This window comes from Schistocerca piceifrons, chromosome 5 (genome assembly GCF_021461385.2).
Source record: "Schistocerca piceifrons isolate TAMUIC-IGC-003096 chromosome 5, iqSchPice1.1, whole genome shotgun sequence".
NCBI classification, from domain to species: domain Eukaryota; kingdom Metazoa; phylum Arthropoda; class Insecta; order Orthoptera; family Acrididae; genus Schistocerca; species Schistocerca piceifrons.
Window position 1 is genome coordinate 486,545,348 of NC_060142.1, and position 72,089 is coordinate 486,617,436.

The 72,089-nt window shown below is 43.0% G+C and overlaps 2 pseudogenes; both read left to right on the forward strand.

The window, feature by feature from the left end:
* The first annotated feature begins 51,044 nt into the window (after positions 1 to 51,044).
* On the forward strand, positions 51,045 to 51,162 carry LOC124799351 (annotated as a pseudogene).
* Positions 51,163 to 59,800: 8,638 nt separating this feature from the next.
* LOC124799535 lies at positions 59,801 to 59,918 on the forward strand (annotated as a pseudogene).
* Positions 59,919 to 72,089: the final 12,171 nt, after the last annotated feature.

Sequence of the window (72,089 nt, forward strand, 5' to 3'; positions counted from 1 at the left end):
TGGTGAATTTTTTGTGAATGTGAACGGGAAACGCGCGTTTCTCAGGTTAAGTACTTACCCTTACAAAGATTTATTCTGTCCTATTCTGCGCGTAGCCATGGCTTTATTTATCTGCCGGGGAGCTAGGTCTTACGTATGAGTCTTACAAAATGGACTGTGATCGTTAAAGCAGATGAAAGTATATCATTTGACATGAAGTAATTTCGTGATGATTACTGTACACTGTGAAAAGGGAATCACCTTGAATCCACCAATACCGTTAGTGATATTTCCTGTAGAATTGAAAAACAAACTTAAACATATTCGTTGATTACCTATCTTTATGGAACATCTTCCCGCAAAGCATTTCCTTTAGCACTCTAAAATCCGTGACGTACCTGCCGCCTGGAAAACAGTGATTACTGTCTGCTTGGAATACTTAAATAAAAACAATATAACTCTAACTAAATCTCGGTGTAGAAGAAATAGAAAAAATCTATTTTCGCCGCTTAAGTTAGAGTTTAACTGTGTGCTTATGAAAATAACAAGTAGGTATATTAAAGTATAAAACAAATTAATTTTCTTTACACTATAGAATATATCTCGTCATCATTGTACTCACTTTCTAGCACGGTGTTACTGGTTTATAAAGCACCAATTCGTGCACGTTTTCCAGAAAACCTCCGTAAAGCCTGCAGAAACTTCTGTCCAAATGCAGTTTTATTTATGTTCTCCCCTTCAGGAGACGTAATTATTCGTAGAAGGCGAAATCCTTAAGACACAATCTACGTCGACTTAAACTGCAAATATAGCTGATATTATTAAAGCAGCAAAGACCGCCTTAATTCTAAGGAAAGATATTACCACCTAAAAGGGATCTTCAGTGTGGTAACAATAAACGTGAGAATGAAATTTTATTTATCTCTTAATTTTAATGTCGGTCAGAAAGGACTCTCGCCACCGACATTTTCCCACAGAAATATAAAGCTTACTTCTCGGCAGTCTGGTGTATTTCAGGAAATTATTGCCATACTTATAACGACGAGCATTGGAATTCAGGGTACTCATTTCTGTTATATAAAGAGTGGCCACAAACAGTCTGGAAAGCTCGTAAGTGTGTTGCAGGGGAGGTTGCTCTGAGAAATAATTGTTAAGAAAAAAATGCCATGGGTTGCGCTGTTTCAGAGTTATTTAGTACTGACGATAGCCAATCAGGTCGTCGGGAGCGCAAATTCAGGCAACCTGCCAGAGACGGTGTTCTTCGCTTTGTTTCCTCAAACCGAACAAACGCAGCTTTTGGTCATCTAGCTTAAATTTATCACTTCCGAAAAAAGCATTTGAACGAGTGTTAACTTTACGGATCCACAGATGCTTGTGTATTATTGCATTTAGCGCGTTCAGGTACTTGAACTTGCGCGTGCGGCTTCCTGATTGGTCAACTTCAGTGCTAAATAACTCGGAAATGGCGCAGTTTACCGAATTTTCTTCTTAACAATTATTTTGCAGTACGACGTCCCCTGCAACACCCTTACAAGCTTCTCGTACTGTTTCTAACCATCTTGTATGTATTACAGTGACTGTGCCCAAAAATGGAAGCCATTGGTTTACTTTTGTCATAGACAGTAGAACCTACATTTCATACTCATCATGGGCAAATAGAAAGTCCTCGCGATTCTTAAATCCAGTCCGATCTCTTTGTGCAACCGCACATCGAACCTCTTCGTCTTGTTGTTGCTCTGCGTAACGGTTATTTACCGTGACCTAAATTTATTCTGACTGACTCTCTGAGCAAAATAATCTTCATTTATACCTGTTTATCATCTCAGTGCATATATCGCAAATGCTGTCTCCATGTACAGAAAGGATCTAAAATGAGAGACGTGCAACATAGCAGCAGCTCAGGTAACACATTTATAAATTTAGATTTGTGTCTTTAGTGACCTCAGTTCTCAGATCTCTGTCGTTTATTTGCCACGCCCGTTCATTTCTTCCTCATTCCTCTCGCTGTCTCTTCTTCTCGCTTCTGTTCGCCCTCTCGATTCATTGTTTTAATCTCTCGACCCACTAATCTACACCGCTGCACTTGACATTACACGATCAGTTGAACTTCATCTATGCACGAAAAATGCAAAAGCTACTCAGAAATGACTTTGATAAGCTTTTCGGTTTTGTGCATTCGCGAACATGTTTTTTGTCATTGCCAGAACAGTTTAGTCTTCCCGGGATTTGTGGATAATCCAGATTTCACGTCCTGGTGGTAATATTATTGGAATAAAAGCTGTTTTCGTTGAGTACATTTTGTTGGCAGCCCTTTTCATTTATTTTTCACGAGAGCGGCGTTTCTACCCCTGCTGGTAACTCTCACAAAGATTTTAGAGAGTGTCAGAACACGTTGGAAATACATTTTTTCCCATTAGGAATCAGTATATTTATTACTACTTAATTTATTCTGTCAATCCTGAAGTGCACTGAAAACTGGAGCTGTGGATATGGCCTTTAATTTTCATTAAGTGAAAAATGTTAATGTCTGTATAAATGCATAGAAAACTCCTCACACAAGTTTCAACTCCGTAAAATAAAATCATGAAATAGTTTACAGTCCCAGGAGACTACCCGTGTTTACAAATCCATTTTGTAGCACAGTGTTTCAACGTCTGAGCTATGAGTGATTGGCTCAGGTTTCTTCGTTAAAACCGTAAGTTTCCGTTTCTGACAAAGGCTGTTAAATCAGTCTTTGAAATGTTCGACACAAACATGGACTCCACAAGCGGCTGTGCAGCGTAAAGTATAAGTTATCGATCCCAGCACGAAGGTGCACGGTAGCAGTATGTTCCAAAAAGCCGCTCGTGAAAATGAGATTTTTCTGCCTATCTATTGATCACAGAGATAAGGTGTGAAGTGTCTGGGGATTTTAACTGCTACATTTACCAGTCAGTTGTACACATCAAAAATAACATTGGTAATTACTGCACAAAAAGCTCTGACCATGACCATGCAACAAGAGATAGACTCAACTTACATTTACCAAGAAAAAATACACATAAAACTCAAAACAGCATTTTCTACCAAGGAATAAAACTGTACAATAAATTACCAAAAGAGATTAAAGAAAAAACTGAAAACATACACTTCTTTAAAAAGGCAGCTAAAAAGCACCTGTTATGGAATAAATTTTATACATTGAAGGATTACTTAACTAAATCAGAGTAGGGGTTTGATAAAAAATGTTATACAAATAATAATAATAATAATAATAATAATAATAATAATAATAATAATAATGATTATAAAATATCCAACATTCCACATAACACCTTCTCTTTATGTTTTTTTCCTTCTTTTTCCCTTTCTAGAAATACTTAGCCCCAAGCTATGCATGGCACAATACTAACACCTCTTCCTCTTTCTGAGCTCAACATCTCACTCATTATGGAGGGATGCTGACTCAGTATATCAGGATAGCAAATGGAAAGGTGCGGTACAGAAAATGGCCCAGAGATCAGCAGTGTTTGTGTGTGTGTGTGTGTGTGTGTGTGTGTGTGTGTGTGTGTGTGTGTGTGTGTGTGTGCGTGTGTGTGTGTGTGTGTGTGTGTGTGTGTGTGTGTGTGTGTGTGTGTGTATAGTAAGTGAAGAGTAAGTGAAGTGTTATGAAACAATGTGTATATAGTGTTTGCAGTGACTGATAGTGAGATATGACTGAACAATGTGGCATTACATTATGTAATAAGTTATTTGTAAAAAAAAAATGTATTGTATACCAGGAGTAAATCTAATGATTGCCTCTAACTAGAAGTCTGTAAATATAAGTGTATACGAATTAGCTTATTTTAAATTGACCTAAATTTGTAAATAGTTTGACATGTCCTATATCCATGTAGAAAGAGATCTAAGCATGAATAAAGCTACTACTACTACCACCGGTTTACCCCTTGGCCTAGCGACCATTTTCGACCCTATCGGAAGAACGGGCATTTTGCAAGCTACCCTACACTGCAGGGTCAAAATTTAAACATTACGCACTTCCTCCTTTCCAGGAAAATTGAGCAAATCGGTTGGTCCTTTAGCATTAGGTGTAGTCTAGGGTAGGCCTTAGACTGTTTATAAAAGCATCATTTGTTTATGGGCTGTAACTGAGAAAACCACGAAAAACCATGACTTTGAGTACTAAGAGTTCTAGTCGTGTTGATAAAGTTACTGTACTTATCCATATAAAATATGCACGTAATACCCGGCCTGAGGAGTAAATGTAGTTTTAACTGGCGTGGTGAACACGTGACAAGGGTTTTTGGATCATAGCAAGGGTTCTGAGATGATGAATTTGTCTTTTAGTTGCCATTTTTTGACCAATAAAACATTATGACATACTGTCTATGCATAATGGGCACTTAACTCCTATGCAGCCCGTCTTGACCTGCAAATTATTTAACGGTGCGCATGACAAAAAATTATTGTGTCCCACGGAATTCTTTGTACTTGCAAATGAAACACCGCGTTGTTTGGCGTACTGTAGTTGTAGCCTAAATACGTTGTGTATTTTTATGTAAAATAGTGCAAACTGAACTTGCAGTGGATGGGAGACGACCTTTAGTTAACCTTATACATTAAGCCTCCCTTCCTAGAAACACCACAACCGTCTCCCACTGTGAGGAGTAAGATTCAAATTTGACTCAAAGATGCCAACAACCTTCCTCTGTGTTGGTGCAGTAGCATGGCGCTCTGTGACGTCACCCTCGAGGTCGGCTGCGCTTCAAGCAGCGGGGTGTCGACACATGTGGAAAGAAGGGTACAGCTCAGAAGTTCAAGTGAGGTGTACTGTGGGCTAATGACGTTACATTGCACATAATTTTACCACAATTCCACCCAACGCCACTGTAGTCCTGTCACACGATGGGAAGCTCGCTGCGACCTCCAGGACGCTTCAGCCCTTCCGTAAAAACATCGTGGGCCAGTAACGGCAATGAATCTGATCATACACCTTTCAAGCGCAGTGCGGCCGCAATTTTTGCTGTGGTGTACAGGGTCGAACCGCTAGAGACCTTTCAAAACCATTCGACCAGATCTGAAAGCGAACGAAGCTGCAAATATTGCTTATGCTTTTCCTTCCTGTTCCGCGCCTTCCTGTGGCGCCCAACTTCGTTGAGTTTTACTTGTGCAGACAGAACCCCTAACGGGAGTCCTACGCAGGATACGCTACTGCCCTTGCTGCTAGCAGGCCCTCCAGAATCGGAGGTATGTCGAAGGGGTTTCCTATCTAATTGAGCCTAAGACTTCGTCACAGTTTCCCTGTGTTAGGTACATTTTTAATTTTCACAACAGAGGCCGGTGGGTGGCACCGGGGGCGTTGCCGTACTGGGGTTGGAGGGGTAGGTCTTAGAAGAACCCTTCGCCCCTTAACTCCCGTTTGTTTCACTGTCACACCCCTCTGTGGTCACGCCAAAGGAAGGCGTGAAACAGGAGGGCTGAAAAACCATAATCACTTTTTAATGCTTCGGACTGCGTTCAAATTATGTCGAATGGTTTTGAATGCTCCCTAGTGGTTTCTAAATGTATACCGGTGCAAATACTGCGGTCGCACTGCATTCCAGATAAATGTTATCATGTTCAATGGGGTTGCTGGCCCACAATGTCCTTAGAGAAGGTTGAAGCGTCCAGGAGATGTCAGCAGTATCAAGATCATTTTTCTGCTGCGCATCACACTGCGAACTGTTGTTTTCTACCGCGAAATGCGTGGTAATCAAGGTCCCATAAACGCACTTTAGGCGTGTCTGACATGTTTTCCTCCACCACCCATATTGTCAGCGTGATTTCAACGATAGGCATCGCGGTTCTGACCTGTATCGCAGAGGCGTTATAATAAGGGGTGAAGCTTAGGTAAGAGAGGCTGTAAGTACCTTCCCATTGTCAGACACGTCCACGATGGCGTTGGACAGAATTATGGTAAAATTTGGTTCCAATGTGATAACACTAACCACCTTACACCTGACTGGAACTTCTGAGCTGTGGTCTTTATTTCGCATGAGACTACAACTTGCTGTTCGAAGCGTTGTCGAGCCCAAGTGTGAGGTCGTTTAGCATCGTTACAGAGGAATGTTGTAGGCATCTTTGAGGCAGACTTCAAACTTACGCGTCACAATGAGAGACCATCATAGCGATTCCAAACAATTGCGCAATGTAGTACCCATACTTATTTGTTGCTTAAAAGTGTCAAAGTATGTAAATGTGTCGAAGTACACAAATAAACGCCAGCCCAGTTGGACGTGCGGTCTGCCGTGTGAGACGTTCCCTGTGGGGGGGGGGGGGGGGTCCACCGGGGGCCGAACCGCACAATAACCCTGGGTTTGGTGTGGTGCGGCGGAGGGGTGAAGTGGACTGCGGTAGTCGTCGTGGAATTCGTTTTATACAAGCAGCACGCGCTGCTTTAGCAGGGAAAAGAAGGAAACTGGGTGAAAAATGTTCCTGCCCGAGCTCGAAAAAGGCGAATATATTGCTCTTTAAAATACTCTGACGTAGCCACTGTACATGATTGCTGACAGCGATGGTCATGGGAACGTACGGTCTCAAAGAAATCAGGCTCCGGACGGCTCTCTGGCACTGCCGACAGGGAAGGCCATCGTGTTTGGCGTATTGCACTGGCGCATCGTACTGCATATGTAGCAGCAATATGAGCAGCAGTTGGCACCTCAGTGATACAACGAACTGTTACAGATCAGTTACTTCAAGAACAACTACGAGCCACACGCCCTGTAGCTTGCATTCCATTGACCCCAAACCACTGCCATTTGCGACTTCAGTTTTCCCAAGCGAGAGCTTACTGGTGGTCTGTTGTGTTCTGGTGAAAGCTGGTTCTGTCTCGTGCAAGTGATAGCCGTGTGTTAGGTAGGAGGAGGCCAGCTGAGGTCTGCAACCAACCAGTCTGCGTGCTGGACACGCTGGACCTACATCTGGAGTTATGGTGTGGAGTGCGATTTGATATGGATGTATGTGGATGTATGGAGAGGGTTGTATGGGCGCACGACGGCAAGGTCTTCAGCGCCCGCTCAGTAACAAGTTGAGACGGGTGTCAAGAAAATACTCAGAACAGTAAGGTAAAACAGAACGTAAAACACGGGTAACAAGCTAGGAAAAATATGTGCCTACCCACACCGAAGCGTGAGGCGAAGCATGCCGTCAGCAGTAAAACATGGACAACACAGGAAGAAAGTGGTACAGGGAGCTAAAACAGGTGGCTGGCTGACCGCAAGGAAAAAAGGGAGGAGCCAGCCACTCTGCAATACACTAAAACCTCCAGCCTAAAAGTTTAGGCCACAGTCCAGACACATCACAAAACCTTAAAACCCTAGACACACGCGTCTCATCATTAGCTAAAACACAGGGCGGATCCCCATCAACTTGTGCTTCCACCCTTGCATCACGGTATAAAATGCAGTCTGTTAAAATGTGGCGGACAGAGATGTGCACACCACAAGCATCACAAAATGGGGGATCCTCTTGCCGTAATAGAAAGCTATGTGTGAGAGGACAGTGCCCAATCCGAAGACGCGTGAGGGTCACTTCTTCCCGCCTGAGCAACTGGCAGGAGGAACGCCACGGCCGAGTTGTTGACTTCACCAACCGCAGTTTATTGGCCGTCACCGCCAGCCATTTTTCCTCCCACAACTCCATGCACTTCTTGTGGAGTGCAGAAATGACAGACTGCAAGGGAATAGGACACTGGACCACATCCTGTTCTCTGCAGGCCTCCTTGGCAGCCCGATCGGCCTGTTCATTGCCCCATATTCCTACATGACCAGGCACCCAGCAGAAGGACACCTCCTTACCCCGCCGTTGGAGCAGGTACAGTTGGTCATATATCAGCTGGACCATCTCCTCAGTTGGGTACAGATTCTGAAATGATTGTAAGGCACTAAGAGAATCGGAGCAGAGGGAAAATCGATTGCCCCGAACATGATTCATCTGCTCCAGTGCCTTCAGGATCGCTTGGAGCTCCGCTGCGAAAACAGAATATTCATCAGGGATGGCGGCTGGAGCACTCTCGTAGCTATCCTACACACCCTGACAGCACATTTGGCCGTCAGTCAGGTGATTCGACCTGTTGTGCTCCCATTCATGAACAGTATTCCAGGGGGTGTTTTCCAACAAGTTTAACCCTAGCCCACACACCGCAGTTGTAACCCAAAATGTTCTGCAGAGTGTCCGTATGTTGCCTTGGTTGCTCGATCACCAGATCTGTCTCCAATCGAGCATATACGAGACATCATCAGACACAACTCCAGATCATCCACAAACAGCATAAATTGTCCCTGAATTGGCAGACCAATTGGTACAGACATGGAACTCCATCCCACAAACTGACAACTGGCACCTGTACAAAAAAATTCATGCGCGTTTGCATGCATGCATTCAGCCTTGTGGCGGATACACCGGTTGTTAATGTGCCAGAATTTCACATTTGCAATGGCTTGGTAGCGCTCACACTGACCTGTGATCTTGCAATGTTAATCAATTTAATATGTTACCTACACAAATGTGTTCCTGATATTTCGTTACTGTACATTAATAAGTTTTTGCTGTTACGATTTTTTCCATCTGTGTATATATGGACTGTTTACTGGTCTCGAAAGCTAGAACTGATCCTCCCTCCCAAATATAGAATTTGTTTGATGTGCCATTACTTTGTTTGCATGTTGCTCGTAGGTTCATACCTATAACATTTTATCTCGCTTACACCAATAATTATTATAATCCAAGAACGGCGTAAGGAATTAAAACTGTAGTAAATGTTTAAACCTTTAAGGATTAGGACTAAGAATAATGGTGTGGATATAGACCGTTTAGGTTCTGCAGTTGTTATAGCCACAGGAACAGAAGTTTTTAAAACAGCAGTAGAACAATTATTGGTCTGAAAGAAGTAGTAAAACACATAAGCTTACAAATATTTTTTAAGAAAACCTAAGGAATATCATCTACCAAGGACAATACAACCTAGGCAAACACCAGATGCGTAACGATAAAACGCTTGTTTTACTTAAAACATTTGGGTGTGTAGATTACAGTCGACGGGATAGATAAAGAAGTCTTGAAAGCAAAAGCCAGAAAAAGTAAAATAGGTTTCCGAATCTCAAAAAAAAATTTACAACAGAAAACATATATCCACAAATACCAACATCCATCATTACATCTCTGTCATAAAATCAGTATATCAATATGCATCCGAACTGTCTTAGCCTCTGTGAGAGATGTTTACTAGCGAAATTAGAAAGAAAAGACAGAAATATTGCGCAGTATGCTGGTTCCAATATACACTCCCGCACATGGAAAAAAGAACACATTGACACCGGTGTGTCAGACCCACCATACTTGCTCCGGACACTGCGAGAGGGCTGTACAAGCAATGATCACACGCACGGCCCGGCGGACACACCAGGAACCGCGGTGTTGGCCGTCGAATGGCGCTAGCTGCGCAGCATTTGTGCACCGCCGCCGTCAGTGTCAGCCAGTTTGCCGTGGCATACGGAGCTCCATCGCAGTCTTTAACACTGGTAGCATGCCGCGACAGCGTGGACGTGAACCGTATGTGCAGTTGACGGACTTTGAGCGAGGGCGTATAGTGGGCATGCGGGAGGCCGGGTGGACGTACCGCCGAATTGCTCAACACGTGGGGCGTGAGGTCTCCACAGTACATCGATGTTGTCGCCAGTGGTCGGCGGAAGGTGCACGTGCCCGTCGACCTGGGACCGGGCCGCAGCGACGCACGGATGCACGCCAAGGCCGTAGGATCCTACGCAGTGCCGTAGGGGACCGCACCGCCACTTCCCAGCAAATTAGGGACACTGTTGCTCCTGGGGTATCGGCGAGGACCATTCGCAACCGTCTCCATGAAGCTGGGCTACGGTCCCGCACACCGTTAGGCCGTCTTCCGCTCACGCCCCAACATCGTGCAGCCCGCCTCCAGTGGTGTCGCGACAGGCGTGAATGGAGGGACGAATGGAGACGTGTCGTCTTCAGCGATGAGAGTCGCTTCTGCCTTGGTGCCAATGATGGTCGTATGCGTGTTTGGCGCCGTGCAGGTGAGCGCCACAATCAGGACTGCATACGACCGAGGCACACAGGGCCAACACCCGGCATCATGGTGTGGGGAGCGATCTTCTACACTGGCCGTACACCACTGGTGATCGTCGAGGGGACACTGAATAGTGCACGGTACATCCAAACCGTCATCGAACCCATCGTTCTACCATTCCTAGACCGGCAAGGGAACTTGCTGTTCCAACAGGACAATGCACGTCCGCATGTCTCCCGTGCCACCCAACGTGCTCTAGAAGGTGTAAGTCAACTACCCTGGCCAGCAAGATCTCCGGATCTGTCCCTCATTGAGCATGTTTGGGACTGGATGAAGCGTCGTCTCACGCGGTCTGCACGTCCAGCACGAACGCTGGTCCAACTGAGGCGCCAGGTGGAAATGGCATGGCAAGCCGTTCCACAGGACTACATCCAGCATCTCTACGATCGTCTCCATGGGAGAATAGCAGCCTGCATTGCTGCGAAAGGTGGATATACACTGTACTAGTGCCGACATTGTGCATGCTCTGTTGCCTGTGTCTATGTGCCTGTGGTTCTGTCAGTGTGATCATGTGATGTATCTGACCCCAGGAATGTGTCAATAAAGTTTCCCCTTCCTGGGACAATGAATTCACGGTGTTCTTATTTCAATTTCCAGGAGTGTATAAAGACCGTATCTACACGAAAAGACCGAAACAGGAAATATATTCTAAAATAGAAAAGTTACGACACAAAGTGCAAATGGTGAGTTAGGTATTTACGGTCACGAAAGAAGTATGAGTCATCCATTATGGACTATACGAATCTTCAGTATCTGTGAATAAATATCGGACAAAATAGTGTAGTTGTACGTGTACGCCAAAAAACGTCTATAAAAACAGTGTATATAACAGGAAGAGAGACAAAACCGAGACATCATCAAAACAGCTGTAGTGACGTTTGAAACTTGCGAAGATAAGAAAAGAACAACTGATGCCAAATGGGCAGATGGATGCCTTTCTAGACACAATAAATTGAAGAACAACATCGAGCTTCAAGAAAAAAAAATGTTATAATGGCTGTAAGATTTTCGTGGTTGCTATACGGTTGCTTAACGATATAAATAAGTAAATAATAATAATAGCAACAATATAGTTGTGGCGTAAACCTATTATACAGTCTCAAAGTACCCCCGCAGTTAGGGACGAAAGTTCCCCTGTGTAGGGGGAAAAAGGAAATAGGATTCTCATATAATGCAGTGGGTGACACTACGTCTTATGAACGGATAGAGTTTCTACGCTTTTCCTAGATCATTTTAGGCAGTACTTAGGTGGGTCAATGAACAATGTGACACACAGTTTCGTTACTCTTGCCTATCTAATGTATGCTGGTACTCTGTTTATAACGACCTAGGCGTCGACACCAGCTTTCCTTCCTTTTCTGTTTGTTAATACTTGCAGGTGATCGTCGGCTACTCGCTGAAAACTGAGTGTGGCTTGCGCTGAATAGGAGAACACGGAAAGTGCCATAACTCTATTTCTCAGAAACTTCGCTCACTGACAGAGGAGCCAAAGTAAGAGAACAAGCATCTAGACTTATCAGTAGGTACTCGGCCATTTATGAGGAAACGATTGTTAAAATTTTGGACATAGTTTAAATGTCTTTTAGTGGGTGATTAGCTCAGCCTCATTGGTGGCGCAGTGGTAGCATCGCGGCCTCTAACTTTTGTGTCTCATGTTCGAAACCCGATTATTGCTTTTATCTAGCCATGCCCGAAGCTTACTACACAAATGCTTCTTATGAAGTTAGGGGATACAAAGTGTACTATCACCATAAAATTACAGCTGTGTTTCACAATAAGTGTCATACATTTATTGCATAATATACGTGTGTATTGTATTATCAGGGGCCGGCCGCGGTGGCCGTGCGGTTCTGGCGCTGCAGTCCGGAACCGCGGGACTGCTACGGTCGCAGGTTCGAATCCTGCCTCGGGCATGGGTGTGTGTGATGTCCTTAGGTTAGTTAGGTTTAAGTAGTTCTAAGTTCTAGGGGACTTATGACCTCAGAAGTTAAGTCCCATAGTGCTCAGAGCCATTTATTGTATTATCAGGGGTTACACTCTTTTTAAATTCTCATATTCGTATATTTCATTCTTATATCAATTCTTAATTCTGGTAGTTTATTCTTTTGTTTATTCTTCTGAAAATTTGCGGTATTCTCTTGGATGATACCGATCGTAGAATCATTCTAAACATAGAAATTCCGAATACCATGAGTATCGCGTGAAGCCAGATTTGCCACAGCAACATTTCTTCGTATGAATCCCACTCGGGAAAGAAATATCGTTGATATTGATGAAGATTTAACGCTTTGGCAATAATTTCGCGGAAAACCACGCACAATGGATTAGTTTTCCGAAAACTGGCATTTACAGTTGATTATGAACCAAGGTACACAACACAAAATTCACCGAAAACAATTTCAAATAATTTTTCCATTCATTTATTGTTCTTTATTTTTATTTTATTAAGTTTTTTAATTAGTTGACAAATAAGAACAACTTTATTTCAATATGCATTAGAAAACATCCATGAAGTAATCGTCTATAGACATTGGTAGATAAATGAAAAACAACAAGAAAAATAATAATGCGGTTTCAACCACGAGGCGCTAAAATGTGTTACCGTTACACTAGCCACTATGACCGTCGTTTTCTCAAAAAGGATGGAATATCTACATGTTCGCTTATTTTGACTGCTCTTGCACTGAGTAAAGGTTTTGGGAAATCGGGCTATGGCACTTGCCGTCTTCTCCTCCCCGTGCTGTGCTGCCCTGGGCGGTGACACATTTTTCATAGACAGACACAGGGGGGAAACAAAATCTGCAAGCAGAAGGGAAACATCACATATGGATACCGATAAATTGTTCTCTGCAACAAATGTAATCAGTTATTTGTCTCTGAGTATGAATTATTCTCTATTAATGAGTAGAATAAAGAAAGAGACCTAAGGAATGTTGTATGCTGAATTTTTCTGGGGACCGTGTTCACAGAAACGTGGCTGTCATTGTAAAAACGATTGCTGGAGGTGACGAAGAGATATCGTGCCCGGCTGACTTGTTCCTAACCATTATTACCATCACAGAATTGCACGAGGCCAGCGCTTTGTTCCAGACGGCGGTTAAGCGGGTCAGATAGCGGCGCGCGAATTTCAGGGTCCGATCGTTGATATGAAATATTCCGGCGCGGGCCTGTAAATTCATAAAATTCCAGTAGAGGGCATGGCGGGCGCGCCGCCCGCGGCGCCGATATTCGCCTTCTGAGCCCTTGCCGCCCTACTCTGCCCTACTCTTTCCAGTCGTGGCGCTCAGACCACGAAGCGCAGTGGACGGGACGGCGGATGAGATCGAGCATTTAATTGGCGGTCACGCGCTTTATGATAAAATTTACGATGGCATGATCTGCAAGCAAGACACTAGCCCAAAAACAAAAGCTTTCCTCAAACACAAATGTGTAGAAAGCAACCACCAATTGGGCCTATTCACGCTTTTATTTCCTTTAATTTCGTATCATGTTTGGAGACCGATTAACAACCCTGAAGGAACCAATATTTAATCCCTATCATCTATCGTGTACCTTCCATTTTCTGGCAAGTGGGCAGACCAGATGCTTTTAGAAATCTCAGTTTCTTTCAGTTAAATCCCAGAGAGGTGGGAGTTCCAAGGAACAGGGCAGAAGTCAATACACACGGTCCGGTCGATGTCCTGACACTGACATTGCACTCTTGTTTTACGTCTCACGGAAATGTTTAAGCGTTCGTTTTTCCAACGTGCCGTTCGGGAGGGGAACTGTAGAGAAATTGCTTGAACGTGGTTCGATGAACCCTCAGCCAGGCACTTAATTGTGGATTGCACAGTAACCACGTAGATGTAGGTGGATCTAGGTTAGTACGCTCCGAAAATAGTTGGCCACGGTTGTGGTTATAATTTTTGTAAATTCAGTGAGCTACTGTAACACCGTATGTTGTTAACCTAGAAGTCATAATCAACTTTAGAACGTAGACATTATACCAACATGAAAGAACTGAAGCTTAGTAAACCATTACATGCTTATTAGCGAGCTAAGTGTACGCCTGGACTGAAGTCGTCGTGGTATTCACAACACAGAAAACAGTAATAACGAATTATTACTTATTGTACGTGTATAGTACATCTACATCTATATTTATACTCCGCAAGCCACCAAACGGTGAATGGCGGAGGGCACTTTACGTGCCACTGTCATTACCCTCCATTCCTGTTCCAGTCGCGTATGGTTCTCGGGAAGAACGACTGCCGGAAAGCCTCCGTACGCGCTCGAATCTTTCTAATTTTACATTCGTGATCTCCTTGGGAGGTATAAGTAGGGGGAAGGAATATATTCGATACCTCATCTAGAAACGCACCCTCTCGAAACCTGGACAGCAAGCTACACCGCGATGCAGAGCGCCTCTCTTGCGAAGTCTGCCACTTGAGTTTGCTAAACATCTCCGTAGCGCTATCACGTTTATCAAATAATCCTGTGACGAAACGCGCCGCTCTTCTTTGTATCTTCTCTATCTCCTCTGTCAACTCGACCTGGTACGGATCCCACACTGATGAGCAATACTCAAGTATAGGTCGAACGAGTGTTTTGTAAGCCACCTCCTTTGTTGATGGACTAAATTTTCTAAGGACTCTCCCAATGAATCTCAACCTGACACCCGCCTTACCAACAATTAACTGTATATGATAATTCCACTTGAAATCGTTCCGTACGCATACTCCCAGATATTTTACAGAAGTAATTGCCACCAGTGTTTGTTCCGCTATCATATAATCATACAATAAAGGATCCTTCTTTCTATGTATTCGCAATACATTACATTTGTCTATGTTAAGGGTCAGTTGCCACTCCCTGCACCAAGTGCCTATCCGCTGCAGATCTTCCTGCATTTCGCCACAATTTTCTAATGCTGCAACTTCTCTGTATACTACAGCATCATCCGCGAAAAGCCGCATGGAACTTCCGACACTATCTAGTAGGTCATTTTTATATATTGTGAAAAGCAATGGTCCCATAACACATAGTATAGTGGTAAGTATACAGCACTAAATTTGTAGGTGATCATGGGGTATACTAGTACGTTATAACTAACTAGTAATTCGATAACTGTGTACTGAGAGATGGGGGTTCAAGTACGAGGGGTGTTCAGTAAGTAATGCAACAAATTTTCTTCCTCGGCCAGTTTCGGCTGAAAAAATGCGGAATTTGTTGTGGGACATTGTGTTATATTCCCACTTCAACTCCTTCAGTTTCATGAAGATCTGACTGTGGCCGCGCGATACATAGCCTTCAAAAAAGGGGATGTAACGGAGGCGCGTTTTCAAGCTGAGAGCTGTCACTGACTTTCTTTGGCGGAAAACCAGAGTATTACAGATATTCATAGGCGTTTGCACAATGTCTACGATGACCTCACAGTACAAAAAGCATGGTAAGTCGTTGGGCGAGGCGTCTGCCATTATCAAAATGAGGTCTAGCAAACCTGTCATGTTTCCCGCTTCCCTACCTGTCGCACATAGCTGTAACTCTTGCAATGTTGGAACGTGCGGACACTCTTATTCGAGGTGATCGGCGGATTACAAACAAATACGTAGCTGCGTAACTGGACCGTACTGTTGGTAGTGATGACACACTCATCCACCAATTGGGATAGTTCCTCGCCTTCAGATTTCCATTTGTTTGGTTCAATGAAGGATGCACTCTGCGGGAAGCAGTACGTGGATGCTGGGTAGGTTACTGGCGCAGCAAGACTTTCGCTCGGACGTAGACTAGGAGAGTTGTACCATGCGGGTATACAAGACCTCCCAGTCAGGTGGCGTAAGGCCGTCACATTGAACGGTTATTATGATGAAAAATATGGTTCTGTGGCCAGAAGAAAGGAAAATAATATGGTGAATTTGAATCTTGAATGAAACGAAACTGATTGCAGAAAAAAATGTGTTCCGTTACTTATTGAACACCCTTCGTATAACGTACTCGTTGTTACTTAATGCGTTTTTTGTGACGAATCTAACAAGACCCGTCGTTGTACAACTGTTGAATCTAGACTACCTAAGTACAATGCGCATATGGTTTTCTTTCTTACATTCTTTCACTTTAAACCAAATATACACGGTGAACATAAATAAAACCGATTTACTGTAGGAGCGGATCCCTGGCTGGAAATGGAGGAAAAAAGGTCCAAAAACTATGTATCTGAAAATCTATCGTTGCCACGGTAGATGGCGCTGACGAATGACATTTCATGACCACGTGGCGTGTGTTCCTTGTGTGTTACAGGCTGTGAGACTGACGCAGCGTATTGTAAGCAGCAGAATCGTCCAGTATTCATGTCGGGAACAAGCTGAGATGGTGTTTGTTTACGGACAAGCAGATGGAAACGTCGAGAGGCAGCATGGATATACCAAACCAAGTACCCTCACAGACACTGAAAAGCATCACACGACATTTCAAGACCTTTTTAGGCGTTTGTGTTATCATGGGTCCTTTCAGACAGACGAACGTGCAGGGAGGTGGCGGACTGTGCGTACGCAAGGCTAGGAGGACCGTCTTCTGCAGGATATTGAGAAGAAGCCTAGTACAAGCCCCAGACAAGCGGCCCGCCAACATAGTGCAAGCCGGCCGCTGTGGCCGAGTGGTTCTAGGCGCTTCAGTCCGGAACCGCGCTGCTGCTACGGTCGCAGGTTGCTGCCTCGGGCATGGATGTGTGTGACGTCGTTGGATTTAAGTAGTTCTAAGTCTAGGGGACTGAGGACCTCAGGTGTTATGTCTCATAGTGCTTAGAGCCATTTGAACCATTTTTTGAACATAGCGCAAGCCGAAGTGCGATTATGTGTATCCTACATGTCAGCTGCTACTATTCCTATCACCTGTAATCTCATGATCACCACTATGAACACCTGCTGTGACGTGGATGCGATGCATCTCTTTACTGTGTTCCGGGACGATTTGTCGTCTTTGAACGCACACCGTCCATTTACGGACACATGTTCATAGGACGTGTTTTCCTCCATGTTCATCCAGGAATCCGTCCCTGCAGTTTGTCGGTTTTATTAATGTTCACTCTGTATAATACGCTTATGGTCCCTAAACAAAAGGTTCTCGGTTTATTTGGCGTGTCAAATTTGTATAAAATAGGAAGCTTTTGATGCTTGCCTTGATCATTGTCGGCAGGAGATAAGATCGACTGCTATGACCTGATGAGACTCCCACCTTCATACCCACAGGACGGCATCAGACTGGTTCGACCACTTTGTGATGACCACATGGAAGTGGCGCGCACTGACGTCTGTTGATTTTATTTGTACTCTCTGTCCAGCTTTGCTTGCAGCGCCATTCCTCGTATCAGGTGGTAAGCTGCGAGAAGTCTTCCTCTGTGCCCTTTCCTTATCAAGTACACGCTTACATGCGTTGCTAGGTGCAAAGCCAGTTTCTCTGTTTATGTTGTTTTCACATAGTCTAATTGCAACTGCTTCCCTGGTCGCAGACGCTCACTGCATAGGTCAATTTATGAGCAACTATTCTCGTTCGTTCAAACAAAATCTTGTGCTTATTTAGCAGAATGTGTCCTGCTCACTGATCCTGGTTCTCTGCCGCGTCTCTAGCACCACATTCCTTCAACGCTACACTTCCATACCCTCTGCTTCCTCTCCCAACGAAATTTTAATCGCCTTCCCATACACGATTATGAAATCCGCCTGATACACGTGTATATCCTTCCTACCAGATTTAGGAGATGCCTACTACCCACCCCTTGTCAGGGCTCCTCTCCCCTCCTGTCCTCTCCACCCACATACTAAAGCTTGATTCGGAACTGCATCCCTTTCCACTCTTTCCCCATCCCTCCTCGAAACATCCGCCCACAAAAAAAAACCCTCCTGCGCACTACTTTTAAATGCTACGTTCTCGTGATATCCTCTTCCCTGACCGTCTACATCCACTCGTCTTCAGTTACCTTTGTATCTCTTTTAATCAGTCTCACATCAGCCTTTCCGTTTTATTCTATACAACTGTCTACAGCCGCGCGGGATTAGCCGACCGGTCTAAGACGCTGTAGTCATGAACTGTGCGGTTGATCCCGGCGGAGGTTCGAGTCCTCCCTCGGCCATGGGTGTGTGTGTGTTTGTCCTTACGATGATTTAGGTTAAATAGTGTGTAAGCGTAGGGACTGATGATCTTAGCAGTTAAGTCCCTTAAGATTTCACATACATTTGAATATTTTTGAGCCGTATACATATTTTTATATCTTCGTGTGCGATAATTATTTTCCATTCATCTGTGTCTATATTTAAATTAATAACCGACTCAACCTTTCATATTTTAAATTATGCAACTGAAGATCTATCATTTTATAGTACAAAACGTCTCTTTTTGTCAACCGCCATTTCTAACTTGTACATTTTTGTCCTCTCATGTGGCTGAAGAGCGGCAAACTGCATCCGCTGACAGCCCACCCTCTACGCACACGGACTGGAGGGAGGGGGGATGAAATAACAATAAACAAAAAAAAGCCACCTCTGCTTTACCCAAATCCCTGTACAGTAGAACCCCTCTAATCTGTCACCTTTGGGACCGGGACCATGGTTGAAACTAAAAAAAGGTCGGATTATCCGAAAAATCTAATATTTATTGCAAAAAATAGACATTTAGTAGAAAAAATTAAACGATTGAAGAAATAAAAGACCTCTACAGTAATATAAAAGTGTTAAACAATATATTAACTAAAAAACGTCTACACACACTATAATATGTATTGGTTTTAAAAGGAAAAACGACAAACAGATTACTGTACCGTATTTAATAACGTATAAACGACATATACTGTAAACTAAAAAATCTTTATAGCACTGTGTATAAAAAATAAATTTTTCACAAAGAAATTAACTACTGTATATATAAACTAAGAAATGATTATACTGTATGCATTTTTTTACAGTAAAAACGAAAACAAATTACTTGGGAAAAAAAGTCAGTGATACATTTTTGTTTATCAGATGTTATTCTAGATTTAGCTGCAGTGTCCCTCCATTTTTTTATCCACAAAACGTCCATTGGAGTTGAAGTTGGATTCTGCTCGATGTACTAAAGGGCGAAGTCAAAAGCGTTTTTTGCATCGTTGTGTGAAATCCGGGTGGGGGTTCGTCTACGCCGTTCGAGTCCTCCTTGACAGTTTCCTGGCTAACAGCGGCAACAGTCTGGTCGTCATTGAGCTCTTCAAAAGTGTCACAGTCTTCGTCACATTCGTTGATCCACTCTTCAACTTCATTGGCAGGGACGTTCGGCCCCAGAGTTGGTAGATCCTCAACGATTTCCAGTGCGTCGTTGTTTTGCTCGTCTTCGGTATGCTCATTTTCAGTCATAACTTGTGGCCAAGCTTACGCCACGATTTCCGCAGTGTGTCAGGTTTCAGTTCATCCCATGCTGCAGCGATTGTGTAGATAGCATCCTTGATGTTCACGGATTTCATTGCCTCAAATAAGTTGTGACCTTCACATTTTTCCAAGATTGAGCTGATATACTTTCTCCGATATCGCCTTTTTAACCATTCGATAACGCCCTGATCCATTGGTTGGATGAGTGAGATCACATTAGGGGACAGAAAGAGAGCTTTTATGTCCCCGTTCACCAAATCTTCCTACGATGGATGTGATGATCCGTTATCGAACAGCAGCAGAGCACGAACAGGCAGATTTTTTTTGCTGCAAGTCTTTTCCTACCGATGGCACAAACTCGTCGAAAAACCAGGATTTAAAAAGGTTACAGTCCATCCAAGCAGATTTTTGATTGCGGTAATAAACCAGCAAGAAAGATAAGTTTATATTTTGTAATGCCCTTGGCTTCCTAGATTTGCCAATGGCGAACAAGGGGAGCTTTTGGGTACCATTGCGTTGCTACAAGGAATGATTGATTCTATCTTATATAAGATTCGTTCCTACCACCGATTCATTTGAAGCTGTGAGCGTTTTTATTGGCAACATTTTAAAGTTCAGCCCTGTCTCGTCGATGTTATACACTTGGCAGGGTAACAGTTCATTTTCTTCTACAGTTTCTTGAAACTTAACAGAAAACTCCTTAGCAGCTGCGGCATCGGCAGATAGTTTTTCATCGGAAATAGAAACAAATCGGAAACCATGACGACTTTTCCAACGATCAATCCAGACTTCACTGGCAGCAAATTTACTTTCGGCTTCCAGTTTTTCTGCAAAACTATCGATTTTTCTTTGAGAATTGGCCCGGATATTGGAGTTCCTTTCCTTCTTTCTTGACAAAACCACACCCACAATGCGTTATCAAGCAGTTCAAGTTTAGGCTTTTTCAATGTTTTGAGATTCTTCAGAGTGTTTTCACCATCAATCGTAACTGTATAGGATTCAATGTCTTTCCGATTCTTCCTCCAGTCATTAATTGTCGTAACACCTACATTCAGTTCCTTTGCAGTTTTTTTTGGAGCGATTCCCCTTCGTCCAGTGTTTGTAGCACTGCTAATTTTTCATTTAGTGAAAGAGTTACGTGTTTACGTTTGAATCCAGACATGTTGAAAAACAGACAACTGTACACACAATGAATCTACAGTAATAAGTACTGTAGAGAACAAACAACGCCGTTTTTTTAATCGCAACAAAGGATAAAACTGCACAGTAACGTACAGTATAACAGTATACGCAGCGATACACACCGCAACAATGGCCCGACAGGCGTCCAGTCAGTGACAAGTCGGCACAAGTTCACTATCCTGAGCATGGTCGGACTAACCGGAATGACGGACCTTCCAGGGTCGGATTAGAGGGGTTCTATTGTATTTAAGGTGACACTGATACTCAGTCCTTCATGGCAAGCCATCCTGGGCTTACGTTTTCACAAGGTAATACCCGCCCGCACACGGCGAGAATTTCTACCGCTGGTCTTCTCGCTTGCAAAACCCTCCTGGCCAGCCAAAATTGAAATCGTTTGGAGAATATGGACAGGGCCTTCAAACCAGGTCATCATTTCGACATCTTACGCACCAGTTGCACACAATTTGGCATGATATCCCTCAGGGAGGACATCCAACGACTTTATCAAGCATTGCCAAGCCGGGTAACTGCTTACCTAAGAGCCAGAGGTGGAACAACGCGTTATTGATTTGTTAGATTTATGTAGCTCCTCCTCTTGAAGAAATCATCCAATTTTTCTGAACTCGTGAATCAGTCCGTCGGTTAGTTAAAAATGGATCAAAATTCCTTCAGTGGTTGCTGGGATTATCCTTCACGTACAGACAGAAAAACGCAGCGGGGGAATAACAATGTGTATAGAGACGTGGTAGCTACCGTCGGTAAATTTGTAGGAATTTTCACGGATTATGCGGTTCTATATGAACAATCCCATTGTTAGGGAATTGTTGCCAACTGCAGAATCACCTGCAAAAAATAGGCTTGACGAATAGGCTGATAGCTGATCTTCATCTTAAACCAATGTATGTAAATATCTAAAAAGTATTCAAACTTCCTTGATATTGGGGTGGCCGAGCGGTTTTAGGCGCTTCAGTCTGGAACCGCGCGACCGCTACGGTCGCAGGTTCGAATCGTGCCTCGGGCATGGATGTGTGTGATTTCCTAAGGTTAGTTAGGTTTAAGTAGTTCTGAGTTCTAGGTGACTGATGACCTCAGATGCTAAGTCCCATAGTGCTGAGAGCCATTTGATCCATTTGAACCTTGATATAGTTCGATTAAATCATTTCCAATCAATCACTGGACTCTGCCAAAATCCTAAATTATTGTAGGGCAACGGTTATAACCATAGGTATGGGAGTGAGCAGATGGTGTACTGAGATTCACTGAAAGAATGTCAACTTCGTCCATGAAGAAAATCAGTTACAAGTTTTCCGTTTCTTCTTCTCTGTATAGGACTCTTACCAAGTTGGATGAACAGGGGACAGAGAGAATATCCAAGGAAGAGTTATTCGACTCGTCATAAGTTTTTTTAATCACCGCAGTTTCCAACGAACGAAATCAGAGAGAAAAGTTAACACTAACGTTGTTCCAGCCCATTTATAGACGGGTATTATAATACGTGGTGCTGATAATATGCCTTTAGCGTGCAATGCCTATTTGTTTATCATCAGTCCGTCGTCTACTCGGAAATTGGGGTAATTACACACTTTCTACATGTGGTTCGCGGCATTACTACAGAGAGATGTAATGGTTTGTGTGATTTATCACAACAGGATATTATTTGCGTAAATAAATGTAAATTACAGAAAAACCGTGGGTTCTCGCTTCTCGGCAGTAACAGCACACACGGACCGGTCCAAGAAACAAACACGCCTAACACAACAATGGAACCTATTACGAGTAGATCAATCAGCGTTCCTGACAGCAAAACATACGAAAAAATATAGAATATCGAATAATCGGATTGTGTACGTAAGAATGCATACGACGAACTTTCCATGATTATTGCTACAATCTTCTGTTTATTTCGAATGCTACGGTGAGAAAATTTGATGAAGTATTGAATACGCAGAAAATTTTCTTGCACATCATGAGACTTCGGAACGTAGCGTTGAGAGACTTCTCAAGTTATTTCGCATGGGCGGTATAACTTATTTTTGCTTTTATCTCATCTGGGATCGTTGCGTTCAAACTTACGCCTCCCTTAAAAGCATTTTCTAATACCTGTTATAAGAGCTTTTCACTGTGTTACGTTGATTCCATCGCTCCACTGTCTCTGGTTCGTTTAGACGTCCTTGTGGTCTCTTCAGCTCACAAAAAATTATCTCTTTTTCTTTCTGTCAAATATTCTCATGGGCGTGACTCCATCTGTGATTTTTGTTGCAACGTGACTATTGTTTCGAAGAGCAGGCAAAACACCAGCTTGGATACTACACCGCTGTAGTAATCAGACATTCTGAAACATGTACATAAATAGCTATGCTCATCAGCAAGCATTACAAAGCCATTTAATACTATACGTTAAGGCTATTTAAGCTCTTTTCACCGCTGAATACAGCGAGGACAAAAATAATGATACAGGGCATTTGTGCCTCGTAAGTCCTGAAACGCCTAAGAACCGATCGTAGAAAAATGGGCACTGTTATTTGGTTAGAAGTCCAATTCCGTTACATACTTATTGAAGTATACATATTTTAAAGAAATATGCTGTTTAGTTTTATCGTAGAAGACTCGTAAATTCACCACCCTCCACAGCTGCATCGCGAAACATTCAGCTGACCTCGTAAAACTATCATGTGGATAAGAGAGGTGCTTCAGTCTTTCAAAAACAACCTAGTCACCAGTGCCATCGTGCTCTCGTGTTTCACAGATCGTGTAAAATTTCCATGGACACTGAACGCACGCTTTCACACAAAATGAGTGCCCCTCTACATTGGTTTTTTATGGACTGCACATTTCCGGGAGCTCTAACAGGGACAAATTATGTCTAATTTTCTGACAGTGCGTCTTCCCATTGACACTCAATGTTATACGTTTATACGCCCTGAATTTTGTAAATTTTTATTACGGGTTCCAGAACCTGTTTTGGTTTTACTGATTTTCAGTGTACTCTTCTTTACGTGCAATGTGTACCTGCACGCAAAGAAAGCAACGCTGATAAACGTAAGTAGCTGAATGTCAGGTGCACATATATATAATTCTCTATGATTGTATATACTTTATTCTCTTATACCGGGACTTTATTGTAGATTCCTTCCCATAGTTCTTCTCGAGTCTCGTTCATGATGAACGACTCGTTGTCTCATAACAACAGAATATTACAGGATTTTTCCATTATTTGCTTTGCAGCTGAGAGGACAGGTCTGCTTTCTCCATAGTCGTGTTACTTTTATACATAACTTTTTCTGAGCGGTAATTAAGTTCTAATGAAGTGAAACAGGAGAATCCTCACTACCTTAACGAGGAACCAAATCCTCACATTTATCTTGTTATCGTTGACGTCGTATGTTAATTGTTCTATCTGAGCAGGACTATAGATTTAACATTAATTATTGGTTTCACTGATATAAACTCTACGCATCTAAAAGACATGTAGTCAGACTTCTTCGTTCTTATTCTTGACTCTGCAAAGCAATGTAACAGTCGAATAAAGTATGAGAAGCGAGCATAAGAGTCGATGATATGCTAGTGAGAAAGCGTCAATTTTTGAAGATGTCGAAATCGCAACGATTCGTTCTCCTAGAGTTCTACGTACGAGCCTTGCTAATGACGCCAGAAAGCGGGGAGTGATTTTGTCCCTCTGTGCAACAGCGGGAACACTTGCAGCTGCGTCACAGGCTATCAATTACATCGTAATTGAACCCTCAGAGACTAAGCGAAAATGGGCAAGTCGCAGTACAGACGACTTTCGTCCCGGTGACAATCTTGCAACCGCTGTAAGTGTTTTCGGCTGGCAAAATGTGACCCGAGGGAGAGGGACTTTAACGAAGCCATCAGTTGATTTTGCGTTCGTAAGCTGACGATCGTAACTGTCGCACTATATGACTTTCGCTGCAGTGTTTTTCTAGCAAATGAAGAGGAAATAAATTGTAAATTTGTGGTAAAATCTTATGGGACCAAACTGATTAGGTCTTCGGTACCTAAGCGTACACACTACTTAATCTAATTTAAACTAACTTAAGCTATGGACAACACACACACTCATGCTCGAAGGAAGACTCGAACCTCCGACAGGGGGAGCCGCACGGACCGTGACAAGACGCCCAGACCGCGCGGCTACCTCGCGCGGCACGAAGAGGACTTTTCCTCTCTTTGTTACAAAATTTTCTACTCCTCATCTTCTTCTTCTTGGTCTTATCCTGTACCTTCACGGGGGTCAGCATGTTAATTAGTATTTGACCATGTTAGTGGTACTGGGTGGTAAGATGCTCTTCCTGTAGTCACTCCTTTCCCCTCCGGGACAGAATTTGTGTAGCACATCTGTCTGCGTCTAGTGGTATTCACATGAAAGTGTGATAACATTTTGGAAATATTTGAGAGTCATGTAACAGAGATGAGACTGGGTTACCAGACCGGTATTCACCTACTCACATGTGGGAAACCGCCTAAAAACCCCATCCAGGCTGCTCGGGACAGCTCTTATCATTCATTCTCCAGTCGGATACGAAGCGGCATGCTAACGCGCACGGCTACCCGCGCAGGTTAAATGTTGTTACTCCTTGATGTATATACACTGGTGTCCGAAATTAAAGCGAAAAACCGAAATTGTGCAATGTTGCGACTATTTTGTGACAGAACAGTACAATCAGGTGATAGAAAGTAGAAACAATATAAAGAATACAAAAGATAAACAACTGCAACATTCAGAACGGTAGACAAAAATATTTTTCGTTTTTCCAACTTACCGGATTTACACACACATTCCGACAACTGGTTAATGCGCGTAGTATGGGACGTGACCACCTCTGGCAGCAATACAGGCCTGAAAAACGAAGGTGCATGCTGTGAGTGAGGCCATCAATCTCATCTTGAGGCAGTGACCCTCATTTCTCCTGCAGCGCCGCTCGCAAGTCCTGCAGAATGGTTGGTGGATGCTGACGTGAAACAACCCTTGTTCCTAGTGAATCCCAGACGTGCTCTATGGGATTCAAATAGAGAGAGCGAGCAGGCCACGCCATGCGTGCAATATCTTCCTTTTCCAGGAAAACATCAACCACCCGTGCACTATGAAGTCGAGCCGCGCGGGATTAGCCGAGCGGTCAACGGCGCTGCAGTCATGGACTGTGGGGCTGATCCTGGCGGAGGTTCGAGTACTCCCTCGGGCATGGGTGTGTGTGTTTGTCCTTAGGATAATTTAGGTTAACTAGTATGTAAGCTTAGGGACTGATGACCTTAGCAGTTAAGTCTTATAAGATTTCACACACATTTGAACACTATGAAGTCAAGCATTATCGTCCAACAATACGACTGAGCCCACAGAACCTCGCAACAACCGCACACAAGGTCCAAAAATCTCGTCACCATACCTGACAGCAGTGAAACCTTGCCAATTTAACTGTACAGTTTCATGAAGAGGTTTTCGAGTGGTCAACATAGTCCCTGCCCACACCATTAAGGATCATCCTCAATATCAGTCTCTTTCCACAATGGCTGGGTCCCGAAATCGAGTTCCACGTCCCTCCAGATGCGAATCCGTTGAGAATCACTATCCAGTCCAAATCGGGACTCACCTGTGAAAAGAACATTGGCCAACAGATCGACCGTCCAGGTGCCATGTTGACGGCTCCATTCTAGACGTTCGCATCTGTGAAGACACGTCAGAGGTATACATACAGCGGGTCTCCGACAATAAAGGCCACTCTGTCGGAGCCTTCTGTCCACCGTTTGCCTCGATACAACACGACAGATGCCAGGTGCCGTGGAGTACTAAGGCGGTACCATCGTGCCCTTGCAGCCAAATAACGTTTCTCTGCTCCTGATGTTACACGTGGTCGGCTCCGACCTCGTCTTCTGGACAGTTTCGATCTCTATGAATTGTCGCCACATCCGAAAAAGAGCAGAACTACTCACATTAAGCCATCGGGCTGTGTCAGTTTCGCCTGTCCTGCTTCCATTTCACCCATGACCCTGCACTGCAGAGAGGCCGTCTTCTCTGTGCCACACTACATCGTCTGTGACTGTGTACACAGCGATTGTGGATGTGTGACTAACCAGCAAACACTATTCCGTCAGATAGCCGCCCCGAATCATTGTCGGCATGGTTGTCCGTTGACCACAATGCCATCTTCCATGCAGGAGAGGATCGTACGGACATTTGTTGACAGTCTGTATGATATATCGTCAACTAGACACAGGACGGAGAAAAGGTGGTTTGTGGCTTTAATTTTGGACACCTGTGTATTGGACCTCAAGTGTTGTGAACAAAATTAATAGTTCAGAAATGGTTAGGGACTGTTAAATCAGATTTCGACAGTAAACGACGGGAGTAATTTTATATACCGAAAATATTTGAAACTAAGATATTTACAAGGATATTGAAGCAGTTATGGTTTTAATCAACTAAACGTCAATGTTTCAGCCACGTTCGACGGTTCTTGAAAAGTCGCGAGCAAAAATATTTCACTCCTTAGTTTTCGCACTGAAACTGTTTTCAAACTCAAAAGTGATCATTTTCCACATTGTTGCTAAGGCATCATCGCGAGACATCGTTTTACATTATATCTCAGCGGCACCGATGAAAGCGCCTTCTGTCGCATTCCTCGATTGTTAAAGTCAATTCGTTTCTCAGCTGTTTCTGCGAAAAATTAACGACTGTTGTATCATCGAAACTGTGTGTTCCATAGCTCACGAATACATTTAAAAGAATAATTAAAAAGAAATACAAAGTGACTTCATAGTCTTGGTACATAAAAGTTAGAAATATAAACCAAAATACTATGAAAATTGGTGAATAATTAACTATTAATTGCCTGTGCATTTCGTGCGTTAGTGAAGTGTTGGTGGTACAATTTATACAAAGCTCTGTCTGTCTGGTCTCAACATCATCCTTTACTGAATATGCTGAACTATTAAATCTGGCCCGCATCTCGTGGTCGTGCGGTAGCGTTCTCGCTTCACACCCCCGGGTTCCCGGGTTCGATTCCCGGCGGGGTCAGGGATTTTCTCTGCCTCGTGATGGCTGGGTGTTGTCTGCTATCCTTAGGTTAGTTAGGTTTAAGTAGTTCTAAGTTCTAGGGGACTGATGACATAGATGTTAAGTCCCATAGTGCTCAGAGCCATTTGCCATTAAATCTGGACATACTATGTAGTAGTGTCACGTGACACATATTAATCCGGCTTTCAATCGGAGTATTTATATGAAGTAACTTTTCCTTCCTACACTGACATAAATGGCCTTTTATAGTTTTGATTTTTTTTTTATTAGCAGTTCTTGGCAGTTGACCTACGACTCTTTTTAACTGCTTAGGACTTGTGGAGGACCACCTTCACAAAATAACACAAATAGGACAGAGACAATTGTCACTTGCTGTTCCATCTAATACTAAGAACGCCTGCTGCCGATAGCTGAGAACAAAAGACAGACATCACGGCTCATCGAAGATCAGATCGATCCAACGAAGAATGAGCAATGAACTGTATCCATACGTCTCACTGCACATCAAACAGAACACATCGTCGGAAAACTGGCAGAACGAAAACGCTACGCATCATCACGTTACGCTGCTCCTAAGCCAATATTGTACATAACGTTATTGCTAAACCAGTTAATCTCAGTATAGAGTAGAATTACCAAAACAAATTGATATATGACTTTCAAGTTGTCGTGGGGGGATATATTTTATATCGCTAGAATTTACTGGCTCGCTTTTCATCTAGTGTTTTAGTAAGTGACAGGATAAACGACCTCAATGTTTGATGAATAAAATCTCGGATTATAACCAAATATTCCATTTTTTTAAATCATTACATTCTAAATACTACATGATTCCGCAAACAGAATTTTCGCGTCTTCTCTTGCGATCACATTGGTGGTGAGAACGTAACGTCATAATAAATGTTGCCCAACGGAAACTGATTTCTGATTCCGTGCATATTTTGCCACTAAACAGTAGTAAGAACATGCAGAAGCGTAAAATAAATTTACTCGATTTCTGTAACATAAGATTAGTATAAGGAGATGGAATCATAACGAAGTTATGAGAACTTACAGTAGTCATGTATGAAATTGAGCTGAAAGATGACATAAGCAAAAGGTAGCAGCTAATAAATGGCCCCAGATGCTTCCGTAATTACAAACGGTCAGTAATGATAAAAGTGTTGCTATTAATCAGGCCATTAACTGTCGTCTCTTTATTCGCGTTATGACCTTAAAGTCTCTCAAGGTACCTCTGTTAGTTGGAAAATGCACATTTCCGAGTTTGTTGTACAGCTTACGTCGCTCACTGTGACAAATTTTCCTTTTGTATGAGTGTAAGACTGACACACCTCACTGTATTAACCTCCAATAAATTTCTCTCATCCAGCAAGGAACTTAGGCGTCATGGTGGATGATCATTCAACCTGAGCTAAACACACAGCTGCAGTTTTCCTGAAGGCTATACCTTATTTCAACGAAGTATACCAATATTTCTCGTAGAGTTCAAAAACAAATCCGTACATTCACTAGCTCTCCAGATTCACGCTTCCAGTGACTCTATTCTAGTAGGACTACAGTAACAGAGCCCACTTCCTCAGAGCTGTAAGACTTTCAAATTGGACGTCTTTTCGATCACGTCTGACCTTTCTACGTACAATTTATGCTTCATGCGGAAAGAGTATGAACTACTGTTACGCTGGAGCCAAGATAGCCCCTGAGGGCCGGTAACCCATATTACACCATAGGGGACGAGGTTGTCTTTGTCCAAGGCGTACCAAAAGCACCATGGTAAACACCGGCTATTTACATACAACATAATGGAAACAGACAGTCCAAACACTACTTCCTGCAGGGGGAGCTCGAGCCACGGCCTGCAGGAAGTCTCACTACGCCAAAACTTGATTGGCTGGAGACAGCTTTTTTGGGGGCTAGAACCAGATAGTTCGTGGCCTGTTATATTTCAAGGCGCGACGTAATACTTGTAACTCACTGACTACATTAACGTAGAAAAACTGTAACAGAAGTAATATAGCTCATCAGCTTACATACAGTATAAAAAGACTAACAAATATGGTTATCAGAACAGTTATGCGAGTGATGAATCGACAGGCGACATGCGAGACGTGAATTGTCTCGTGCAATAAATTGTCAACGGGACGCTCTGCCCACGGACGTTGGGTACGAGGACACATTACGAGGACATCCATGAGAAGCGCCGTCGAGGGGTCAAGTACTTCCAACACCAGTCTTTCATATCTTCTTTTCTTTTCTCTTCTTAAAAATTAATTTTATATAATGTTCCATTAGAATTTCAAGAAGTAATCACAGTGAGGACAAAAGATCTCTACACAACCCCAGCTCCACGTGGTGCTGCATGGGCAACGGTGCCCGCGGCCTCAGCTGCGTAATGAAATTTCCTTGCGTGGTGTGGGCCGTGAGTACCGTCTAATTGGACCGCGTGGAACACTAAGGCCAGCACAAAATTTATCAGATGGCGGGATCTAGTTGTCTAAATGCAGCTACAAAAAGAAATTGCAGCCTTGTTCATAATTACATTTTCATTATAATCATTTTTTAAATTATTTTATCCATGATGGTTGGAGAACACAGATGCCATTTATGGAAATATCAATGAAGGAAAAAAGCTATAACCGGCCACACTTTTTTAACGAATGATTTATTTCACCGTAACTGTTTTGCGGGCTAAACCCACCGTGATATGGCAACGAGAACTGCTTGTACAGATTTCGCATTTTTGTCCTATACTAAGACAGAATATGTTGTAAACCACAGAAACAACAATATTACTTTATACAGGGCGTACATAAAGTCCGGGAACACCTTCAAGTATTTATTGCACAAGAACCAAACATTGTACAGATATCATACATATGTCATTTTGAAGAGAAATCCTGAAACTTTTTTTTTTCATGTATACCGCCACAGTGTAGTTTGGTAATTTACCAATAGTGAGCACTAGTCGCAAACATGACGAGTTCAGGTGTGGAGCAAAAAATGGTGCAAATGCCTCTAAGCTCTATGGGACTTAACATCTGAGGTCATCAGTCCCCTAGACTGAGAACTACTTAGACCCAACTAACCTAAGGATAGCACACACATCCATGCCCGAGGCAGGATTCGAACCTGCGACCGTAGCAGCCGCGCGGTTCCGGAATGAAGCGCCTAGAACCGCTCGGCCACAACGGCCGGCAGGTGCGACGCGAGCTGTTTCATGAAATTGCCTCCCCGATCACCAGATCTTACTCCGTGTGACTTTTTTCTGTAGGGACACTTTAAAGATCTGGCTGGTGTATGTACCGCCTCTACCACGTGATGTGGCAGAGCTCCGGGAGAGAATACGGGAAGCGACTGCCACGATGCCATGCTGGGACGGGTATGGCAAGAATTCGATTACCGTATTGACGTCTGCCGGGTCACTCATGGTTCGCATATCGAATGTTTGTAAAAGAAACCTTCACAGTTTCTCTTCAAAATGCAATACGTATGATATCTGTACAATGTTTAGTTCTTCTGCAATAAATAATTGAAAGTGTTCCCGGACTTATGTACACCCTGCAGTATAGGAGACAAAATGTAAAATTTGTAGGAGAAATCCTCGCTGCCGTATGACGATGGATCTAGGCCGGAAAACAGTTACAGTGAAGTACATGTTTCATTCAAAAAGTGTGGCTGTTTGCAATTTTGTTCTTCAGTTTTTCCTTAATTTCTACAAATTAGATGAAGTCAAGAGGGTTAATAGAAACTGAGATACAAAAGATTACATGAAGATTCTAATCGGAACAGGATAAGTAAATTAATTAGTAAATAAAATTTTTGGTAGGACAATAGCTGCCACATTACTGAGAAGTTTAATTTCACTTGGAATATTACCTATCCTATAACACAAATATTTCGGTATTTTCTAGACTGAATGGATAGCAAAAAATTCTTTAGATAATGGGAAAAGCAGACACTAGAGTCAAATTCATCGGAAGAATCTTAAGGAAGTGTAACTCATCCGCGAAAGAAGAGGCTTATAAGGAGATTGTTCGTCCGATTCTTGGGTATTGTTCATCTACTTGGATGCCTATCAGGTAGGACTGATAGAGGAGATAGAGAAGATCCAACAAAGAGCGGCGCGTTTCGTCACACGATCGTTTAGCTGGCGAGACAGCGCTGCGGAAATGTTAAATAAACTCCACTGGCAGACGTTACAAGAGAGGAGTTGTGCATCAGGGAGAGATTTATTATTAAAATTTCAGGAGGAGTCGGAGTACATAATACCTTCCTCCTCCCCCCCCCCACCCCCCCCCCCCCCCCCACACACACACACATACATCTTCCGTATTGACCACGAGGAGAAAATTTGAGAAATTAGAGCCAATACAGAGGCTAGCCGACAATCATTCTTCCCACGCACTATTCGCGAGTGGAACGGGGTTGAAGGGATCAGATAGCGGTACCGAAAGAACCCTCCGCAACACACCATTAGGTGGCTTGCAGAGTATGATGTAGATGTAGATGCTTTTCTCATTAAGAAATTTAGCATATATCGAAGTTTGGACTAGTGATTAAAATGAACACTGTGGCTAGAAATAATAAAAGAATAGGAAGTCAGTCACAAGGAAATACACCGATAGTTTAAATCATGGTGTGCGTCAAAGGAATAGTGCAGTAAAATCGTACGTAATTAAAGCTCACACATTTACAGTAAAATCTGAGACTTACTGGCAGAATATACTGTTCGCGGGAAACAAAGTTTGGCAGTGTCACAAAAGGTAGGAACTTGAAAATTGTGACATCAACTCCGGAGCAGCAGGGGAAGAGAGTTTTAATTCTCTTTCGCGAGACGCATTTTCACTCAGCCGCCATTAGAGTGGTCGTATTGGGAAAGTTACACGAGCTGCCGATATTTTGTGTCGTGACAAATGCGGCGGACAGACCACTCCATCCGCGAGCCTGCCACATATTGCCGGTCGCTATTAAAGCAGAAGCGAGTGCCCCACCCCCCGCCCTCCACCCCCGCGCTGTGAGGTGCTGGCGGTGGTTGCGGGAGCCGGCCACTGGCTCGCGAGGGTAATATTCGAGGCGACGCCGCTCCATTTGTCTTCCCTGAAGTACCAATTATATACACATCCCGCTGAAAGCGGTCGCCGCCACCACTTCCGCGCTGTCCTTTTCCGCATCGCAATATTCCGACGAATTTTAATAAGACTCCGCGCACTTTAAATTATCCTCGTGTATTAATTGCTTTTTCGTGTGCTTTATCATAGCACTTAACTTCACCTGTCGTTCCTATAATTTCGGCAACTGTATTCTAAAATCACTGTGAAATATACGTAAGAGAATTGAAGACTGGAATTGTAAAACACTCAAAATGCGAAAATCGCATGTCTTCGATCTTTTTTATTTATTTTTTCCCCACCTGTAAACCTCAGAATATGTCACAGCCAATAACTTGAGACAGGCTGAAAATACCAGAGATGGCTGCTTGTACTTCAAATACCTCCACTGAATTTAGCAATCTGTACGTCCCTTTGTTTGTGAAATGAGAAAAGCTGAATTTGCCGAGCGTGTTTGACCGCGGTAGTAAACATCTTGTAACCTCAAGAACAAAGGAATTAAAGTTGTTAGCTGCCAGTGAGCATTGATTTATATCAATTGGGCAAGTTGAAAATCTGTGCCTGACCGGAATTTGAAGCCGGGTCTCGTGCCTACTAGGCAGGTGGTCTGACAACTGCACCGTGTGTTTAACGTCCCGTCCACAATGAGGTCATTAGAGACGGAGCACTAGCTTGGATTTTGGAAGGATGGAGAACGAAAGTAGTCGTGCCTTTTCAAAGGAACCATTCTAGCATTTACCTGAAGCGATAAAGAGAAATGACGGAAAACCTAGATCAGGATGGCAGGACGCGGGGGTTGAAACGTCGTCCTCCCGAGATCGAGTCCAGTGTGCTAACCACTCACTACGCCATCCAGACACAGTACTCACCACAATCGCACGGACCACCCTAGCACTCCTCTCAGACTCAAATTCTCAATCTACATCACACGTCACTGATGTAGTGTCCGTGCTCATCTGTCGATTCATAGAAACTGCAGGATCAGATTCTTATCTATTCTTTCAGACAGGTCCAAAAAACACACCACATGCACAAGGTGCATCAAAAAGAATCATCCAATATTTAAAAAATCATAACTATTACGCTGTTTGAGATATGTGCGTGAACAACGTACTGTTGTAAAGAGTAAATTCTCGAGTTTTACATGGTTCCCACTAGGTTCTCCAAAATTTAATGTGCTTTGCGCAGTTTCACGGGGGAAGGTGATGGTCCATTTTTCTTTGCCGAGAACCCTGTTACAGGAAACGCGTATCCCGATATGCTTGAGAACTTACTTTTCCCACAGTTGGAAACTGATTCGAACGACTTCGTTTACCAAGAGGATGGGGCACCGCCACACTGGCATCTGGAAGTGCGGGAATCTTTAAAGCAAAGCATTACTGAGCGATGGATCGGTCGCACTGGACCAAATGATTCAATCTTACATTACAGACCTGACTATGTGATCATTTCTTGTGGGGGTTTATAAAACATAGTGCTTATGTGCCTCCGTTACTAACAACAATGAATGAACTGAGACATCGCATAACAGCAGCTGTGGAAGCTGCAACTCAAGACACACTCGCCGGAGTGTGGGAACAATACGAATACCGCATTGACCTAGGCCGTGCATCTCAAGGGGAGCATACGGAACACCTATTAAAAGGTATGCAAAAAAACTTTTTGAGTTTCCCGTTCATCGAAAAACAAAATTGATTGTATATGTTTGTTAGTTTCAGAAATATAGACGTGGCAAATCGGATGATTCTTTTTGATACACCTTGTATCAAGGGGACGACAGCCAGTGATCCCCTCGGTGTAGTTGCACACCGAGCTCGAACACTTGTGGGATGCCGCGATTAATGAGACTAACCAGCAGAGTCGCTACATCAGTAGCGTGGGGTGTGAGTTCACAGTTTGGGTCCGACAGAAGGCGTGTAGGGTAGTTAGTGCGGTTGTGGTGACCACTGTGTTCGGATGGCGTAGTGACCAGCGTACCTGCCTAGTAAGAAGGAGACAAGAGTTCAAGTTTAAACTTGCCACGTTGATGTAAATCAATGCCTGTTCCTTTGCGTCTTGCTTCATAGCGACGGCAGGATCAAAATGGTGCCTATTGTAGCCTGTTTCTTGCTCAATATCCTTTAAGCAACAAGCAATGGTACATATTACTCCATTTAAGATATTTTTGACGTCAGTCATTCGTGTCAGGTGCTTTATGATGGGAAGGAAAGCCAAGATTAGAAATGTAAAGAAGAATACTGAGCTGAGAATTCAGGGGAAGCCGTATGTACAAAAAAAAAAAAAAAAAAAAAAAAAAAAAAAAAAAAAAAAAAAAAAAGGAACGGCTGCAGCCCAGAAAGATCTTTGACGTACTATGATCGATAGTTATATTTTATCCTTGATAAGGTTTATCTCTGTTATCACGTGTAATCCAGACCACGCCCACTTTCCACGGTATTTAGGCCGTTCTTCGACGTCCGACTCGTTAGTCGGCACGACTCAGCACAACCAGGGGCACCTCCAACGTAGCTTTGGACGAAACGTCAGGGATAGAAGAGTTCCATGGACCACGGCCAAACAACCCGGAAGAATTCTCGGCAGCTGAAACATTCGGTCGTGAAAGCCTTCATTGTACGATCAGGAAGAACCACCACAACGTGATGTACACTGGTGTGCTAAATTTATGGACGAAAGTAACTTTCGCAGCCACCAAAACTATCACGTTTGACAAAGTTGCAAATACCCTCATATGGAGAGAGATTATTATCGAACATGATTGTTTTGGTGCTCCATGCGTTACGATGTGGCAAGGCATTACGTCGCGTGGCCGTACTGACTTCCAAATTTTTGGACATTGTACACTCACCGGTCAACGCTATCGTGGCAGTGTACCCTTCCCCATGAGCATCTTTTCAAGGGCGCACTCAGCCTTGACTACGAACAGCACAGGTGGACGAGCTCTGGGAACGAGAGGGTATTCGACGAATGGACTGGCCAGTGCGAGCTAACATCCCAAAGGTGTTCGGGCTTACATGCGGTTCCTCTTCGTCGAAATGTTCAAAAAAATAGTTCAAATGGCTCTGAGCAGTATGGGACTTAACTGCTGTGGTCATCAGTCCCCTAGAACTCAGAACTACGTAAACCTAACTAACCTAAGGACATCACACACATCCATGCCCGAGGCAGGATTCGAACCTGCGACCGCAGCGGCCGTGCGGTTCCAGACTGTAGCGCCTAGAACCGTTCGGCCACTCCGGCCGGCCCGTCGAAATGTCTTGGCTCAAACTCGTCTAGCGGTCGAACCGCACGTGTCGCATTAAACGCCCTAAATTAGACACTTGTGACCCTTTCGTTAAATTGTCTGCTGACGGCAAGTTTGCCGGATTGTATGAACCATACAATGTTAATATAACATATGAAAACAGTAATAATAATATCGGGAGCTAAATCAACGACCCATAAATGATGTAGGCAACACAGTTGCGTATTGGTTACAATAATGTTTATTCAGAAAGCAAACCAATAGCGAAATTGGTGGTATTTAGAATTACTATTACACTCGAGCGCCGATCCATTTGACACAGTTCAATCATTCACAATCGCATCGCGAATTACAAGTTCGATATTCTACCTCTTTAACTACGCGAAAAGTTAGAGAGTTCACACCAGGCGCGCAGCTGCTCACCGCTCAGAGACTAACTCCCGCGATACCACACAACGCGACATTTTCTAAGTCGTTTCACTTTCTAGCTGTCTAAAGACCGACTATCCGCTTTCGCGTCTCAATCCGAACTGTCCCTTTGGTGTCTCCAGCCGAACTTTACTCGTTGGTGTGTAGACCGGAACTGTCGTCTTTCGCGTCTGCACTAGCACTGTCCTTATGCCCGTCACGGGCGCATTTCCCGCACGCCAGATATCCTTGCTCAACTGAAATGTTCAAATGTGTGTGAAATCCTATGGGACCTAAGTGCTAAGGTTATCAGTTCCTAAGCTTACAAACTGCTTAACCTAAATTATCCTAAGGACAAACACACACACCCATGCCCGAGGGAGGACTCGAACGTCCGCTGGGATTAGCCGCACAGTGCTCAACTGACTAGAGCAGTTCCCTTTCCTGAAGTCGTCCATCTGATTGGCTACAGCGTATTGTACAATATTTTACTTTTTACATATTTAAATACGGTAATCAAATCTTGACCACTTTCACGTTCTGAATAAAGTAACAATAATATCCATTGTTAAATTCTTTTGCGTAAAACCAATTCAATTTCCTTCTTAACTTTGAATGTCACGACCAGTAGCCTTGCACCAATGTCCTTTCTGATAAATAAATAAAGGACAAAAGTAGCAATTATGCACTAAACTTTATAACAAATATTCTATTACCTAATGATTCAATAAGGTGTCGTGCTGTCATCGTTCAATGTGTTTTGTATAGAGGAAATTATGATCTGATGCATAACTGAGAATAATGATAATTTAAATTTACTGTATCTTTTAAACAAATGAAGTCACAGAGTTGATGTTTACAACGTTTGTTATTTCAATTATGCTCTTGTATATGAAATATCGATCGTTAAGATCGACCAAAGCGTTCAGACTTTAGCATTCAGGTCTTTATTATAAAACTTGTTAATTTCACTTTAACAGTAAATCCTAAACTATTATAGATATGATCAATATTCAAGTTTTATTGGGATCACCATGAAAATTTATGGAGGATTGCAGATTAAAATTACTGTGGCTTCATTACCTTCATTACTACAGAATTAAACAGTTTCCATAAATGTTTCACTTTATAGCCGATCTTAGGTCCGCCATATTTAACACTGCTACGTCTCCTCGGCCACAAAAACCTACTAGTGCGTCTCCCTATGACGTAGGTTCTCGTCTGTCTCACTCGCACACTACAGCGCTAAGGCCTCAATAGGCAATAGACGTCTGTGAGTTTCCCCATCTCGTGGTGAATCTCCGCCCTTTGTGACTGACATCCGGTCCTGGACGACGGGGATTGTTTCACTATTCCTGAACGCTGAATCTTTCGGCCACATACTTAAATGAGAGCGAAATGCTCGTTAACTCACTCCTGCCCGTTCTCCCGACCTAAATATCGAGCATGTGTGGGATTCATCGGGGAGAGCTATTAACAGCACTTTCATATGCACCAGAGACTATTCAGCAGTTGTCAGCCGCGCTGGTGGAGAAACGGAACAGCCTACCACAAAAAGCTCTTACCAGCCTTGCGGCCAGCATGGGAGCACGTTGTTGAGCGTGCAGGGCCGTCCCTGGTGACCACACGATCTTGAGAACCACGACCCGCCTTTCGTTATGTCCAGGGAACATTCGTCAAACGCTGTGATTCAGTGTAATTATTTTTATTGAATAAAAGTGTCATTTCTGTTCGTCTCACTGTGTTTTCCATTCAATTATCTTCTGTACCACACTGTAGCAATTCAGTCTATGTATGGTCCAAGTTTCATCGACCTACCTTACTTGGCAGTGACACATCATTCTGAAATTATACTTTCGTCCTCAAGTTTTGCACAGCAATGTACACTGAAATAATTATAATTCAATTGCGTGTTCTGTGGCATAATGAAATAAAACAAAATAGTTTGTAAATTTGGGGCGCAAACTGCATGTTCTTTCACTACTAGAAAATATTCCTTTCTTTCCATAGACAACAAATGTAAGTGCTGAAGAAAGAAGAAACTATTAGCCATGGTCGATTATACTTTTTTGAAATTTCTCATAATGGCAGATAAGAAAGACTTATCCGTAATTCTTTGGAGAAAAATTAATAGCCAACATATTCCTGGTTACCGATTTCAACACTTAAGACGGCCACCTTCTGATCTTTATAAAAATCTTGTTGATATACGTCCTGTTCCATCATGATTTCATCACAGGTACCATGATCACATTCTAGTGGATGTTATGTAGCACAAACCTGCGTGGAATGTGCTACATAATATCCACAAGAATGTCAATATGGTACAGGTGATACAACTGTAATGTAATGGGACGTATAACAACAGGCTTAACAGTTGAAACCGGTAATCAGGAATAAATAGTACTTAATGCAGTCTGGGCTATTAAATTTTCTCCAATGTCAGTACTATATTTTTTGTTACGCCTCAAAATAAATGAGGAGGTGATGCTGAGCACATTCAAGAATTCATCCACATCTGCATCTACATATATACTTCGCAAGGTACTATACGGTGCGTGGCGGAGGACACCCTGCACGACTACTGGTCGTTCCCTTTCCTGTTCCACTCGCAGCAGAAGTTAGTGTTATAACTGTCGTCTTTAAATCGTTGATAAAACTGCGCTCCCACGGACAACCTTTACTTCGGAATGAAGCTGAATGCAGAGCACTCGCATAAAATTCACCTGCATTCGTAGTATTGAAAAATGCGAAATTTACGTAAGGGGTTACAGTTTTTGTTGGTAAAATTGTAAAGCTACACATCATTAATGAGTTTATTGCTGGTTACTAAAGAAAATATCTTTAATGAACTTCACCTAAGATTATGATGCTCCTTCAGTTGGACTGTTATCTTTCAATCATACACACTCCACACTGATCAAGTATGCAGTCCGCAACAAATGTTCGTGAAATTTTGACTGCGAGAATGCATCTAGATATGTAGCTTGTTTAGTCAGTTAAATGAAAGAAGGAAGTCTTTAAACCGCGTGTTGGTTCAGGTTCAAAATGCTAATGCTTGCTACGTTCTGAATGTGCAAGTGACTCAATTTATTTTTGTTCCATTCTCCTGTCCGTATTTTTCGGCAACAAGGAAACTGCGCATGCTTGATGTATGTAAATGTCGCGTGCTGCTGCCATCTCTAGTACTGCGATCTCTGTTGTTTCCAATATGACATCTCCTCACCAAAATAAATATTATTGATTCCTGACAAATGAGTAATTAATCACTGTAATTAACCGCTTTATGAAAATCGCATATATGTAATGCAGTTAATGGCACGATGTTCAGTAGAGCTGGATATTAAATTCACAGACACCGGTTTCATTAGTACAGGGCGCACATTCAGTATTTATTGGAATAGAATAGCTGATCGTTTATTTTTTATTATGAATCACACTGAGTGCAACGTACTATTCCGTCTCAGTTTAATCCCTTGCACATGTTCTTCTTCCCACAACACTGTTTGTATAAATGACATTTCAAATAAAGTTATTTCTTTTTTAAGAGTAGCACAGCTGATGCTTTCCGTTTTTAACTGTTCCTTCTAAACGGTACCCTTGCATCTCCCTCTGTTCACTTTCAACCAGCTTACGAACATACTATCAACTTTTTGTTATCTTTTGCAACTCACTACATTTCTTGCACAATAGTAACTAACCTGTCTCAGAAAATGCCATTAGTTTCTTTCGACTTCAGTCGACTACACCTGTCCTTAAACTGTCTACACTGATATTTCATCACATTCGACAGCGAGAATAAGTTATTCATGTCCTTTATTGTAACTCTTTATGCCTCTTACGCATCATGCCACCATCAACACAACAGACGCCATTATTCGTCCCTGCTCTTCATTGTCGTTCAACTGTTTCCATCTCTCTGCTCCTCTTATTTTACGTTAATATTAATTTATCTGGGCATAGAACTGAAATTAGAAAACTTATATACATGTGCAACATTTTCATGCATATGTGAAGTGTACATATTTCAAATAACAAAAATAATATTAATTAAATACATCAAAAATAAATACGCAAAGAAAAATATCATATCAGTGTGTGAATTAGTAAGAATATCCAAGACTGTATTCCTAACTTCTAGACTGCGATGACGAAGTTCAAACACTTTGACTTGGGCAATATCTACGATATGGAACTACAGTTCATGGACGCAGTTCTCAATCGATCAGTGATATGATGTAGAGAACAGATGTTCGAAAAAAATATTGTATGTAGATTTAGAAATTTCATTTCGAATAGGTTTTCTATTAATAGAGAGCAATTAAATCGTCAAATTTACTAGAAAAACGATGGGATTCACGTGAAGGTGGAGCATGTGCAGAAATATGTCTCCTCGTTTTAGGAATGGACATGGAACACTGAACCATGTTTGCGGTCGAGATCCCTTAACATGAAATTTCACGTGATTTCCTGAGAATCAATGGGTCTTGCAATCTGATTTTCGTGTGTACTGTCTAATGACATTCCGTACTATAAGGTTAACTTCGATACTAAGTGAAAACGCCCGCTTCAGATCTATAAATTACAGCAGAACATTTTCAGTGCCGGCCAAACTGCCTTCAGGATTTGCAAAGCGAGACCATTGCAGCCATGAGAAGCAGTGAGGCAATTCTGGTCGAGCGACAATAGTTGTATGCTTTTGTACACGACTATGCGCATTGTTGGTTTGGTTGGGAAATTACCTGGAAAATTAGTCTTGTCTTGCGAGAAGATGACGGCTCTATACCATACAAATGTACTTCATGTAAGGAACAGTTCCGTAGCTGAATTACAAAGCTGTAGCATGTTGTGCTTACTCTGTTTCCGATTGCGAGAGCATACAACATGCGGTTCTTCTGACTTCTGGTATGCACTTACAAAGCATTATTGCATTTGCTCACAGCACCCATCCTGTTAAATGCCTGACGCTTGAATTCACCGTTCCAGGTACAACTGACAACATCCAGCAACTTCTTTTTGTGACTATAATGCCTAACGTTTACACCTACGTCAATACCCCGCAATCCACCTGACGGTGTGTGGCGGGGGAGGGGGGGGGGTGTACTTCTGGTAACACTAACTGATCCCGCCCTTCTCTTTTCCATTCCCGAATGGCACGTGGGAACAATGATTGTCGGTAAGCTTCTGTATTAGCTCTAATTTGTTGAATTTTCTTGTCATCGTGATATCGCAAGATGTGTATGGGAGAAAGTAATATGTTGTCTGACTCTTCCAGGAAAGTATTCCTCGAAATTTCAATAGTGAATATCTCCGTGATGCACAATGCTTCTCTTGCAGCATCTGCCACTGGTTTACGTTGAATACATCTACAACTCTCTCGCGCTGACGAAACGATCCGGTGACTTCTGTCAGTCCAACCCAGTAAGGGTCCCTTATAGGTGAACCGTACTCAAGAATCGGTCGAACTTGTTCTCTCTGTCATGTCTATCGTGGATGTGTTACATTTCCTTAAGATTCTCCCCATGACTCTCAGACTGGCCTCTATTTATCCTACTATTTGTTTTATGTGGTCATTCGACTTAAGGACGCGCAACGCACCATCTTTGCTTTTCTTGAATCGAAGGATTAGACACAATGATGGAGAATTTATAAGAGTACCTCTATCCTGTGACTAAGCCATTTTTTCCGTGATATCTATCAGAAGAGCTGGTCAACCAACGTATAAAGGGAAGGAAAGAAAATGATTCGGACCAGTTGTTAGTGGTTTCCCCGTCTCATGCAAACAGAGATTTTAAAATTATTAGGGGTTTTAAGTCCTGACTACGAGGAGGTTGCTGGGGAGCAACAGATGGAGTCTGAAAAGAGCTGGGCAGAATTATTTGCCGATTATAGCTTGAATTCGCTGTGAGATATATTTGAACGGCTCTGTTGATATGGGCGTTGCCTGCACAGTTATAACCTCGGGTTTTTTGTACCACTTCGACACAAATTTAATTCGTCACCAGGTTTCAGTCAGATTATTTGTGAGAAATAATCAAATGGAAACAAGTCACTTTAAAATACGAGGGCTATTCGGAAAGTAAGGAACGATCGGTCGGGAAATGCAAAATACAGTGAAAAATCAAAACTTTTATTTCCATCAGATAGCTACACCTACCAGCTACTTCTCTACAAAGGCGCCGCTCCGACTTGGACTTCTGTCGTAGCGTTGTACCAATTTCCCAATACCCTCGTCATTCTGACAATTTTCTACGCTGGACTGCAGCTCCTTGTCCGTGCCAAAATGTTGTCTTCATAGCCAGCGGTTGATTCGAGCCGAGCTTTAAGTCAGAGGGAGCAAAGTCCGGGCTGTATGGTGGGTGATCAAACACTTCTCGCAGGAGCTTTCTCATTGCCCCAGCAGTGTGCGTCGGAGAACTGTCCTGTAGAATAAACTGCATAACAGTCACGTTACGCGAGATTGCATGAAATCAGGAGAGACCTCTCGGTCGGCACTCATACTTGGCGGGTGATACCACAGTTCTAGACGTCTTTACGCTGTCTCTGTGCGCTCAGAACTGAGAAGAGGGACGTGACTGTATCTACGGGCATAGACACTGCCGAACGCATATGTTTAAAGCTGTATCGGACTTTCACTGTGGTTTCCATTTAGCGACCGATCATTCCTTACTTTACGAATAGCCCTCTTCTATGTGGTAGCTAAGTTAAATCGTCAGTAACGAAAGGTCAATTACTGAAAATTGTTTAAACGAAAGTAATCTCGAGTTATTCAGCCAGGAGCCAAAACCCTCCGTCCCAATCATGCAGATGCTTTTATGAAGTCAAACCCACTGTAATTTTCATTAACTTCTTTCAAATATCTTTTGAAACGTTTCCCAAAAGCTTTGTAAAGTGATCAAAAATATGTTTTGTGTATCCTGTTTTAACTCATTTCAGTATTCATTTTTACGGGTGTTCTGTGATTTCATACCATAACGTTTAAATGCTCTGATTCCATGTAGCATTTGAGAGCTCTTCATCGTACTTAATTCTCAAAAGTCAAAGATCATACACATGACCGTAAACCTAATATGTTGCAGTACATAACCTGTAGTATCAATTTTTTTCAGTCACATTTGCTGTTTTTAGTGTTGCGGCTTCCCCAAACGCTATCGTAGTATTTCAATGGAACAAATTGCTTAACCGTTACGGAGCTTAATTATGAGGTAATGAATTTTCTGTAACAATATGCTTACCATGTGTGGTTTCGTTTCATTGCCCTTAATGAATTACTTAAACCTGATTGCTCATTTTTTCGACATACCTTGCGTTCCCAATTCTTATTTCACTTATTGGAAATAAACCATATTTAGCAACTATTAACCACGATGCTTTGACGCAAAGAAAACAGGTTACCTTTGACCCTGAGTGCCTTTCAGCTTTACTGTCTTCATTGTATAAGTGTACTTAGTGTACGTCACGGTACATATCAAATACCAAAGACATGCTTTTTATTTTACTCATATTGTTATGGAAAGTTTGCCGAGTTGTTTTCATGATATCTTTAATCATGAATTTACTTTCAGCGTCCACCCTTTGACACTTAAGCCCAACAGAAGCACAAAGAGGTTCGTATGGGTATCCTTTCTGCAGTGTAGAACTCGTAAAACGTTACAGAATAATTATCTGCTGTCCGCTTACAATCTAAATTTTGCTTAGGCACGTATCGATGAAACGCAGTAGGTATCTACAAAATATTCCAATAAGTAAATACACCGCAGTGTAACAGAGCTGCAGTCCACACAGTACTATAGTATATCACTCATATATAGCCTGAAAACCAGATAAATACAACTCGGTCCAAAAAGCTGAAATATGAGAGGTCGGCAAAGCTTTTTAAGAGATGATATCCTATATTCTGAATGTATTTTAAAAAGATTCCAAACCACTGAACAACGCCATTCTAAAGTGTACTAAAAAGCCACAGAGAGAGAAAGTGAAAACACGTATTGAAGTTTGAATGATGAAAAAACGCCAAAAAACACACTTGAATCTTGCTTTGGAAACACGATCCCCTTTGTACGAGACACAAACAGTGTACGACGAGAGATTTAAAAGAGCGGACTGCGTTTGCTTTACATCTCTTCATGAGAACGTAACAGAACTGTACCGTCTCATTGATGCCAGATGTACTTTTATTTCCCCACTATTGCCGTCCGACACTACTGCACGATATAGGCGTACAGGTAAACAGTGCCCATGGGGAGACGGAAGTCTCAAAACACAGCAAAGGGAAATAGATTTGGATAACTATAGCCGAAAATTCCTTCGAATCGAGGTCTAAATCAGTTAAAGCAACTAAAAAAATTTATAACTGCCTTACCCCATATGGATTTCAACATACATAAAGTGTCAGCCAGCTTCCGTGAACGTGTCGGAGTAAAATTAGCGATATAAATATCATTTTCTTAGCATTCAAGTTATTTTCAAACCAAAACACGCGTTATTTATGACACTTAACCACAAAGGAAGACGAAGTAAATATTCCAAAATTCGAATCGAGAACAGCTGCCAACATGAGTAACATAGAAGTAAATATCCTCGGAGTAGTGAAGCAGCTTAAATCACTCAATAAAAGCAAGTCTTCTGTTCCAGACTGTATACCAATTAGGTTCCTTTCGGAGTATGCTGATGCATTAGCTCCGTACTTAACAATCATATACAACCGTTCGCTCGACGAAAGATCTGTACCCAAAGACTGAAAAGTTGCACAGGTCACACCAATATTCAAGAAAGGTAGTAGGAGTAATCCACTAAATTACAGGCCCACATCGTTAAAGTCGATATGCAGCAGGATTGTGGAACATATATCGTGTTCCAACATTATGAATTACCTCGAAGAAAACGGTCTATTCACACACAGTCAACATGGGTTTAAAAAACATCGTACCTGTGAAACACTACTAGCTCTTTATTCACATGAAGTGTTGAGTGCTATGACAAAGAATTTCAGATCTATTCCGTATTTCTGGATTTCCGGAAGTCTTTTCACACTGTACTGCACAAGCTGCTCGTAATGAAATTGCGTGCTTATGAAATATCGTCTAAGTTATGTGACTGGATTTGTAACTACCTGTCAGAGAGGTCACAGTTCGTAGTAACTGACGGAAAGTCATCGAGAAAAACAGAAGTGATTTCTGGCGTTCCCCAAGGTAGTGTTATAGGCCCTTTGCTGTTCCTTATCTATATGAACGATTTGGGAGACAATCTGAGCAGCCGTCTTCGGTTGTTTCCAGATGACTCTGTCGTTTATCTACTAATAAAGTCATCAGAGGCTCTAAACAAACTGTAAAACGATTTAGAAAAGGTATCTAAATGGTGCGAAAAGTGGCAGTTGGCACTAAATAACGAAAAGTGTGAGGTCATCTACACGAGTGCTAAAATGAATTCGATAAACTTCGATTACACGATAAATCAGACTAATCTAAAGGCCGTAAATTCAACTAAATACCTAGGTATTACAATTAAGAAAAACTTAAATTGGAAGGAACACACAAAAATGTTGCGGGGAAGGCTAACCAAAGACTGCGTTTTATTGGTAAGACATTTAAAAATTATAACAGACCTACTAAAGAGACTGCCTTCACTACGCTTGTCCGTCCTCTTTTAGAATACTGCTGCGCGGTGTGCGATCCTTACCAATAGGACTGAAGGAGTACATCGAAAAAGTTCAAAGAAAGGCAGGATGTTTTGTATTATCGCGAAATATGGGAGAGAGTGTCACAGAAATGATACAGGATTAGGGCTGGAAATCATTAAAAGAAAGGCGTTTTTCGTTGCGACGTAATCTTCTCACGAAATTCCAATGACCAACTTTCTCCTCCGAATGCGAATATAATATGTTGACACTGACCTACATAAATGGTTTAAATGGCTCTGAGCACTATGGGACTTAACATCTATGGTCATCAGTCCCCTAGAACTTAGAACTACATAAACTTAACTAACCTAAGGACATCACACAACACCCAGTGATCACGAGGCAGAGAAAATCCCTGACCCCGCCGGAAATCGAACCCGGGACCCCGGGCGACTGACCTACATAGATAGTAACGATCACCACGACAAAATAAGGGAAATCAGAGCTCGTACGGAAAGATATAGGTATGCATTCTTTCCTCGCGCTATACGACACTGGAATAATAGAGAATTGTGAAGGTGGTTCGATTAAACCTCTGTCACGCACTTAAATGTGTTTTTCAGAGTATCCATGTAGACGTAGATGTAGATGAGGTTATCAACAATTTTCTATTTATTAGTCAATTCTCCTTCATCAAAGTGGTTTATTAATTTTAGAAATAATAATGAATTTTTTGAATGTGCAGTCTGTAAAATGTAAAATTCTTAAATCACTGAGAGATGGCTGCATGTCGTGTAAGCCAAAATTCAATAAAATTAAATAAGAATAAGAGATAAATACCTGCGAACATATCGAGCCCCGGCAAGAAAACACACACAAGAAAAAAAAAACCGACAGTTTTTAGTTTTTGTCAATGAAAAATGCATGTGAAGTGCCCCAACGTGTATGAAAACGTCACATCTCTATCTAGCAATAGCTCCTTTTCAGAACAGTTATGTCAGTTTCATTGTACTCTAATTGCCCAGGTAAGAACACTTTCACTTCAACGTTGCCATTGGCAGGTGTGCACGGGTCATTCAAGAAGTGCGGCAAATTCTGAGTTGTGAAACTTTTCACGTATAAGGTAAAGTGAACGTAATTTATATTAACATTGATTATTACAATGTCTGTATTTCTACAGTATGTGTGTATTACGTTACAACTTCCTTCATACAGGCATGCATTTCTGACGGAACAAGCACTCTTTTGACGATTACAGCGGTTATAAATGTTGCGAAATTTCGTGCGTTGCAGTATACAACAAAAAAATCGAAATTTCTGCTGTAATGGAAGTTCAAATTGAATCCCTTTTCTCGGTAAAAAGTATTCCTACATTGTGTAAGCCAATTTATGGTACAAATGGTTCAAATGGCTCTGAGCACTGTGGGACTTAACTTCTGAGGTCATCAGTCCCCTCGAACTTAGAGCTACTTAAACCTAACTAACCTGAGGACATCACACACATCCATGCCCGAGGCAGGATTCTAACCTGCGACCGTAGCGGTCGCGAGGTTCCAGACATTAGCGCCTAGAACCGCCGGGCCACTCCGGCCGGCGCCAATTTATGATTTTACTTTTTCATAAATTGTGTTCCTCAAAGTGTACCTAATTGATGTTCCTTATTATACTGTAATAAACTTCATAAATTTCAATGTTGCAGTTTGTACTATTTTGATTCAACAATTTCAAGTTATTTTCCTTTTTTTTAATTTTAACTTAATTACCAGTTTTATCTGATGGTTCGAATATCGTATTAAATTACAGAAAGTAAGAAAGAAAATACACTGATGGAAAAAATTGTAACACCGAGAAGAAGTTGTACGACATAAACGTATTTCTACATCTGAGAGATGATGTCTGTTCAAATTTCGCGCAAATCACGTAACAATGGTGCTAGTGGTGCAGCTATGAGGATGCAAATCAGGTTTGCTTTAAATACACACTGTAACAGACGTGAGAATTAATTACCTATGAGACTGAACGTGGTAAATTATGTTGGCCAAGCATGCCTTTAAGACAACAAAGACGCCATTATCAACAACTCATTGAATTTGAACGAGGTCGTGTAACATGGCTGTGAATTGCTGGATGTTCCTTCTACGATACTGGAGAAAAACTTGGGAAGAATGTAGCCATTGTACATGATTCCCTGCAACGGTGGGCACGAGAATGTACGGCCGCAAGAAGATCCGGCTCTGGACGGCCATGTGGCACAACCGAGAGGGAAGACCGTCGTGTTGGATTTATGGCTCTCGCGCGTCGTACTGCATCTGCAGCAGCAATTTGATCAGCAGTTGGCACCACAATGACATAATGAACTGTTACAAATTGAATACTTCAAGGACAGCTCCCACCCTGACGACCTGTACTGTACGTTCTGTTGACCCTATTTGAGACTTCAGTGGTGTCAAGCGAGAACTCATCGGCGGGTTGGGTGGAAGTCTGTTGTGTTTTCTGATGAATGATGATTGTGACTCGGTTCCTGTGATGCCTGTGTGTTGGATAGAAAGGGACCAGTTGAAGGCCTGCAGACAACCTGTAAGGTGCTAGCCGCTCTGGACTTACACCTCGAGCTATGGCCTGGGGTGCGATTTCGTATGACAGCAAAAGCACCCCCTGATTATCCCACGCTACGTGACTGAAAATGTGTGCGTCAGTCTGCTGATTCGATCTACTGAGACTTACATGTTCGCGACAGACCCTTCAGTTTACGCGAACTTGCTGACTATAGTTCTCATGCCCTGTTTGAGAATGGTTGTTCAAACTTTCGCAAATAGTGTCTTGAATCATCTTTCCATCACCCAAGCCGAGGCCACGTTATGCATTTTGCGTGGATATTAAGCTGTTAATTATTATTCCGTGATCAAGGCGTCGCTACGTCGCGTATTCAGCTGCACGACGTAACTCCAGAGATAAAATACCCTTGACCAATGTTCAGAATGCGTCGTAATTTTGGTGTAAATTTATTGCTGTTCACATTTAAATTATCACTAATTCACTTGGCACTTTTATGTTATCGGAATGATCAGTTAATTTTACGAAGACGCTTTAAATGTCCATGAAATGATGTAGACTACACGGAGAATTAAAGTTGACTTAAAGTTTATTGTTCCTCGTGATTATTGTGTGTCCCTACGCTGAGCACACATACCGATATGTCATTTAGGGAATTATGTCCGTTAACATCAGTAATCCGGACTTTGACGATAACTTTTGATAATACGGCGGAATTGTAATCTCTACGTGATTGCGTTTTATTGTGGCCTACTCAAGTCTAACATTCGACATGTTCAACTTTTTGAGTCCTGTCTTCCTCAGTTGCGTGTAATATTACGGTATATTGATAATTTTTACTTATGGACCGTCTGACAGCAACTGAATAAAACACAATTTTAGTGCCATACGCGTTTCTCCTTTATTTTCGGCAAGGCATCATCAGTGGCCTGGAATATGTACATATGTTAGCTATTTAATTTACATTTTTGTCACTGTGCCTATAGGTTATAAACAGTTCTGGTGGTTGGTATTTCCTATTAAGTAGTAATGTTTCGAACTGTACTTACAGGTTGCGTGGACAATTTCTTACATGTTACGCTCCTGTTGCATTTTTGGTATTGTTCTTCTTCTTATGAATGCCAATTTGCGGTTTTTCCCCACATTCCACAGCACTGTGAACTGAACGCTTATTTCAATCCAATGTTTTGGTTTCTGTTGCCGACTGTCAGATGTTTTTGCCAAAGATCGAATGTTATTGCCAAACTTTCGAGTGTAATTATTGAAGTATCTGTGATTTGTTCGTGTGTGCATTTGTGTGTGTGTGTGTGTGTGTGTGTGTGTGTGTGTGTGTCCAGATGGTGTGGGGAAGAGTTTTTTAGTTTTATGTTATCATTTCCTTTATTAAATGTAGTAGGGAGCCTGTGCTGATGTGTGTGTGTTCATTTATCACATGTTTGTTTTCTGCTATGGCTTTCTGGATGTGGAAGTTTTCTTGTGATTGTATAAGATGTTTCTCATGGTTGCTTATTTTCATTATTTTCATTTCTTGTTTCATGTTTGTAGGATGATGGGTATGGTGTTTTATATGCTCTGCAAATGTGGAATGGTTTGTTTCATACTTCCAACATCTGATATGTTCTTTGTATCTTGTTTCAAAATTCCTGCATGTCCTGCCTATGTATACTACAAATAAAGGTGAAATGCGTATGGCACTAAAATTGTGTTTTATTCAGTTGCTGTCAGACGGTCCATAAGTAAAAATTATCAATATACTCTAATATTCGAGTTTATGTCGGCGCTCAGTCTCTTTCTGTGTCCTTTTATGTTCGTGACTGTTAAGTATCACGAAGGCTAAGTCCCATCACAATTCAGTAATTACACGATTTACTTTTCTGTCACATACATCATTCATGAACAGCATTCCAGGTTTTTTTTCCAACAGGATAACGCTCTCCCACATACCACTCTTGTAACCCAGCATGCGGTACAGTGTGTCGACATGTTGCCTTGACCTGCTCGATCATCAGATCTGTGTCCAATGGAGAACATATGGGACAGCTGTGGACGATAACTACAGCGTCATACACAAACAGCATTAACCGTTGCTGTATTGACCGCCCAAGTCCAGCAGGCATGGAACTCCATTCCACAAGCTGACACCCGGCACTGGTAAAACACAATGCATGCACGTATGCATTTGCAATGGCTTAGCTCGCGCTTACATTAACCTATGATCTTGCAATGATAACAACGTAAACATGCTACCTAGACAAATGTATTCCCGTAACTTCATTACTCTACATTAACTCGTTGATGGGATGTTTTTGCGTCAGTGTATTATATATGGTGTGAAATAATGACAAAAGAAAGCGATAAGAAAAAGAAATTTTTTTTTAGAAAATCAAGAAAGGTTACACAACTCAAACAAATAATTAATAATTACCTGATAATACCTCAAGCAACGGCCTTGCCCCAGTGGTTACACCGGTTCCCGTGAGATGACCGAAGTTAAGCGCTGTCGGGCGTGGTTGGCACTTGGATGGGTGACCATCCAGGCCACCATGCGCTGTTGCCATTTTTCGGGGTGCACTCAGCCTCGTGATGCCAATTGAGGAGCTACTCGACCGGATAGTAGCGGCTTCGGTCAATAATACCATCATTACGACCGGGAGAGCAGTGTGCTGACCCCACGCCCTCCTATCCTCATCCTCCTCTGAGGATGACCCGGCGGTCGGATGGTACCGGTAGGCCACTCGTGGCCTGCAGACGGAATGCTAAGTAAATAAATAAATAAGTGATAATACCTCATTTTCGACGAGTGCAGATATGTCCATATTGTTGTTGTATAGGCTGTAACTTCTGCTTAAATTACGTACTTTAAATTTAATGGGTGTTTACACTATTTCAATACAAGTTTTATGTAATTGTTTAAGTCGATTTTTATCGAATACTGTATTTTTCAGAGGAGTCACTGTTCTTGCGGGGATGCGATATGATGTTAACTGCGTAGTATATTACTGCGTGGTTCGGACCTCTTTATTGTTGAAGCCGATGTACCTGCGTGCCCTGTTCGGCTAGTGCAGCCCGGGTCGTTTCTGAAACATGTGTCGATGTACGTGCAGATCGGCGGCAGGCGTGTTCGCGGCCGCCCCAGAAAGACTCCGGCGCGTAGCCGTAGCGCGCCGACACACGGTGCGACGGAACAGATGATGCACTGCGCTCGATATTGTCTTTGCCCTAGTTGAGCGGAAAATTTAAAGGGAGCGCCCATTAGCATAGAAACGACTCGATCGCGTGGCTTCCGTAATGCATCGTCAGTCTTGTTCTTACGCGCGAGTAGCGCCCCCTGCGTCGGAGTCTGATTTAAGCTGGCCACGCGGCCGGCGCCGCCTAACGGCCTCCCCGAAAGCTTTCCAGCTACCCTGGGGAGAACCCTTATCATTACGAGCTTTCTGTATTCATTAGCTCCCGTTCCCGACCGTCACTGAAGTGAAATTTTGCGTTTCTCTGTGGCACGGTCTACAGACACTTCTTAAGTGAAGACTAGCCATTGACATATCGTTTGAACCACGCAGAGTCAATGATAAAACAAGAAGATGGCCCAACTAACTTGTTCAGATTTTTCAATATTTTCGCGAATCACTGCGGCAGTGTAAACCCTAGTGGGTTTAAGGGGGGTAGGACGTCAAACGGGCCGACTTGGAGCAGGAGAGACACCACAGGACATTTTAATTTCCACTGTCTATACTTTTACAAATAAATTCATAAAACTTTGTCAGCATGAACAGGGAGGACTCAGAATTCACACTCATAGCAGTGGAAGTTCGAAAACATAAGGAAGTAATTTTTTTACATGTGAAATTTTATCATTTTTTTCGCTTACTAACGGCAGCATTTGTTGCTATAGGTATACTTTTCTTCATACGTAAGAGAGATGGTTCGATGAATTTTGCACAGCATACAAACCATACATAAAGGTGTATGACACTCTAGAATTTTCCATATCTGTTAAAATCTGTGGTAAAAATTGAGGTAATTAACTACAAAATTTGTGTTTTTTCTAAACATGATGTTTAAAATACAACACATCATTCGTTTTTCAGAAATTAAATAAATTCTAGAGTTTCATACACCTTTAAGTATGGTATGTATGCTGTGCAAAATTCAACGAAGAATCTCTCTAACTTACGAAGAAAAGTGTATCTATAGCAACAAATGCAAAAAATGATGAAATTTCACACGTAAAAAAATTATTTTGTCATGTTTTCGAACTTCCACTGCAATGAGTGTGAATCCTGAATCCTTCCTGGTAATGCTGACAAAGTTTGATGAATTTATTTGTAAAAGTATAGACACTGGAAATTAAAATGTCCTGTGGTGCCTCTCGTGCTCCAAGTCTGCCCGTTTGACGTCCTACCCCCTTAAACTGCGTAGCCCGTGATCTTGTTTTGGACAAAGTTTCTGTCCTAATAACAAGAAAAGAAACTGAAAAAACTAACATCCTATGTGCCATACTGGTAAAGATGAAGGAGTAACCGATTTTCCATTCTTTTCACGGCAAATAGCTCTGTAACAAAGGAGTTGTACTTCCAACCGACCGTAGCGCCCAAAGCCGTCTATATCGCGTATTTAACTGACTAGAATTATCCAGGTATTGACACGTTAACCAGTCTCAAGAAGTAGTTTTTCATCGGTTTTACTCTTATAAAGTACGATAATTTTATTCACGAACCACGTCACTAATAACCAATTCATAAACGGACCTAAAAACTTACGTGTATGGTAAATAATGTTAAACTAAGTAAAGTTATGTGCAGTTTTCTCAGACTATCTTACACCTCTATGTGAATGTAGCTCTAGTGTTCTGATTTCATATTTCAGAATCAGTACCGAAGTTTCCCATTTTTTTCCAATCCATATGACTGTACTGTGTGTGTATATATATATATATATATATGTGTGTGTGTGTGTGTGTGTGTGTGTGTGTGTGTGTGTTGTTTGACGGAGAGGGGCAAGGTGGGGGGGGGGGGGGGCAGGCAGAGAGCAAGAGAGTAGCGTATTTTGTCTGTCCAAGCTGTATGGTTACAGTCCTATATTACACTTCAATGGCTGCCACACGTCATGTGTTCACGCTAAAAGATGCACTACGTTGGGGTCCTCCTCCCATGCTCATGGAAGTTACAGATCGCCTCACTGCCCAATCGGGTTCTTATCTCGTAGTTCTGGAGCATCCGACGAATGTTCTAGTCATCACTTGTCACTACCGTGGAGCAGCCAGTCATCGGTCAATTCCGTGGCTATTAAACATCGTTATGACTGCATTGCACGTCCGATTCGAATACCTGTATGGTAGGTTTACAATCAGGTGTCAAAAAGTCATGGGATAGCGATATGAACATGCACAGATGGCGATAGTATCGCGTACACAGGGAATAAAATGGCAGAGTATTGGCGGAGTTGTCCTTTGTTCGTAGCTGATTCGTGTGAAAAGGTTTCCGACGTGATTATGGCCGCACGACGGGAATTAATAGACTCTGAACGCGGGATTGTAGTTGGAGCTGGATGTATGGGACATTTTATTTCGGAAATCGTTAGGGAATTCAGTATTCCGAGATCCGCAGTGTTAAGAGTGTGTCCAAAATATCAAATTTCAGGCATAACCTCTCACTACGGACAACACAGTGGTCGACGACCTTAACTTAACGACCTAGAGCAGCGGCGTTTACGTAGAGTTGTCAATGATAACAGACAAGCAACACTGCATGAAAAAGCCGCAGAAATCAATGTGGGACATACGAGGAATGCATCTGTGAGGACAGTGCGGCGATATTTAGCGTCAGTGGCCTACGTCAGCAGACGATCGACGTGAGTGCATTTGCTGACAGCACGACATCGCCTGCAGCGTCTCTCCTGCGCTCGTGACGATATCGGTTGGACGACACACAATTGGGAAACCGTTGCCTGGTCACATGTGTACCGATTTCAGTTGGTAAGAGCCGACAGCAGGATTCGAATGTGGCGCAGACCCCACGAAGCCGTGTACCCGAATTGTCAACAATGCACCGTGCGAGCGGGTGGTGGCTACATCATGGTGTGGGGTGTGTTTACATGGAATGGACTGAGTCCTCTGGTCCAGCTCAACTTATCATTGACAGGAAATGGTAATCTTCGATTACTTGGAGACCATTTGCAGCCATTCATGGACTTCATGTTCCCCAACAACGATGGAATTTTTATGGATGACTATGAGCCATGTCACCGGGCCACAACTGTTCACGATTGGTTTAACGAATATTTTGGATAATTCGAGCGAATGATTTGACCACTAAGATCTGCCGACATGAATCCCGTGGAACTTTTATGGGGCGTAATCGAGAGGTCAATTTGTACACAAAATCCTACGCCTTCAAAGCTTTCTCTACTATGCACGGCTATAGAGGCAGCATGGCCCAGTATTTCTGCAGCATCTTCCAGCGGCTTGCTGGGTCCATGCCGCGTCGAGTTGTTGCACCATACCATGCCAGAGGATGGTTCAAATGGCTCTGAGCACTATGCGACATAACTTCTGAGGTCATCAGTCGCCTAGAACTTAGAACTAAGTAAACCTAACTAACGTAAGGACATCACACACATCCATGCCCGAGGCAGGATTCGAACCTGCGACCGTAGCGCTCGCCCGGTTCCAGACTGTAGCACCCAGAACCGCACGGCCACTCCGGCCGGCAGGCCAGAGGAGGTCCAACATGATATTAGGAGATTCCCATGACTTTTGTCACTCCAGTGTAATGCAGCAATATTAAGTTATTGCGTAAATGAACAGACTAAGTGCTTAGTTCTTGTAATACTGTCTACCGTGTTCCTTTTAACATTAACTCTATTAGTACAACTACAACATAGTTTTTAGTGAATGATGGAAAAAGAACAAAAGTGTGTGTCTACATTCCTTCGTTCATGACTGGATTAAAGAGTCAGTAGTGTCTCTCACTCCGCATTCCTATTCTGTTACTTTTATCGCATCCAGATGCCACGAGTACTGTGCCCGATAGAGGTGGAGTACCACTGTTCACGCATTTCTGCATGTACGAATCGCAGTGGCTATTCAGTACTTCGACAGCAGAGATAGGTAGTGGCCCACAGCTCTCGATCACTGAAATCTACAATAACATCGTGGGATAAATTACGACCATGTGTCCTAGAGAGAGTCAATTCCACCCTGTGAGCGGTTCGTCTGTCAGATAGGGACGTAGCCACGAACTGGCCTCGGTATTCTGCACAGTTATACGCAGTTAAGTAGTAACACGAACACTTCGCGGAGAAAGGATGTATTGCCCGTGTTTGAAGAAATTTTTTTGAGGGGTGGTTGAGCAGTCCCTCAGAGACTCCCATGCAGTACTACCAAACGTTTCTTGCCTTGAAAAGGACGAAATAACGAATTCCAATTTCAGTGCACCATATCTTCGTGTGCGAAGTGACAACGCGTCAGGCAGTCAGTTAAAGAATGTGTTCCTTAACTCGAAGGTCAACTTGTTCCCTAACCTACTGCCTCCTTTTGGTCACTGCATTTTGTCCGGCTCTCTTTTCTGTGGGTAAGTTCTAGCCTCGAAGTTCGAGTATAGAAGCTGCACAAAATATCCATCTGAACCGATTTAAGGTTCCTAGCAATCCTTCAGTTTTCTCGTGAACAAAACACATTTCTGGGGGGGGGGGGGGGTGCAGTATACAGCAAAAAGATTATTATATTTTTGCCATCCACAGATTTCCTCAACCTATTTTTTTTATATTTTTGGTCCAATATACTTGTGTTCTAATAGATAATTAGTGATTTAACCTTTCTAACGTACCAGTAAGATTACTTCCTTTTTGAAGCAGAAAACACTGCTGGTGACCTTTACAGTACATGTAATCAACTTAGTTTATTGATGGAAGTTATCTGAGTTGTACACACTGTGTTGCCTGCTTTTGTTTATGATGTACAATGACTAACCGACGAGTCATTTACTGGGGACAACTGCTTCATATACACTCCTGGAAATGGAAAAAAGAACACATTGACACCGGTGTGTCAGACCCACCATACTTGCTCCGGACACTGCGAGAGGGCTGTTCAAGCAATGATCACATGCACGCCACAGCGGACACACCAGGAACCGCGGTGTTGGCCGTCGAATGGCGCTAGCTGCGCAGCATTTGTGCACCGCCGCCGTCAGTGTCAGCCAGTTTGCCGTGGCATACGGAGCTCCATCGCAGTCTTTAACACTGGTAGCATGCCGCGACAGCGTGGACGTGAACCGTATGTGCAGTTGACGGACTTTGAGCGAGGGCGTATAGTGGGCATGCGGGAGGCCGGGTGGACGTACCGCCGAATTGCTCAACACGTGGGGCGTGAGGTCTCTACAGTACATCGATGTTGTCGCCAGTTGTCGGCGGAAGGTGCACGTGCCCGTCGACCTGGGACCGGACCGCAGCGACGCACGGATGCACGCCAAGACCGTAGGATCCTACGCAGTGCCGTAGGGGACCGCACCGCCACTTCCCAGCAAATTAGGGACACTGTTGCTCCTGGGGTATCGGCGAGGACCATTCGCAACCGTCTCCATGAAGCTGGGCTACGGTCCCGCACACCGTTAGGCCGTCTTCCGCTCACGCCCCAACATCGTGCAGCCCGCCTCCAGTGGTGTCACGACAGGCGTGAATGGAGGGACGAATGGAGACGTGTCGTCTTCAGCGATGAGAGTCGCTTCTGCCTTGGTGCCAATGATGGTCGTATACGTGTTTGGCGCCGTGCAGGTGAGCGCCACAATCAGGACTGCATACGACCGAGGCACACAGGGCCAACACCCGGCATCATGGTGTGGGGAGCGATCTCCTACACTGGCCGTACACCACTGGTGATCGTCGAGGGGACACTGAATAGTGCACGGTACATCCAAACCGTCATCGAACCCATCGTTCTACCATTCCTAGACCGGCAAGGGAACTTGCTGTTCCAACAGGACAATGCACGTCCGCATGTATCCCGTGCCACCCAACGTGCTCTAGAAGGTGTAAGTCAACTACCCTGGCCAGCAAGATCTCCGGATCTGTCCCCCATTGAGCATGTTTGGGACTGTATGAAGCGTCGTCTCACGCGGTCTGCACGTCCAGCACGAACGCTGGTCCAACTGAGGCGCCAGGTGGAAATGGCATGGCAATCCGTTCCACAGGACTACATCCATCAGCTCTACGATCGTCTCCATGGGAGAATAGCAGCCTGCATTGCTGCGAAAGGTGGATATACACTGTACTAGTGCCGACATTGTGCATGCTCTGTTGCCTGTGTCTATGTGCCTGTGGTTCTGTCAGTGTGATCATGTGATGTATCTGACCCCAGGAATGTGTCAATAAAGTTTCCCCTTCCTGGGACAATGAATTCACGGTGTTCTTATTTCAGTTTCCAGGAGTGTATGTTCCAAATGGTTCAAATGGCTCTGAGCACTATGGGACTTAACACCTGAGGTCATCAGTCCCCTAGAACTTAGAACTACTTAAACTTAACTAACCTAAGGACATCGCACACATCCATGCCCGAGGCAGGATTCGAACCTGCGACCGTAGCGGTCGCGCGGTTCCAGACTGAAGCTCCTAGAACCGCTCGGCCACAAAGACCGAAACATATGTTCCATCGGTAATCTCCCAATATCACGTTGCACGTTTTCGATATTTTTATCAAATGGCTCTGAGCATTATGGGATGTCATCAGTCCCCTAGAACTTAGAACTACTTAAACCGAACTAACCTAAGGACATCACACACATCCATGCACCAGGCAGGATTCGAATCTGCGACCGTAGCGGTCACGGGGTTCCAGACTGAAGCGCCTAGAACCGCGCGGCCACACCGGGCGGCGATATTATTATCAGTAGGCGCAGTTTTTTGAAATCCTTCATATAGAGCGGTTTGAAGAAAAATAATAGGTGATTAGGGCTGTTGATAAGGAAGAACAGTCTCTCGATGAACCTTCGCTATCTTCAGACATATCTTTCGATATTATATAGGATACAGCTGGGCTATTCCACTGATTTCAACTATAAGCCCTACATAATACGTCGTGAAACCTTTTAAAAATCCTGTCAATGTGATACAATTATGGTATTTTCGTTGTGAATATATTCCAGCATATAAAAGGTCGACACTCCTTTACACGAACGAAGTGTTAAAGAAACATCTGAAGTAGGCAGAGATCACGTCATATAAAAATGATGGGGCTCTTCCACCCAGTGAAGAGGCCGTTCAGCCGAGCGTATTCCAGTATCAAAATCTCAAGCGTTTGTCACAAGTAAACATTTTTCGTCCTGTTGCACCCAAACAAACTTCGTGAAATAATGTAGCATTATCCAGTGGAGCTGCCTACAACACTTATTACTGCGTATTTGATATCTTCCTCGGACCGTGAGGTACTTGGCTTTCTCCCTTTGAACGTATGGGCCATCTGGAAGGAATCCAAGAAAACGTGTTCTCTGTAACTTTTGTAGTCCTGTCTTCCTCAGTTGCGTGTAATATTACGGTATATTGATAATTTTTACTTTATGGACCGTCTGACAGCAAGAGGCCTTGCCGAAAATAAAGGCGAAACGCGTATGGCACTAAAATTGTGTTTCATTCAGTTGCTGTCAGATGGTCCATAAAGTAAAAATTATCAATATACCGTAGTGTTCTCTATAGTTTCACAGTAAAACATCAATCAAACTAGTAATCTGACTGGGCGGAAATAGTGCCACGTGTAAGAGCGAAATAGGCCCATGTGCAGACATTTACAAAGACGTGACAAATCAGACCTTTTAGGAAGAAGCCAGCAATATTTGCTGATACACACGCTACATAACCTGTGTTCTTATACAGGTAACAATAAAAGTTAAACAATTCACGTTATTGGGCATGGTACACATTGTTAGGTTGTGTATCTTATCTGTGGCAATAATCAATCGGAATTCGTTTACCTCTAGAATTTGCTCTTCGTCCTGTCAGTAATGTAAGAGAAAACATCCCTACTACAACGACATGCAGTGACACAGAGATACTGGCACAAGGTTAAGACAAAACGACCTTGACTCTGTGAGGAACTAGCACACTATTGAAAAATTCTAATTTCAGGCGGGTTGGCAGCTTGAGCGGAGCAGCTCCACTGTGCCTTACCGACCGAAACAATAAGTTCTGTGAGTGCAAACTACTTGAACGCCAACAGCTTTGCCGCAGTAATAACACCGGTTCTCGTCAGATCACCGAAGTTAAGTGCTGTCGGGCTGGGCTAGCACTCGGATGGGTGACCATGCGGTCTGCCGAGCGCTGTTGGCAAGAGGGTTCACTCAGCCCTTGTGAGGCAAACTGAGGAGCTACTTGACTGAGAAGTAGCGGCTACGGTCTCGTAAACTGACATACGGCCGCGAGAGTGGTGTGCTGACCACATGCCCCTCCATATCCGCATCCAGTGACGCCTGTGGGCTGTAGATTGCACGGCGACCGATCGGTACCGTTGTGCCTTCGTGGCCTGTACGGGCGGAGTTTAGTTTAGTTTTAGACCACTTGAATGATAAGCGGACAACGCAACTATAAGGGACAGTCAAATGAAAATGAGACAGATGGGAAAAAAGATAAACTGTTTGTTATTCCAAATGTAATCGCCTTAACTGTTAATAAATTTATCCCACTGTGTCACAAGATGGTCAGTACCTTCATGGAAGAATGTTTGCGGTTGCGTATGCAACGATGGTTGTACGCAGGCGTCCACGTCTGAGTCCGAAGCAAATCGACGGACGCGGATGTCTTTCTTCAGGGCTCGTAAAATATGGAACTTGCAAGGTGCGAGACCGGGAGCGTACCGGAGGATGTGTAATGGCTTTCCAGCGAAACTTCTGCAACATAGTCTAAATAACTTTGGCAACACGTGGTCGCGAATTTTGTTGGAAGATTGTTTCGATTACACTGCAGAGGCTTCGCTGGGAAACTTTTACACACCCTCCATAGAGTTCTGATCTCTCCCCATAAGATTTCCATATTTTTGGAGCCCTGAAGAGAGATATTCGCGGCTGTCAATTTGCTTGAGACGAAAAGGTAGGTAGGTGCACGCGTGCGTGCAATCATCGTTCCGTAGTCAGCCGCAAACATTTTTCCAAGGAGGCATTGATCGTCTTGTTTCACAGTGGGATGAATGGATTAGCAGTTACGGAGATTACTTTTGTAATGATAAAGAGATTACTTACTTTTTTCTATATGTCTAGTTTTCATTTGACTGCTCCTTATACACTATTGGCCATTAAAATTGCTACACAAAGAAGAAATGCAGATGATAAACGGATATTCATTGGACAAACACACTCCTGGAAATGGAAAAAAGAACACATTGACACCGGTGTGTCAGACCCACCATACTTGCTCCGGACACTGCGAGAGGGCTGTACAAGCAATGATCACACGCACGGCACAGCGGACACACCAGGAGCCGCGGTGTTGGCCGTCGAATGGCGCTAGCTGCGCAGCATTTGTGCACCGCCGCCGTCAGTGTCAGCCAGTTTGCCGTGGCATACGGAGCTCCATCGCAGTCTTTAACACTGGTAGCATGCCGCGACAGCGTGGACGTGAAGCGTATGTGCAGTTGACGGACTTTGAGCGAGGGCGTATAGTGGGCATGCGGGAGGCCGGGTGGACGTACCGCCGAATTGCTCAACACGTGGGGCGTGAGGTCTCCACAGTACATCGATGTTGTTGCCAGTGGTCGGCGGAAGGTGCACGTGCCCGTCGACCTGGGACCGGACCGCAGCGACGCACGGATGGACGCCAAGACCGTAGGATCCTACGCAGTGCCGTAGGGGACCGCACCGCCACTTCCCAGCAAATTAGGGACACTGTTGCTCCTGGGGTATCGGCGAGGACCATTCGCAACCGTCTCCATGAAGCTGGGCTATGGTCCCGCACACCGTTAGGCCGTCTTCCGCTCACGCCCCAACATCGTGCAGCCCGCCTCCAGTGGTGTCGCGACAGGCGTGAATGGAGGGACGAATGGAGACGTGTCGTCTTCAGCGATGAGAGTCGCTTCTGCCTTGGTGCGAATGATGGTCGTATGCGTGTTTGGCGCCGTGCAGGTGAGCGCCACAATCAGGACTGCATACGACCGAGACACACAGGGCCAACACCCGGCATCATGGCGTGGGGAGCGATCTCCTACACTGGCCGTACACCACTGGTGATCGTCGAGGGGACACTGAATAGTGCACGGCACATCCAAACCGTCATCGAACCCATCGTTCTACCATTCCTAGACCGGCAAGGGAACTTGCTGTTCCAACAGGACAATGCACGTCCGCATGTATCCCGTGCCACCCAACATGCTCTAGAAGGTGTAAGTCAACTACCCTGGCCAGCAAGATCTCCGGATCTGTCCCCCATTGAGCATGTTTGGGACTGGATGAAGCGTCGTCTCACGCGGTCTGCACGTCCAGCACGAACGCTGGTCCAACTGAGGCGCCAGGTGGAAATGGCATGGCAAGCCGTTCCACAGGACTACATCCAGCATCTCTACGATCGTCTCCATGGGAGAATAGCAGCCCGCATTGCTGCGAAAGGTGGATATACACTGTACTAGTGCCGACATTGTGCATGCTCTGTTGCCTGTGTCTATGTGCCTGTGGTTCTGTCAGTGTGATCATGTCATGTATCTGACCCCAGGAATGTGTCAATAAAGTTTCCCCTTCCTGGGACAATGAATTCACGGTGTTCTTATTTCAATTTCCAGGAGTGTATATTATACTACAACTGACATGTGATAGCAGTTTCATGCAATTTGGGAGCATAGATCCTGAGAAATCAGTACCCAACGACCTGGTACGCCTGGGCATTGAGTCAAACAGGGCTTGGATGGCGTGTACAGGTGCAGCTGCCCATGCAGCATCAACACGATACCACAGTTCATCAAGAGTAGTGACTGGAGTATTGTGACGAGCCAGTTACTCAGCCACCATTGATCAGACGTTTCCAATTGGTGAGAGATCTGTAGAACGTGCTGGCCAGGGCAGCAGTCGAACATTTTCTGTATCGAGAAAGGCTCGTACAGGCCTGCAACATATGGTCGTGCATTGTCCTGCTGAAATGTAGGGTTTCGCAGGGATCGAATGAACGGTAGAGCCACGGGTCGTAACACATCTGAAATGTAACGTCCATTGTTCAAAATGCCGTCTATGCGAACAAGAGGTGACGGAGACGTGTAACCAATGGCACCCCATACCACACGCCAGGTGATATGCCAGTATGGCGATGACGAATACACGCTTCCAACGTGCTTTCACCGCGATGTCGCCAAACACGGATGCGACTATCATCATGCTGTAAACAGGACCTGGATTCATCCGAAAAAATAACGTTTCGCCATTGGTGCACCCAGGTTCGTCGTTGAGTACACCATCGCAAGCGCTCCTGTCTGTGATACAGCGTCAAGGATAACCGCAGCCATGGTCTCCGAGCTGATAGTCCATGCTGCTGCAAACGTCGTCGAACTGTTCGTGCAGATGGTTGTTGTCTTGCAAACGTCCCCATCTGACTCAGGGATCGAGACGTGGCTGCACGATCCGTTACAGCCATGCGGATAAGATGCCTGTCATCTCGACTGCTAATGATACGAGGCCGTTGGGATCCAGCACAGAGTTCCGTATTACCCTCCCGAACCCATCGATTCTATATCCTGCTAACAGTCATTGGATCTCGACCAACGCGAGCAGCAATGTCGCGATACGATAAACCGCAATCGCGATAGGCTACAATCCGCCCTTTATCAAAGTCGGAAACGCAATGGTACGCATTTCTCCTCCTTACACGAGGCATCACGACAACGTTTCATCAGGCAACGCCGGTCAACTGCTGTTTGTGTATGAGAAATCGGTTGGAAACTTTCCTCATGTCAGCACGTAGTAGGTCTCGCCACCGGCGCCAGCCTTGTGTGAATGCTCTGAAAAGCTAATCATTTGCATATCACAGCATCTTCTTCCTGTCGGTTAAATTTCGGTTGGTTGTTTGTTTGGGGAAGGAGACCAGACAGCGTGGTCATCGGTCTCATCGGATTAGGGAAGGATGGGGAAGGAAGTCGGCCGTGCCCTTTCAGAGGAACCATCCCGGCATTAGCCTGGAGCGATTTAGGGAAATCACGGAAAACCTAAATCAGGATGGCCGGACGCGGGATTGAACCGTCGTCCTCCCGAATGCGAGTCCATTGTCTAACCACTGCGCCACCTCCCTCGGTGGTTAAATTTCGCGTCTGTAGTGTGTAGCACGTCATCTTCGTGGTGTAACAATTTTAATGGCCGGTAGTGTACTTTAAAGAGCCGTATAAACACATTCGTTTCTAGTATGGAGAAGCTGTTTTTCATAGGTACACTATAACGCAAAATGTATCGGTATAATGAAGACCGTAAAGTCGGTAAATTGTTCTGTGTGCGGTGACTGGAGTGGTGGACGCAGGACAGCGGCTTGAGCGGGGCGATGGCAAGTAGCCAGGATGCAGCGGCTGTTGGGTGTCATCGACGTAACGGAGGGCCGTGTTCATTAGCAGCCGTGCACGCGCCATGTAGCCGGCGCTGCACTGTCTTTCGGTACACGGGCCAGAGTCGCCCTAGTTCCGTCGGAGCGGCCATCAAATCCGCCTGGCCGGCCACGGCACCGCGCCTGCGCACAGCAACCTCCATCACGTCCATCTGCGCGTCCGTTCGTCATCGGCTGCAGCAGCGGTGGTGGTGGGGCTATTGAAACGGCCGCTCTGGGATGCCTGCCAAGCAGCCAGCTGGCTAGCTCCAGGAGTGACTGACAATTGCTTGCCCTCCCCGCCGCAGCCTGCGCTCCCCAGGACTCCCAAGTACAGCCGTCTCGGACCGCCGAACAGTCTGGATAAGTTTCCCTCCCCTCGGCAGACCACTGTTTGCTCTAGACATTAGCGCTGCAACCCCTGCCAACTCTCCCGACTCAGGCGAGAGACTCCCGATTTTCCACTTTTTCTCCCACCTCCTGATTATCCCATCATTTCTCCCGAATTTTAGCTAATTATCGGCAAACCTAGGACATTTGTTTTGAAAACATGCGATATCAGCTTTTTGGCGAATGGTAGGAAGTTCTTCACTCATTAGTCGTTTCTTTTCGATATACTTATCGAAATTTTTGAAACCTTCCACGTTAGCCGAGAGCGCTAATGCTCTGCTTCCTGGACTCGGGTAGGCGCGCCGGCCCCGTATCGAATCCGCCTGGCGGCTTAACGACGGAGGCCGGTGTGCCGGCCAGCCTGGATGTGGTTTTTAGGCGGTTTTCCACATCCCACTAGGTGAATACCGGGTTGGTCCCTACGTCCCGCCTCAGTTACACGGCTCGCAGACATCTGCACCGGTTGCAGGTTCGAATCCTGCCTCGAGCATCGATGTTTGTGATGTCCTTAGGTTAGTTAGGTTTAAGTAGTTCTAAGTTCTAGGGGACTGATGACCTCAGAAGTTAAGTACCATAGTCCTTAGAGCCATTTGAACCATTTGAACATCTGCACACATTCGCACTATTCCATGGATTACACTAGACACAGACAGTTGGGGTACACTAATTCCGTCCCAGGGAGTATGGGGTGGCGGCAGGAAGGGCATCCGGCTACCCCTTAAATTAACCTTGCCAAATCCGATTAACCATGCCCACCCTGCGTCATTGCGGGAAGAAGGTACAAGCAAAAGAAAGAAAGAACTCATCGAAATTTATAAAAATCAGGAAGTCGTGCGCGACCTCTATATCGACTGTTGTTTTTCCTCTTACAGGCGCATTTTGCAGAAATATACTCGTATTTCTCAGTGTTATGCTCTGTTTGGATCTGTGTTCGTGTGTTGTCATTGTGGTTAAGCTAAGTCGCTTATTGTTCATTGTTCTTATTATCGGTACAAATCTTTAAGAGTGGACGGTTATTAGTGTTATTTTGTTGCTTGAATTCCTGAATGGCTTTATTTTGGTGTAAGAGTTTATTTCACTTGTATCATATTTGTCTTATTCGTAATATTTTCATTCGGTGTTTTAGTTTTCATTGTGGAAAAAAAATACGTGAAACTGTTTTCTTAAAGCAATACTGCGAACAGTTTCCGTGCGTTATGGAGTGTAGAAAAGGTCTGTTTGTTTGCATATTGTACTCTTTGCCGTTGTGACACTTGTATATAACGTGCTAGAAAAACCGATGTCTAACAACACTTAGAAACGAAAACGCACTGAGAAGATGTTAAGAATGGCAATAAAAACGAAAAAACCGGAATTCGATGTTAAAACTGAAAATCATGGGGTACTAAATGTTGTTTTACAACAATCATACTTTTTTACTTAAAATCAGAAATCATCTCAACCTAGTACCGATTACCTGGCATACGCTGCAAGTAATAGGTATGGAACCAACGTTTTCGGTAATTCATTTATGTTTTTATGGTCATTATATAACTATTGTGATGTCATAGTGAAAGATTCACATCAGTTGTCTCTGAATTATATTAAAAATAAGTCGTGGTATTTGGTCATTCGTTCCTCCAGATTTTGAAAACAGAATCTCCCGATATTTTGTTTTTCAAGGTTGTCACGTATGACACTGTGACACAGACAAGTACGACAGAACGATTGAATCCTCAAAAACTTCTAAATGGGAAAAGTTTATCTCACAGAAATCTAACGTATTTTTCAATCTGTCCGTTTTAGGTCAGTGCCGATACCTATGTATTAACAGTTTAACGCTTATAAAAAAATTTACTACATATTTCGGTGATTTTATTCAACATGAATTACCATACAAGGAACTACTGTCTGCGAAGCGGAAGTGATAAAAAAGACGCGAAATCTGAAGAATAATGTTTTAAGATATCTCTTCGTAGCAGTATTTGAAAATTTTATCAACAGTAACTGCTGGAGCGGAACCGCTTGAAAAGCAATACGTTGTATATACTCTACAGTATTATTTATTTTGTTCAAAAATATTCAATTGTATGTGAATTCTTAGAGACCAAATTGCTGAGGTCATCAGTCCCTGGACTCACACACTACTTAAACTAATGTATGCTAAGAACGACATATAGACACACACCTATGCCCGAGGGGGGGAGTCGAACCTCCGGCGGGAGTGGCCGCGCAATCCGTGACATTGCGCCTCTAACCGCGCGGCCACTCCGCGCGGCTTTTGTTTTGTTAAGCCGTTTCCGGCTTATAAGGCCATCATCTGTTCTTTCATTTTTTATTAACTCTTTGTCAAATTCATCTAATAAAGGAGACTAATATGAACATGTGAATGATTTTCCATTTATTGGTGGTTGATTAATACGCACCATAATTGTTACTTTACAAGTAAGTCAATGCTCCGCTTCCTTCTTCATCCTTTCCCATCTGAGCTAAGGCCCATCTGTACCGACCTTGATGTCGACGGGAAGTAAATCTTTAACTTTGCTTTCTTTTCTTGTAATTCTCTTATCAAGCGATGACTGAAAATGAAACCTCACACAACTGTTAAAATGTACATTACTACTTCAATAATAATAATAATAATAATAATAATACAGAATTGACACCAAGAAACAAGACAAAAGCTATAAATACTTATGCTATACCAATATTGACCTACTCATTTGGAGTAGTGAAATGGAGTAACACAGACCTAGAAGCACTCAATACACTTACACGATCACAGTGCCACAAATATAGAATACATCACATACATTCAGCAACTGAAAGATTCACATTAAGCAGAAAGGAAGGAGGAAGGGGATTTATCGACATAAAAAACCTACATTATGGACAGGTAGACAATTTAAGAAAATTCTTTATAGAACGAGCAGAAACTAGCAAAATACACAAAGCAATCACTCATATAAATACATCGGCTACACCACTGCAATTTCATAACCACTTCTACAACCCTTTAGATCACATAACATCAACAGATGCGAAGAAAGTAAATTGGAAAAAGAAAACACTACATGGCAAGCATCCGTATCATCTAACACAGCCACACATCGATCAAGACGCATCCAACACATGGCTAAGAAAAGGCAATATATACAGTGAGACGGAAGGATTCATGATTGCAGTACAGGATCAAACAATAAACACCAGATATTACAGCAAGCATATTATTAAAGATCCCAATACCACAACAGATAAATGCAGACTTTGCAAACAACAAATAGAAACAGTAGATCACATCACAAGCGGATGTACAATACTAGCAAATACAGAATACCCCAGAAGACATGACAATGTAGCAAAAATAATACATCAACAGCTTGCCTTACAACATAAACTTATGAAACAACATGTTCCCACATACAAGTATGCACCACAAAATGTACTGGAGAACGATGAATACAAATTATACTGGAACAGAACCATTATAACAGATAAAACAACACCACATAACAAACCTGACATCATACTCACCAATAAAAAGAAGAAATTAACACAACTAATCGAAATATCCATACCCAATACAACAAATATACAAAAGAAAACAGGAGAAAAAATTGAAAAATACATCCAACTGGCTGAGGAAGTCAAGGACATGTGGCATCAGGATAAAGTTGACATTATATCAATTATACTATCAACTACAGGAGTCATACAACACAATATCCACCAGTACATCAATGCAACACAGCTACATCCAAACTTATATATACAACGACAGAAATCTGTAATTATTGACACTTGTTCAATTACCCGAAAGTTCCTAAATGCAATGTAACATATACCGTACAGTTAAAAGGAAGTCACGCTTGATCAAGGTCCGCGTCACCTTCCATTTTTAACCAGACATGACGTCTGAGACAAGAAAGAAATAATAATAATAATAACAATAACACTGTGTTAGAGGATTATAAACCACCTTGAAGCAAACTATCTGCTGAGAATCAGTCAGCAGGCATTCAGAATATATCGTCCTTGTGCAACACGACTACCTCTTTATTCTCACGAAGTAATGAGTGCTATCAACAGGAGGCCACAAATTGATTCCATATTTCTAGATATCCAGAAGGCTTTCGATTTCGTTCCTCACAAGCAGCTTCTAAACAAATTGCGTACGTATGGAAGATTTCCTGTCAGAGGGGTGACGATTCGTAGTAACTGACGGAAAGTCATCACGTAAAGCGGAAATCATATGTGCCGTTACTCAAGGATGTGTTACAGACCCTTTGCTGTTTCTAATCCACACAAACGATTTATGGGAGAATCTGAGGATCCATCTTAGAGCGTTTGTAGATAATGTAGTCATTTACTGTAGATTTATCATAAGATCAAAACCAGCTGCAAAATTATTTGGAGAAAAAATAGGTATGGTGCGAAAAGTGGATATTGATCCAAAATAATGTAACTAGTGAGGCCATCCACGTAAGTACTGAAAAGAATCCATTTAATTTCGATGAAACAATAAACCACGTTAATCTAAAGGCTGTCAATTAACCTAAACACCTAGGGATAAAAATTACGAATAACTTAAATTGGCAGGATCACATAGATGATCTTGTTTGGAAGGCGAACCGAAGACTGCGTCTTTTGTCAGAACACTGTGAAGGTGCAACAAATCCACTAAAGAGGCTGCTAGGGTATTGCTGTGTGGTATGGGATCCTTACCAGCTAAGATTGACGGAGGACATCAAAAAGGCCCAAAGAAAAGTTTGCTCGTTTTGAATTATCGCGAAATGGGAGAAGGAGTGTCAGGCATATGATAGGCGAGTTGCGATGACAGTAACTAAAATAAAGGTGTTTTTCGTTGCAGTGACAACTCTTCACGAAATTTCGATCACCAACTCTCTCCTCATAATTGAAAATACGTTTCTGACGCCCACCACCATTGAAAGATATGATCATCGTAATAAAATACGAGAAGTCAGAGCTGGGACGGAAAGATTTGTGTGTTCATTTTTCCCGTGCGCTGTTGGAGAGTGGAACGGTAGAGAAATAATGTGAGAATTTTTTGACCAACCCTTTGTCAGGCGCTTAACTGAGAACTGCAGAGTAGTTACGTATATAAAGATGTAGATAGTAATAATGTCAGTAGTGTTACCGGAAATTCGAACTGAAGACATGCCATGGTGGCAGCATCGTCTTGTTTACACACGATAAATAGGTAGGAGCGGCAGTGACAGACATAAAGTTACTGAAGGTAACTAGACCGCTCACGGGGCTATAGTTGCGTTCCCATCTTGAAGCCGCCATTTGCATCGCTTTGTTTGCAAGTCAATGACGTCAAATATTTTATGAACTTTGCATACACAGTGACTTAACATATGCAAATAAAGTTCAGTAAGTACTGTGTACCCCCGTCAGAAACAGGTGTGAAAATGAAATGGCTAGTTCAAGTTACATTGGAGATTACAGTTATTCAAGTATAAGCTAGTTTAAGGAAAAATACGATGAAATTGTGGAGAGGAAGGTAGATAAAATTGTGCAAAAGAAAAATAAATGAAACAAAAATACGAGCCAAAGACAGACGCAGAGGATGGGGCAGGAAATATTAAACTAGAACCGAATGTGAAAAATGAAGTGAACGATAAAACAGTCTCATTATCTGCTACTTCTTAAGTTTCATGCAACTATCTTGATCGATAACTTGCCGAAATTTCGCTCCTGCATGTAAGAAACGAACCGTAAGTTCTTGAATAGGTATCTTTTGATATAGACCTAATACAGAAAACTAGAAAACTACATTCATTTAAGACAGACTTGATTACTGAGTGGAAATTGGGAAGTAAACATCCTTTATTTTGTTCATCTGTTTCCTTTCCTTGTCCCTCACACTGTTCAAATCACTAGATAGGTATTAATATTCGTCCCTGCGAATGGTGGCTTCACTTCGGAAACATTTGCTTCACTTCCACGCTGGCAGAGTGTAGTCACAGCATACACTCCGGAGTCCTTGTAATTGGGTCGCTGTTACTTGCTGTGATACCCCCCCCCCCCCCCCCCCCCCGACGCACAAACACAGCACAACAATTATACATTGACCGACACTTTTAACAATACTCCTGACACAAAAAATTTTGGCAGACGACTGTCAACTTCATAGATATAGGCCTACTTGGAGAAATGCGTAATACACACTGATCTGTCTTATAATATATTTAATCACAACCGGTTTCGATCATGGTCCATCTTCACAGCGATATCGCAAAAATGGAAACGAAGTGAAAACTGCGAATATCAAGGCAAATTATGTTTCCATTAGAATTATTAGTCGGAAAAATTAGGTGTACATGACTATTTATATTTCCTTTTGTGGTGATTTTCACCAAATGAGTGGTTTGTTTTTATCGTGTGACACTGTGTTATGTAACATTATAAAAGTATCATGTGACTGTTCTATTAAGAAATATTGTGTTAAAACAAAGTTAGAAAATGGGCAAAAATAAACATATAAAATTAAAAAGAAATAAAAATGGAAAAAATGAGGAAGGAGAAAAGCAAAAGAGTACTTAGAGGAATAATATTTTTATACATTTTATCTGCTTCTATTGTATTTCTTTTATTATAATTTGAGTGAATGCGTATCCCTCTGTGACTGTACTTTAGTGTACACATATTTTGGAACTTGTTCTTTGACTGTGCCTTGTAGTTTCTTTGATCCACACTTGTGTGTTCGCTACGGTCGCAGGTTCGAATCCTGCATCGGGCATGGATGTGTGTGATGTCCTTAGGTTAGTTTGGTTTAAGTAGTTGTAAGTTCTAGGGAACTGATGACATCAGATGCTAAGTCCCATAGCGATCAGAGCCATTTTTTTGAACTTGTGTGTTAAACTGCTGTGTGTTGTTGTGCCTGAGCACTGGTGTTGTGCACTTACTGCTGTTACATGTTTTCATGTTTTCAATGTTTTCTGCTTGCTTAAGCAGATATGGCGTTAAGCGTAATTTTATGACGTTTTCAACTCAGCAATGGCGTATACAAGAAGCATTTATGACGTGTTAAGTTGTCATAATACATATTTTTCGTAAGTACACTTAATTTTCCCGACTAATAACTGTTAAGAAAATGTAATTTGCTTTGATATTCACAGATTTTTGTGCTGGCACTGTGAAAAAGCTCCATGATCAACACCGATTGCGAATAAATATATTGTAAGACAGCATACTGTGTATCATGCATTTCTCCAAGTACTCCTAATATACTTTGAAAAAAAATTTCACATTGTGACGTGTATCAATCTGCGTTTATTCTAAATAAATCACTGGTCGCTACAATTCAGGTGCTTTATGCTCTCCTACAAATTTAGTGTAGTGTGCTATTTTCTGAAATTACCTCGTTTCCTTCACACACGTGACGACTCGTTTCCTATGGTACCTTTTAAATAGAAATCCAGTAGACAAAACAATTTTCCTTGGCGTTTCCTTGCTAATCTGCCTCCAGTAGAATGACTGTTTGTGATATTATGTGAGTGAGGTTTTTGCAAAATTTGCTGGTATACCTCTTGCAGCGCTTTTCATCAATGCAGGAAATGACCAAGT